Here is a 60948-nt window from a genome sequence, read left to right on the forward strand (position 1 = left end):
AAATGAGAGGACCCAGTTTGAGAGGCAGTGGAAGAAAGGGGAAGAGATCAGGGTCCCTGGAGTCAGATTCTGGGTGAACAAGATGCTCGGCCCCCTGCACAGTGTGGGACCCTGTCCACATCACCCTATTGTCTCAGGGCAAGCCAGCCACCCAGGAGGAGCACTTCCGGTGCTGGGGAATGCATCACCTTCCACCCAGCTCTGTTTTTTCTCTTGGGGAGGGAAATTCCTTGAAAATAGCACCAGTGAGGCTCCCTAACCCTGCTACCTGTGGTCTCTCTCTGTCCTTGAGAATACCTCTGCCCCCTACTTCAATCAAGGATTTGAAGACAACCCTCACACCCTGTCTTCTCTCCTCCAGTCTGGGTAGTCTCAGGTCTTACAAATCATTCCTGGGGCTCCCTGCTGTGTCCAGCCATCCCTGTCTTTCCAGATCCACTTAGGTTGTACCCCTGTGGGCCCCAGGCCCAACCTGCTCAACCCAGTTCCGCAGGAGCCTCTGTCTGAATGTCTGGCTCCCATGTCCAGGTGTGAACTTCCTAAACTCACCTTTGGGCCACAGCCTCAGCCCCAGCTCTATCTCCAGCTTATCTGCCAACTGCTCCTGAGGATAAACCGGTTCTTGTGAGCCAGAGAGCATCTCTTCTCACCCTAGGGCTTCCTCAGCTGTTCTTAGATGAACTTCTCAAGGAGGGTCAATGGTCACAGGGCACTCCTCCCTGAGATAGTGCTGACGCCTGTCACCCAAAGGGTGACAAGGACAGAAGAAGGATAGTCACAGCACCTGCCATAGTCCATTATGGGTCACAAAAACCAGAATAGTTATTTATAGCATTAACTGAAGGAAAAGGAAGTGGGGCAAATGAGAATTGAACTAAGCCCGGTAGAGGAGGGCCCTGCCTGTGATTACCGGGCAAGGGAAAGTTCTTGGAACACACGTGATAGATGGAGACTTCCTGCCTTTGAGACGAATTAGTCACTGATGGGGCCTGGCTGCTGGGGGTGTGATAGTCCCCCTACACCAGTCCGCAAAAGAGAGTCAGCAAGGGTCCCAAGAGTCTATGACTTTGAAGGGGGCTGTACGTACAAAGCTGGGGGGTCTCGGTGAAAGAGTGGTCATCTAATTTGCAGTCAAATGCTCTACCACTGAGCTATTCCCCCCCACGAGCCATCTAATTTGGAAAAATTGAGTTTTGTCCCGGCACCATCACAGGGGCCCAGGGCCCGGAGGGTAGGCAAAGAGCATGGATGGTCCTAGGTATGAATCGGGTTCTCTCTCAGCTCACGCATGCTGTGTGACCCTGGCAAGGGACTTCACTGCTCTGAACCTATATCACAGGGTTGGTGTGGAGAGTTGGGTAAACTGGGATGCAGATTACACACATAGTGGATGTTGTCCCTCTGGGGGAGGCTCAGCCCTGCTCCCCTTGTGGCTCGTCCAGAGCCGCAGGCCAGGGGAGAGGCCTCCTCCAAGGGCGAGACAAAATCAGGGAATGTCTTAAGTCTCTGAAACCCTTTGTCTCTCCCCGTGCTTCTGGACTCTTCCTCACCTTGCCCTGGGCAGGTGGCAGGTTGGCTTCGTGGGAGTGGAAAGGCCATAAATAGCCTGAATGGGGGCTGGGCGGGGGGATGGGGTAGGGCAGTCTGTTTTGTTGCACTGTAGCTTCCCACCAAGCCTGGCCCCAGGAGCCCTTTGACCTGGATCCATGCATAGCTCTCTGCCCACCCTGCAGAGGGCACTGGGGTCGGGGCAAAGTGGGGGGGGTCTGTGTCACACAGACCTCACTGGCTCTAGGAGAATCTCATTGGCATCGCCGCCCAGGCCAAGCTGCTGTACTCCCTGGAAACGTGGTCACCAGCTCTCAGACCTGGTCCCACACGCTCAGTTTCCAACCACTCAGCACCTTCTTCCTTTCACATCTTTGCCCAGGTTGTGTTGACTTCCTGAAACCATCTCCCTGAGACACCCTGCCTTCTTGTCCTGGCACACAGATCATCACACTTGAATAATCAACAGAAATATGGATTGAGCTTCTACTCTGAGCTGTTTGGGGTGGGGAGGTGGGAGGGTAGCAAGAGCCAGAGGCTCTGGGTAGATATATCCACACACTCCATCCTCCAGGTCTTGGTTCACTCTTGCCGCTGCTTGTGATCATACCTCTGTCACCTTGGGGCCAAATTAGACTCAACCTTCGAGACTTCACTGAGGTGTCACCTTTTCCAAGAGCCTTTGTTCAATACTCCTACTGTTTCCTTTCACCTGGAGTTGCCATACTGGTTTGGACCTCCCCAGGGCACTCCTGAAGCATGTTTGAATTCTGGCTGGCTTGTGTCTTGGGGCCTCGGTTACCCCAACTGTAAAATGGAATAGTAACACCTAACTCCTGGTGTGGTTGTACAGAGTAAATGAACTAGTAAACTAACAAGCTTGTACTGAATGCTGAGCAAATGTTAACTATTACCAGTGGCATTTTAATCTCTCTGCATCCTTAACACCGAGTCCAGGGCTGATGATATAATTAGTGTCAAATACTTGTTTGGTGGATGGATGGATGGATGGATGGATGAGAGATTAAACGTGTTTCCAAAATATGAAACAATCTTTGCCGGTGTTCCATGGGAGCTTGGGGTTGGGAGTGGGGGGCCAGGGAGAACCTACAAAAGTGAGCCTTTACTGTATCCCTATCATACATCAACACGTCAACAAGGAAGTGGCTGTTCCCAAATGAAGTCCTTGCAGAGGACTCCCCTGGCGTCCAGTGGTTAGGACTCCGCACTTCCAGTGCAGGGGGAGCAGGTTCAAGCCCTGGTCGCGGAACTAAGATCCCATGTGCTGCTCAGTGCAGCCGAAAGAATGATTGTCAGCGCATCACACAGCACACAGTGTATACGGGTTGGTCGGTTCCAGTGGCTCTGACACTTTCCTTGATACCTGGAAGGAGAAGGGCTTACTGCAGCCCTTCCTCAGTCCTAGACTGGAAACCCCCAGAGGGCAGGATGTCTCTGGAGGCTGGGCTGCCCAACCCAAGGCCCTGTATAAACTGCTCAGAGAACTCCTCTTTGGAGGAGTAAGAGAGAGGGGGACTGGGCTGGGGAGCGTGCTCTGGGACTTGCTCCGTGGATGCCGGCTGTGGGGCTTCCCAGGCACCCTTCCTTCTCCTGCTCCTTCCACATTCAGCCCTTAGTAGCCCACACACAGAAGGAATTAACTCTGGGCTCAACTTCTTGAAAGCAACTGAAGGCTTTATCCCCGGATCTTGCCCTCCTCCCTTTGTTTGCAAAGTCTTCCTGATCTTTACACTCCCTGCAGATCCTTCTTCCTGACTGTCACCTCCCGGACTCTAAAAACACTCTGATTGCCAGGGTGGGTCAATGGTTAACCCTCCAGCGGCTTTATATAAGCCTGCCTAGCCGCCTACCTGCTACACTGTCGGTCCTGCAGTTCCCTGGATCTGGAGGGTGACCCGGCAGCCCACGTGGATCCACACCATGGCCACCTGCTGGCAGGGCCTGTGGGCCTATCGCTTCTACCTGATTGTATTCTTCCTACCCATTTTCCTGCTGCCTCTGCCCATCCTCATCCCGACTAAGGTAAGGACGTGGGGTCCTGGGCACAGAGAAGCTCCAAGGGAGCAGGGGAGGGGCCGTGTGGCCCTGGGGTCGGGCATCCTTAGGACCAGCATCACCCATTCATCCCTCCTAGCCTGACAGCCTAGGCTGTCACCACCTGGTCCTCCTGAGGCCTGAGGAGTAAGAGGTCAATGGGGGGGCTTTTGTTCGGCACCCAGTAGTAGGAGCCCAATGTGAATTGCTTAGGTGCACTTGGTATCTACTCCCTTGGGAGGCAGGAAACCTAGCGCCGTAAAGGAGGTGCAGGTGGAAGCAGGTGAGTTGACTGGGAGGGTATGAGCTGGGCTAGCTGCTTGAGAGGGAAGGAAGGGGATTAGAAGGAAGCTGGCCTCAGACAGTTTGTGCATTTAAGAGTACAAACAGAAAGAGGAGGCGCTCACCTGTGATCCCAAGAGCTAAGTCTCCTGCGGAGGAGGGGTGGGAATTGAAGGAGGAGATCCTGCCAGTGGGCAATACAGATGCACACCTTGAATGGAGGAGCAAATGCCACTGCTTCCTGCCCACCCCCATGCAAGCAGCAGGAGTCATAACTTCGGCTCTCATTTACTGGAGGCCCCCACTGCACACCCTGTACCGTGTACCCAGGAACCCTCTCTCCCATCTTATGACGCAGGTCTGACTCCCATTTTACAGATGGGGAAAGTGAAGTTAAGTCACCCAAAATCCCAGGGCAGATCCTGTTTTCTGGAGGTCAGATAGTATACACTTTGGGGCTCCCCTTGTAAGTAAAAGAAGACAAGATCTTGAATCTAAAATTAACACGGGACTTTGGGAAGGGTAGGTCCAGGAGGCGGCCTTGAAGTCCAAGCTTCACAGGAAACCTCCCTCTGGCAAGTGGCATAGTTAGGCAGTGGCAGAGCTGGGGGTGCGGTCTGGCTACAAAGCCTGTGCTGCCTCCGGAAGGCTGAGACCTAATCCTGGCCCTGGCCTCACCCCACACCCGCCGCCCCACCCTCACTTGCTCATTGAGCCATTTGCTTCCTTTAGTCACAGACAGGGAAATCGAGGCAAGATTTTTGTTCGAGGTATCCCAGAAGGGTAAAGAACTAGGGAGGTAGTGGCACAGCTCCTGGTAGGTGGCAGGGCCTGGCTGACCTATGAGATGACCCTTATCCCAGGCCAAAGCCAGTGGCCTCTCTATGCTAGGGACCCATCAGATCAGTTTCCAGACAGGCTGAGCCAAGTGTGTTAATCCCGGAAGGAAGGACAGACAGGAACTGTGATGCCCATTTTACTCCCCAAGAAGGTACAGCCCAGAAAGATTTAGAAACTTGCCCTCGGTCACTCAGGAAAGCCTGAGTCAGGACGAGAAGCCAGGCCTCCTTGTGGGAGTGCGATGTGTCAGGAGCCCCTGTGTTCCCTGTGCTGTACCCCTCCCTGCCGCCTGCTTTCCACCTACAGATGTTGTCTCCCCTGTCCTGACTCAGATGAACTGTCCCAGGTTCCATCTGTGGAGACCAGCCCCTCCACTGGGGCCCTGGCTACCAGTCCCTCTCAAGGACTTTGCTCCTGTAATTATCCTCTCCTCTCCAGCATCATCAACTTTTCCCTCTTTGCCTCATCTCTCCCATCAGCATGCAAACAAGCTCTAATCCGTCTCACATGAAAAGACAAACAAACCCTCCGCCAGTCCCACAGTCCCTCCACAGATACCTGGTTTCTCTGCTCTCTCTCCCAAAAGAAGGCCTCAGAGACTGACTACACTACCCATCTCTCCTTAGACAGACAGATCCAGTCTCCAAGACTCTACCTACCGAGAGGGCTCTTGTCAAGTTCCCATCAGCGTCCGTGTCACCAAACCCCTGTTCCATGCTCACCTCCCTCACCCCCTCGGCAGCGCTCGTCACAGCTGGTCACCTCCTCTTTGCTATGCTGTCTTCTTTTGGCTTCTCCTGGTTTTCCTTTGACCATTTTTCCCGGCTACTTCTCCCTATCCTCGCCCGCAGGTGATCTGTTGTCTCCTGCCTTAAAAAGCATCTCTATGCTGATGATTCCCCAATCTGAAACCCTAGCTCTAATTTCCAAACTTGTATTATCCAACTAACACTGGACACCTCCCCCCTGAACATTTCCCTTTTTTTTTTTTTTTTTTTTTTTTTTTGCGGTACGCTGTTGTGGCCTCTCCCGTTGCGGAGCACAGGCTCCGGACGCGCAGGCTCAGTGGCCATGGCTCACAGGCCCAGCCGCTCCGCGGCATGTGGGATCCTCCCGGACCGGGGCACGAATCCGTGTCCCCTGCATCGGCAGGCAGACTCTCAACCACTGCGCCACCAGGGAAGCCCTGAACATTTCCTTTTATGCAGCATACACATTGGCATATCCAGATCACAACCCTGATTACTCATCTCAGCCGCCTCTCCCTGCGATCTTACTCCTCAAGATATGGCTCAACCGTCCACCTCAGAGCCATTCCTGACGCCTTTCTTTCCTTCACTTCCACAAGCACCAGCAGGTCCTGTTGACCAGTGTTTTCGCCAAAAATACACTGAATGGAATCGCTTTCCACTACCTCCACTCTGGTCCTGGCCGCCATCGTTTCTATCCCATCCCTACTCCTCCCCATACCATTCTCTTTTTTTTTAATTGAAGTAGAGTTGATTTACAATGTTGTGTTAATTTCTGCTGTATAACAAGGTGATTCAGTTGTACATATATGTACATTCTTTTTCATAATCTTTTCCATTATGGTTTATCACAGGATATTGAATATAGTTCCCTGTGCTCTACAGTAGGACCTTGTGGTTTATCCATTCTCTATATAATAGTTTGTATCTGCTAATCCCAAACTCCCAGCCCATCCCCCGCCCACCTCCACCTCCCCCTTGGCAACCACAAGTCTGTTCTCTACATCCCCAGACCATTCTTCACCCAAACTCCAGGATGATCTATTCCAAACATAAGATCACTACCCTGCTTAAAACCCCACGGAGGCTTCTTGTCAAACTTAAAATAAAATCCAAACCTCTCAGGGTAGCCACGAGTCGTTGGGGGCTCCTGCCCTATATCCTGCCTCTTATTTGCTCTTCTCCAGCCTTTCTCTTCCTCAAATTGCTCATCTTCCTGCCTGGAATGTTCTTCTCCCAGAGGCTTCCCTCTCACTTCTTACATGTCAGCTGAAATCCGCCTCCTCAGAAAAGGCTTCTCTGAGCAGCACCGGTCATTTTTATTACAAAAACCTGTTAATTAAAGGGCTTTCGCTATCTGAAATGATGTATCCCTTTTTTTTTTTTTTTTTTTTTTTTTTTTGCGGTAGGCGGGCCTCTCACTGCTGTGGCCTCTCCCGTTGCGGAGCACAGGCTCCGGACACGCAGGCTCAGCGGCCATGGCTCACGGGCCCAGCCGCTCTGCGGCATGTGGCATCTTCCCGGACCGGGGCATGAACCCACGTCCCCCGCATCGGCAGGCGGACTCTCAACCACTGCGCCACCAGGGAAGCCCTGTATCCCTTTATTTTCTATTTATTTTCTGACCCCCCCTACATTAGAATGTAGGCTCCGTGAAGGCAGGGACTTTGTCTTTTTCCATGCAGAACCCCCAGTACCTGGCACATAGTAGGTGTTCAACAAATACTTGTCAAATGAGTGAATGTGGGCAAAGAGGGCCCCGTCGTGAATTCCTGCTGAGTCCCTGCTCTCTGCAGTGGATCCTGAGCTTACCTCCATGACCCTGGGCCCTGAAGTGGAAAAGAGGAGGCCCAGACTAGGCTCAGGCCTGTGTCCTTATAATACTTGTTGACATTTCTTCGGTATTTTTGTGTGTGCTAGTCATTGTACCAAGCACTTCAAAACACTAACCCATTTATTTCTCGAAATAACCTCTGAGTTACTGTGAGGTTACTACTGTTGTCTCCATTTTACAGACATGTAAATTGAGGCCCAGAGTGATAAAGGAATTTGCCTCAAGTCCCAGCTAGAAAAAGGCAAAGTCTGAACTGGAATCTGGCCTTGGCTAAGGCTGTCTAAGGATGCAAGGTAGTCCCCTGTTGTGAGTCACCACTTGAGCCATCTACCGTCATGTCCATCCAGCCGTCAGCCAATCCTTCCACTGTCGCTCAGTCTGGGATGTCTGTCGAGCTCTTGCTCTGTGCTGGGGGTTACCAAAAAGGAATACAGATGTTCTGTCCTCAAGATGCTTTCAATCTAGAGGACCGCGTGTTCATGCCACACAGATTATAGCCAGAAGTCTGCAGGAGCTCAGAGGAAGGAGAAAATCCTTCCATCTGAGTTAAGGGAGAATCTGAGTTAGGTCTTGAAGGCTGAGCGAGATTTCAACAGTCAGAGGCATCCATAGAGGGCAGGCCAGGTGAAAGAAATGGCAGGAGCAAAGGCGTGGGGATTGGAAATAGCAAGGAGTGTTTGAGGAGTTAGCAACAGAATCCTAGAAATGCCCATCGCCCACTGCGGGGTCCCAGTGATTGGGAGCCAGTGAGGCCTGAGGTCTTCTCAGTGCTTCCCCAACCCCTGCAACCAGATACCCAAGAAGCACCATCGGTGTGCCAGAAACCTGACATCTATTCATTCACTCATCCGTTCATTCATTTATTAGGGAACAAGTGACAGGTACTGTTTAGGTGCAGGGGGTGGGAGGTAGGATTCAGGGGAACTTGCGATCCTGGGGGTGCAGGGGGTGTGGAGGGACACACAAAAAGCATACACTGTCCATGCAGTGAAAACCATACAGCAGGCTGTGACTATGGCCTGGGGAGGGACTGCTCTAGATGCAGTGATCAGGGACGGCCTCCTGGGGTGCTGATATTTCCCTAGGGCCTGACTGGCAAGGAAGAGCTAGCCAAGCACAGCTCTGGGCCAGGAGCCATCTAGGCAGAACACATAGTGCAAAACCCAAGGCCAGGGGTGAGCTTGGCAAGGTGGAGGGATAAATGAGGCCGGCACGGCATGTGGACCTGAGTGAGCAGAAGATGACTGAGGTTAAGTTTAGAGAGGTAGAGAGAGGCCAGCCAATGTCAGCCCTATAACGTCCGGGGAAGGAGTGAGGATTTTATGCTGAGGGTCACGAGGGATAAATACTTACTCAGAGGTCAAAGAGCTAGTAAGTTAGAGTCGAAAATGCAAATACCTCCCATGACCCAACAGAATCATCTGTGAAAACTATCTGCCCGTGGTATCATGTTTGCCAGAACAGAGCTTAGCTGAAATCCAGATTGTATTTACATTAAGAACAGAGGGCAGGATTTCTTACTCTGAATCCCTGCATGCCTAGGATATAAGAACAGTAGGTGTGTGCGTGCACACGCACTTTAAAATCTGTGTGACTAAAATACCCTTACTGCAAGCTATTCCTGAACCCCAAAGACAGACCAGGATTGTGGGCATGAAAACTGTGCAAGGAATTTGGACCTCGCTTCTGGGGCCTGCCTGGAAGGCCTCTATCTTCCCTGATAAACAATGCTTCCCTGAACCCTCTGCCCCTTGTCTGAATTCCGGGCCCCTGGAAAACACAACACAGAGTTTCGGGCATTGTGTAGATGCCTGACTTATTTCCATAGACTACTTCTTCTGTTCATGAGGGCCTTGGTGTTCCCACCAATGAAACAGGAAGGCGGGGTGTGTCTGGTCAACAGTCCCAGGGCAGTGAGGTATGGTCCTTAAGTGTGGCCACGATCAGCACTGGACTGCGTGAAGTCTGGTTTTCTGGCCTCTGAAGGTCCTGGGAGTAGGGGCCAGCCTCCAAAGCCAGGGAGATCCCTGGAGAAGAGAGAGAAGGTTCCCCAACTCGAACTTCACCCCCAGATGACCAAATCATGTCCACACTTCCAGCACCTGCTAGGTGAAGGTCAAGAATGGGAAAGCCAAGGAGACTCTTCAGCAGTACGGTTTCCTGAACGGAATCCAGCAGCAGGGCCCAGGGCAGTTGTAGGGCTCAGATGCACGGAGGAGTGCGGGAACGCTTCTCTCATCTTCAACTCCCGCCTGCCGGTTTGCTCTTTAGGGGACGCAGGCGGGCCTGGCCCTGGCCCTGGCCCTGGCCCTGGCCCAGGCCCAAACTGTGATGTCAGGACTCTCCCCCGCACTTTTATTTTCTCAGACACTCAGACCCATTGTTTTTCTCAGACACTCAGACCCATTGTTTTTCCCTTTGGCCTCTTAAAGCAGAAGATGATGCAACAAACGCATTCATGTTAAGGTGCGGAATTAAACAAAGATCACTCAAATGAGATGAGGCGAGGCTAGGAAGGGAATCAGCCTCCATCCTTGCTTTCGGCAGAGCCTCAAAGGCAGGGGGTGGGGACGCTTTAGAGTGGAAAGAGGGAAGCCTTCAGGTGTGCCCTGACTGGAGGTTGTTGGCAGGGGGAAGCTGGAGGGGGGCTAACTAGAAGTGGGGTATCCTCTCTGATTGTTAGGAGAGCACATTTGGTTTTCACTGATTAGTCCTGAGTTGGAAGTGGAGGTAGCGAGCAAGTGGGGATCGAAAATTAAGGAGGCTGGCGGTCATGGAGCAAATCCTGCCCATTTGGGGTCAGTTGCTATGCAGGTGGTAGTTTGGCTACAGGGCTGGTTACCGCAGAGATTGTAGGACATATATTTGCGTATGGACTGGCCATTGTCGCCTTTTATGTGTAGTCTCTCAAGGTATTCGGCATTTGCATGGGCCTATTATTCCTGGAATGAATATCACACACACACACACACACACACACACACACACACACACACACCCTACTCTGCACCTCCTTCCCCAAGTCCTGTCTCATGGCTCCTTTCCTTGGGGTCACTACGCACCTGAACACTCAGGAAAGGCACCTGGAGTTTTCCTCCTCCCACCCAACCCAGCAGCCATCACTCAAACCCTCTGTCTTCCATTTCCTAACATCTCTGGAGTCCGTCCTCTCTCTCCATCTCTACTGCCATGACTTCTCTGAGCCCCTGTCATCTCCCCACTGGACATCCCAGCAGGACCACCTGTCACCTCCCAGCTTCTGTGTCTGCCAATCCACCTGCCACAGTACCGCAGGTGTAAGCCCCCTATTTTCATCTTGAGGTGATTGATTTATTTAATTAGGTGATACATGCACATTACACAAAGTCCAACAGCACAAAAGGGTGAAACATTTCCTTCTGTGATGAATGTGGACAACAAACCACGATAGTAAAGAACGATATTTTTGACTTTGCCACCAGTAGGTATCAGAGATATTTTCAAATCGTATGAGAGCTGTTGCCAGTCCCTTGACATATTATGTTAACCATGACTTTGAAATTACAGTAGCCATTAGCCCGTGAAGAGCTTAGTAGTTAAGAGTCACATTATATCACTATCTTACCCATTTTTTCATATTTTAATAACTGTATTTTGATATAATTGGTGTCCCTTGTAATCCTGTGCATTTTATTCAATGCATTTTAAAACATTATTCTAAAAAGGAGTTGGAAGGCTTCATCAGGCTGCTAAGGGAATCCTGGTACCAGAAAAGGGTAAGAATCCCTGAATCAGAGATTTTCCTATGTGTGTACAAACACCTGTGGACACATTTTTAAAAAACACATATGGCGGCATCAGCGTAATCTTTTAATAGAAACACCAACCTGACAGTGTCACCCTCTCGGTTTACAATCCTTCAAGGGCCTCCTCCCGTTTTCACCTTTGTCTTCTAGATAAAGTCCTAGATTCCTCTCTTGGCAGTCAGGCGAGCATTACATCCCTTCCCCCACAAGAATGTATCTTGATCTTTTATGCCTCATTCCATTCCCTCTGTGCTTACTCCCTCATGCTAACACCTTTTGCCCACCCACAGAACTCCTATTCATCCCTCAGTACCCGCTCAGTGTGCCCTCTCTGGAAGCCTTCCTCAGTCCAGATGGAGGGAGGCTCAGAGAAGGGGCCCCATCTCTGGGACTCCATTCTCTGGTCTCTCCTTTGCAATGGTGCTGGCTGCCACCCAGGGCCTCGCCTCACTCCCCAGCAGCATCCCTACTTGCCAGGCACAGAGGGGCAGTGGGAGTAGCCCACCCCAGGGCTAACCTTCAATCACCAGGACGAATAAGATGTGACACCTTTGAGAGTGTGGGCATTTTTGCTGCTGCCCAATGGCCACAGGCTGCTCTGTGCCCGTAACGGGTAAAGGCCGTGATGCCCACAGGTCCCCACCCTGCCCACACCCAGTGTCCAGAGTCTACCCTGGATTCCCTGGCACTACCATCTTCATTTGTATGTCATGTATCCACCCTGGTTCCCCAGCTGCCCGGGAGCAGGTTTCTGTGCCAAGGCCAACCCAGCGATCTGCTCACTGCCATCTACACTCCTCTACAGCTTAGACATTCTCAGTCACACCCCTCGTCCTCCTAATAACCCAGCAAGGAGTGTGTTTCTCTTATTCCCATTTGTAGAAAAGGACCCTGCATAAAAGACAGTAATGTGTTAGAAATTAGTTAGAAATGCTCAATATTACTTATCAAAAAAAAAAAAAAAAAACCCAAGCTGAGAGAGGTTAAATACCTTGCCCAAGGATATGCGGCAATAAAGCTGGGCCTGGGCGCTCAGGTTTCCTGACCTCTGACCTTTGTTTCCTATCACAAAAGAAGCAAGTTGCCAGCCTTGGGGTTTGGAAGCCATCTGAGGCTTTATCTCTTCTCTTCACTGTTGGCTTTGCCAGGCAGCCCGCCATGACTACAGACCAGCCCACACAGGGCACTCAGACTCCCCGAAGGCCGGGGCCAGGTCTGATTCATGTCTGTACCCTAGTGTCTGACATTCATTCACTCATTTATCCAGTGTCAGCTCCGTAGAGGTGCCAGGCACCCTGCTAATGTGAGCAGAAACAGACCCAGACCCTGCTCCCTGGAGAGTAAGGTCTGGCAACAAAGGTTGAGATTCATCATGAGAAATTTGGGAAAGCAAATGTTTAACTACAGACCGTGATGAGTGCTATGCAGAAGAGGTACAGGGGCATAGGCTGTGAAAAATGGGGAATATACCCCTGAAACCCACGGAGGCTTCCCTGAAAAAGGAACATTTGAGTTAAGATCTCAAGAATGAGTAGACATCAGGTGAGCAAAGTGGGGAGGGAAGACAAGAGAGGAGATTAGGTACCAATGCCCTGTGGCTACAGGGAAGATGGAGCATTTGAGAAACTGGAAGAGGGCCACTGTGGCTGGACCAGAGAGAGCAAGGAGGAGAGGCACAGACCAGCCCCCAAATTTTCCTAAGAGCAGTGGGAAAGCCTGCAGGGATTTGAGCTGCTTTTAGGGGTGTGTGTGTGTGTGTGTGTGTGTGTGTTGGGGGACAGGGTGTGGATTAAACAGGTTTGTGCCTCAAGATCACTCTGGCTACAGCAAGAAGAAGAGGTTTCAGGGGCAAAAGAGGAAGCTAGGAGGTGAATAAGGAAGCTCTCGCAGAAATCTTGGTAACAGATGCAGGGGCTTGGACCAGGCTATTGGCCCAGAGCTGGAGAGAAGTAGAGGGGAGCATTGGAGGTGTTGAACCAGCAGGACTGGAGACCTGGAGCAGAGAGGTTATTTGTCCAGTGAAAGCCTGATGAGCCCTCAATAGCAGGGACAGCCTGGGGGGAGAGAGGAATGGGGATCTGACCACGGTAGTTTCCTGGCACAGCAGGGCCAGGGGCCCAAGCGGGAAGGAAGGATTTATAGACCCAGGCCAGCACCAGCAAAAGAGGGAGGGGCTAGAGACAGGGAGGTGAAAGAAAGTTGACCCCTGTCCTCCAGAGCCCAGGCTGAGAAAGGAGTACATTCTACAACCAAGGAGCAGCTGGGGAACAACTAGCCTGCTGGACCGCAGAAGGAGGACGTACTGACAGAGGTAGAAAGAAGAGCGTTAGCCACCAAGAGAAAATTCTTCCCTGCTGGTATCTGAGCTCCAGACAGGGTGTCTGCCTCAGACAGGGTGCAGGCTGTGCCCTCTGCCGATGGCATATGGAGTCGTGCAATGTAGCATGACTGGGGAGTAAGCCAGTTGGGGCCCATGCCATAGGCCACCAGCTGAGCTTGGCCAGCCCAAGATGCGTTGAGCTGGGCAACAAGGCAGAGAGTATAAGGCGGCCCTGGAGCCCAGGTCTGATTCCCGACTTCCCACTTCTAACACTGGGGATACAGATCGTGGAATCAGACACATTGCGGGGCCAAGGAGAAAGGATCCCCCAGGTTCTGTTCCCGTTTCTGAGCCATGAATGCCACTGGCTGTCTGGTGAAGACTGTGGGCCCTTCTCAGAATATTGCTTTGAAATGCACGAAATAAAATGTATAGGATGACAAAGGAAACCAACCATTTTGAAATAGAGTTATAAAACTGTGAAAAAATTAATTGCAATTCAGAAATACAGATGCTTCCTTATTAAAGCATTAAATAAGATCTAGTGTTGGTATAATAACTACCATAATTTCAAAAGAGTGATGGATGTAAACAATATTTTGAGATATATTTTGAGTTCATTGCAACCACTAATCTGTGCAGGTACCTAACAGCTGACAGCCACAATCAAGTATCTGTGACAAAATCGCCCACAGCAACGTTAACAGCTATGTGGTTTTGGGAGTTCCCTGGTGGTCCTGTGATTAGGACTCAGCGCGCTTTGTGGGCCCAGGCTCGATTCCTGCTCAGGGAACTAAGATCCCTCAAGCTGCACGGCGAGGCACCCCCCTACCCCGCCCACCCCCACAAAACAGCAGCTCTATCGTTTTGTTGCCTCTGTTCATAACCTTAGTTAGATGTTAGCTAAAAGATGAAATTGTTTTCCCATCCAACTTCATGAATCCTTGGCATTCCACGCCCCATTTAAGAGCCCCATGAACCAGGAAAAGCAGGTCAGCGAGTTACGGACCAACTAACTCTACAGTTGGACCGACTACCCAGGAGGGTGGGATGGGGACACGGGGCCAGAGCCACCAGGGCCAGAGTAAGCTTCTGAATGGAACTTTGAAAGTGGTTTTGGGTTTTGATCCAGAGACAGACGGACAGACACGGAGAGGGACACCAGGAAGTTGTGAAGGAGTAGAGGAGCCATAGATTCAACACACTGATGCTCACAGCTCTCTTTGGAGGGTGCAGATGGGGACCCAGAAGTGAAGGAACTTGCCCAGAGCCGGGCAACAGGAAGTGGCAGGCCCCAGCGAAGACAGTTCCATTTGGATCCAGAGCCCTAACTCACTCCCGTACACCCTGCTGGTCACAGCGCACCTGAGGCTGGGGGACACCCTCCAGTAGCAAGGGAGAAAGCTCAGGGGAGAAGCAAAAAGCTGGGGCTCAAGAACCAGATGGCCTGGATTCTTCACTGATTTGTGTGACTTTGAGACATTTACTTAATTTATTTGCACCTTTGTTTCTTCATCCGTGAAATGGGAACAATAGTCATTACCTCACAGAGCAACTAAATGTCATTAAAAACCACCTGAAGTGCATAGAGCACTATGCCTGGCATGGCGTAGTCCTTGACGATGCTTCTGCTGTCGTTATTAGCAGAGCTTTCTTCTTGAATCAGCAAAGGCATCCGGCCCAGCCCCCACCCCTTGTCCCTGGCCAGAGAATTCTGGGGGGTGAGGGCATGGGGGGAACACCAGGGTTCAGAGGGCTGGCTTGCCCTTAGCCCCACGGGAAGATGGGTAACAGGCTGTGCACACTGCAGGTGAGAAAATGGTTGAAAGAACAGCAGCTTCAGCAGAATCTACTGCCTGCTGGGGGAGGAGGAGGGGTGGGTCTCTGCTCAAGGATCAAGGTGGCCCCACCCTTTGTGCCAATGAGTTCATGTCCAGGGTGAGAAAGGTGGTGGAAGTTTCATGGAAAGAAAGTGAGCCTGGCATCAGACGGACTTGGCTGGGCAGGCTGGGTGCCACCCCACCCCCCAGGATGCCACTGATGTAGACTAGTCGGGGAGTGCTCTTAGAATTATGCAATCCTGCACACCTTGCCTGGGTTCCAACCTGGCTCTGCCACTCCCTAGTTCTGTGACCTTGAGCAAGCCGCATACCTTCTGGAGGTCATCTATAACATAAGACCACCGCACACACCCACGGCTGTAACTACAAACATGAAAACACCCAGCTCCTAAGAGTTCCTCAGTAAACAGCAGCTTCCTCTCCCCAAGACCTTCCTTCAAGCTTCAGGGTACTAAAGGCGTGAGGTATAAGGGGTGAGCCCAGCCTATACCAGGTGGAGAAAGCAAAAGGGGCAGGGCAGTTGAGACAGGTAAGAGAGGAGGAGTCCCCAGCCCATAGTCCCAGCAGGCAGCCTCTTCCTTTGGCAAACAAAGAGTGGGCAGGTGTCCCGAGGAGGGTTGGATGCCAGGCACCCCCTTCCCTGGAGGCTTCCTTCTGGCTAATGATTCCCCCGTCCTCCCTCCCCAGGCCTGCGGAGAGGCTCTGTCAAGGAGGGTGGGCCCCTGACACCTGGGGTTGTCTGACTTCATTCCTGCTCCAGGTCCCCTCCCAGGCCTGAGGTCAGGACTTTCTAGCTTTGGGAGTCTCATGAGGGAAAGGGGGGCCTCTGGTACCCCAAGACTCACAAGACCATGACTCAGGGTTTACTCCACAATTCCCCGCACAGGCGGGGATAGGGGAGTTATGTGAAAGAGTGGTCATACCAGGATTACTAGGAAGGAGACCCCACTATTCCTAAAACTTTTCAGTGGTTTATTCATTCAGAAAAGATTTGCTCTGAAGCCTCCTGGGTCCTGAGCTCCAAGGATCCTGATACAAAACTGACTCTGTCTTCATGGAACTCAGCTCCTAGCAGAAGGAACAAATACTACTTAAGTCGTCATACAAATAAATATACTCTTACAGGCTCTTGATGAAGCAGGGAAGGCCACGGTGCCAGGCAGGGATCCGCATTTCCCAGGCCCCAGTTTCATCTAGATGAGCCCCCGTCTCATGTAAGGATCCTCACCTGAGCCCCCTGCAGTCCCCAGGGGACTGGATTATAATGTCTAGGCTCCCCAAGGTTAAACACAAGGTGGTGAGTGTTTTGCTTTGTTTTCTATTTCTATTTTTAAATGGGACCTGGGACTCAGGAATCAAGGACTGTGAGTTTCACAGGCTCTCCCCACACTGTTACAAACGGCCTGTTTTCTCTGGGGACAGGAGGTGACATGACTCTGGGACACAGGCCTGCCCCCTCCAACAGCTTTGCCGTTCCCCTCCCGCCTGCAGGAAGCCTACTGTGCCTACACCATCATCCTCATGGCGTTCCTCTGGTGCACCGAGGCTCTGCCCCTGGCTATCACCGCCTTCCTCCCCACCGTCATGTTCCCCATGATGGGCATTATGGGTGCCTCTGTGGTAAGCCTCCCCACCCACAGGAGGACGTGCTCCCAGGGGTGGAGGGGGGTCTGCCCTAGGACGCTGATGACGGAGGAAGCCTCACCACAGACAGGGCACATGGAAGAGGGGGCCCTACCTCTGCTTGGCAGGTTGGGGAGCACTGAGGGAGGAGTCAACTAGAAGACAGGGGGAAGGCATTCTAGAAATGCCAGGTGCGTGGTTGGTGTCAAGAGTTAATTCAAAGTGGGAGCAACTAGACCTAGATGAGGGAAGGAAAAGGGGGCCTTGATAGCCAGCTAGAGAGTTTGTATCCTTCTAGTTCAGTGGCTCTGAAACTTGAGCAGATGCACCAGGATCACCTGCAGAACTATTTAAACACATTGCTGGCTCTACCCCAGAGTTTCTGACTCAGGAGATCTGGAGCAGGGTCTAAGCATTTCATTTCTAGCAAGTTCCAGGTTGTTGATGATGCTGGCCCAGGGACCACACTGAGAACTGCTGCGTTAGTTTCTAGAAAGAGCATTAAATGCTTTCTCTCTCAGTCAATGGCTTGTAACAGGAGTGGATTCAGGTTAGACGATGTCTCAGTCATTCCTGAGGGGAGAAGGAATGACTTTGGCAGGAAGACAGGAAACTGGTTAATATTCAATGGCAGATGATCCAAAGACCATTTCCATTTGGGTCCAAGAGCCCAGGGGACCAACCTCCGTGTGCGGGAATATCAGTGTCGGCACCCTGTACGCCCAGAGGCACGGGGGGAACGCTTCCTCCTTCTCAACTGTCCCCGCCTGCCAGGTCAGCACTGAGTACCTTAAGGACAGCAACATGCTATTCATCGGGGGGATGCTAGTGGCCCTGGCCGTGGAACACTGGAATCTGCACAAGCGCATCGCCCTCCGCGTGCTTCTCACCATTGGGGTGCGGCCCTCCCTGTGAGTTCCCACGGACCAAGTCTGGAGGACCTGGGGTGGCGGTGTGCCCTTGAAGGGATGCTGGAGCACCAGCGTGTGTGTCTGTCCGTCACTAGGCTGATCCTGGGTTTCATGGTGGTCACGGCCTTCCTGTCCATGTGGATCAGCAACACAGCCACCACTGCCATGATGGTGCCCATCGCCCGTGCCGTCCTGGATCAGCTTCACGGGACGCCCACGGGCACGGACGCTGAGGAGGGCAGGAACAACCCCGCCTTTGAGCTCCAGGAGCCGAGTCCCCAGAAGGAAGAGACCAAGCTTGACGAGAAAGGTGACGCCAGGCCCTGCCCCGAACCCTCAGTCCTTGAGGAGGGTCTGAGGCGATGCCCATGAGAGGAGTAGTCATCCTGGCACGTTTAGGGAGAGAAGAGGGAAGCAAGAAGTTCGGTGACCCACGTGTCCTTGGTTTGCCTGGGATTTTCCTGCTTTTGAAATGAAAAGTCCCACGGGCAGGGAATTCCCTCAGTCCTGGGCAAACCAAGGTGCTAGGTCACCCTGGCAAGCCGAGAGCGGAAGCCTGGGTGGGCTGTCACGGGTCCAGGCTCCACTCTTCCTGTGTGGTTTGGACAGTCTTCTTCCCTTCTCTGTGCCTCAGTTTCCCTCTCTCAGAAGAGGGGTTGGGCCAGGTGGTGTCTGGGGGGATCACTCTGGCCTGAGACTCCAGGGAGTGCTGGCCCTTGCAGACCTGGAAGCAGCCTCTGCCCTCCCCCCAGCCTGGGTCTAGGCTGCTCAGTGACAAGGTGCCCCAGAGACCCTGGAGCTCCCACCAGGCTCCCCAGAACTGGCCCTGCGCCCATCCCCAACCTGAGCTCTCCCTTGTTCCCAGACAACAAGCAGGATGGCCCTGCGCCCCCTGTTCCTTCGGAGTCCAGGGCACAGCGGAACGAGGAGCAGCTCCGCTTCACCCAGGGCATGAGCCTGTGTGTGTGCTACTCGGCCAGCATCGGGGGCATCGCCACCCTGACTGGCACCACAACAAACCTGGTACTGCAAGGCCAGGTCAACTCGTGAGTGACTGAGTGGGAGGGGGTCTGCATTCTGACTGGGGGGCAAGTGGAGCAGGCTGGTCGCCGGGCAACGTCACACAGCAGCCTGAATCCCTCTTCAGGATCTTTCCCCAAAATGGCAACGTGGTGAACTTCGCCTCCTGGTTTTTCTTTGCCTTCCCCACCATGGTCATCTTGCTGCTGCTTTCCTGGGTGTGGCTGCAGTTCCTCTTCTTAGGCTTCAAGTAAGTGGTGGAGTGGGTAAGAGCTGTCCAGGTGCCTGCCCTTACCCTCTAGGAGCTTCCAGTTGGGTACCCAGGTAGCCCTGTGGAAAAGGGCATAATCACCATCCCGGTGAGAAGGCCTCTCCCTCCTAAGGCCCTTCTGTGCACTTGCCCCACTCCCCATTTGAGGGAATTACTGTTTGGAGAGTATTAGCCCATCTATCAGATGAGCAAACTGAGGTTCAAGACATGGTACACAACTAGATGTGTCAGTGCTGGGATTGAAAACCAGATCTCCTGATGCCCAGGCCAGGTCCCATTCCATAACAATCCCCAATCCTTTGGCAGGTGCTTAAGAAGCACACGCTGTGAGCATCGTCAGTTACAAAAGTCCTTGTTGTGCTCCTACTGTGTGCCTGGCCCTCTGCCAGGCACTGAGAACGCTAGAAGCATTAGACAGTCCCTGTCCTTGGAGCTCACCATCTAATAGGTGATGATAAGGTAGGAGCAGTGACAGAGGAAAGCCCAGGTGCTGTGGGAGGACAGCCCAGGATAGTGAAGATTCTAGAAGTCCCCTGGCAGAGATGATGCCTGAACTGAATCTTGTAGAGTTAGAAGTCAGCCAGGTAGAGAACGAGGTAAAGTCATTCCAGCAGCAGGAAGAGCTTGTGTACAAAGGTACAGAGGCAAGAAAGAGCATGCTGGGTTTGGGGGAACTCTAGTTCTGTGTGACTGAAACACAAAGAGGAAAAAAGAGTATCAGCATATGAAGCTGGAGAAGTAGGCAGGGGAAGATTATGGGGAATCTCGTGTGCCACATAAAGAGTATGGACCTTCCTCTTGAGGCCAAGAGTAGTAAAGAGGTTCTATTCCTACTTCCAGCCCTTGATTACTAGTAGTCACTAGAGCTCTGAGTTGAAAATCATGTGAGACCTTGCTGGAGCTCAGCTGGAATCAAGTCTGGGATTGATTAGTGATGTCTGCTATAGTACAGGTTAAGAGTGGTGGTATGACTGTTATTATGGGTATAAGTTGTTATTTGTCCATCCTGCCCAGGCAGTGGGGAGCCATTGAGAGTTTTTAAGCATTGTTACTGTAAAATTGCTTGGGCAGGTGCAGGGAGGCTGGATTGAGGTTGGGGATGGTACAAAGCAAAGTGTTAGTCAAAGAGACCAGCACAGTGCTAAGCAACATCAAGGATTCAAAGATGTGTGAAGCATGGTTCCTTGAGGAACTCACAAGTCCAGCAGGGGAGTTGAGAGTTGCCCAAGTGAAAAGTCAAAGTGAGTTAAGCACATGGAAGTGGGCTGCAGACTTCTGTGCCTCAGAAGACAGTGTGGGTGGGGCCCAGGCTGGCAGAGGATGCCCAGAAGCAGTAAGAGAGGGAAGGGAGGATTTCCTGAAAGGCTATTGGAGGTGGGGAGAGATGAGTCAGGGCCAGAAGGAGGCCTGGGGTCTAGACTTCTAGGGCCTCCTAACTCTGGGCAAGGGAGGGCTCAGCACAAGAGAATTCCTGGAAGGACAGAGGGGTCAATGGGGCACATGGAGCAGGGACAAGCACAGGGAAACCCAATCTCCCATCCTCAGCCTCCCCTCTGCTAAATAAGAGCCATGACGCTCCAGAGTCTTCTGCTCTTCTTCCAGAACCTTGGGAACCTTTACAACTCATGGGAGTTCCCTGGCAGTCCAGTGGTTGGGACTCAGCACTTTCACTGCTGTGGCCCTTGGTTCACTCCCTGGCCTGGGAACTAAGATCCCGCAAGCCGCGTGGCACCGGCCAAAACAACAACAACAACAAAACCACAGGCACTCACAGCCCCTTGCTCCCCTGCCTGGTGTGGTGCCCTTACAAGCTGTCCCCACCCCTACCTGCAGCTTCCGGAAGAACTGTGGCTTGGGGGACCAGATGAGGAAACAAGAGCGAGCAGCCTTCGAAGTCATCCGGAGAGAGCACAAGCGGCTGGGCCCCATGACCTTTGCAGAAAAGGCTGTCACCATCCTCTTTGTCTTATTGGTGGTGCTCTGGTTCACTCGGGAGCCAGGCTTTTTCACCGGCTGGGGTAACCTGGCTTTTTCCGATGAGAATGGGAATAGGTGAGCACTGCGGGGAGGAGAAATACTTCCAAGAGGAGGGAAGGAAGCAGGGCCCCCAACGCAGAACAGGAAGTAACGCTGGGTTGAGGTGGGGGGAACTTGCCAGGAGGGGTTGGCACATCTGTGGGAGGGGCTCCTCTCCAGCCCCCCTCCATCCTGTGACCCTGAGCAGCCCTAAGCCGCTAAGCCTGCCCTCCCTGCCCCGCCCGCAGCATGCCATCTGATGGGACAGTAGCCATCTTAATCGGTGTAATTTTGTTCATCGTGCCCTCCAAGATCCCAGGGCTGACTCAGGAACCAGGTAAGCACCTGGTCTGGGGCAGAGAAGGGCCTCTGGGCAGACCCCACCTTCTGGCATGTGACGTCCCTTCGACCGCACTCGGCAGGAGTAGACCAAGCCCGGAGAAGCTGGGGTGATTTGCCAAGGGCGCAGGGACTCAGGGACAAAGTCGTGATGTTGCAGAACTGAGGGTCCCTCTCTTCCATGCATTAAGCTCTGATAGGGACCCACCCGTACAGAGGGGGGAAGGGAAGGGGAGGAAAGCCTGTTGGCTCTTGGTGACCCATCCTCTTCTGCTTGGGGAGTAGGAAAACCAGAGAAGCTGAAGGCCCCTCCTGCCCTCCTCAACTGGAAAATAGTTAAAGAGAAGATGCCTTGGAATATCGTGCTCCTTCTGGGCGGTGGCTTTGCCCTGGCCAAGGGCAGTGAGGTGACAGACCCCACTCCCTCCCCAACCCACTTGAGGGAGACCCTGTGACAGGGACAGAGGGGCCCTGCTTCTCTCCCACACAGGGGAGCCCTGACCCCCCACTTAGGATCCCCCTGGTGGGCAGAGCCTTTGCAGCAGCTGGAGAAACAGGTTAGAGCCCTAAGAGAGGGGGAGGAAACACAAGCCATAGGGACCTCTCCCTAGTGGGGGCTTCTCTGGTGAGCAGGGACTGTACTCTGGCGATCACCCAGTCCATCCCCTCACCGCCTGCCAGACAGAGAATGCCAAAGCTTTAGCACCAGGGAGTAGTTGGCTGGCATTGGGTTGACACAGTTTGCTGGCTGAGGCCACCAGGGGGCACCATGATCATACCCAGCCAGGCTCTGGGGACCGGGTCGTCATTCCCCATAGCCTCCATCCCAGACAGAAATCCCTGAACCTGCACCCCCAGGCCTCGGTGTTCTGGCTAAGCTCATTCACTGCACGGACAGGAGCTATCCTGGGTCAGGGATTGGTTAGTTCCTCCAACAAGCGCTCACTGACTGTGCCAAGCGCTGTGCTGGGTGCTAAGCGGGCAACATCATATATAATAAAGTCCCAGCTCCCTGGGGCTCACAGTCTGGCATTATAGGTGTGGGCAAGGCAAGACCTTGGAGCTCTTCTGACCCTGTGAACTGTCCGCGTCCCCCTGTTGGCCTCTTCCCAGCCTCTACCAGGGTCCTTCCCCCTCTCCCTCCTTGCTGGGAGCAAGGTCGCCCCCTGTCCCAACCTGCTAGGCTGGAGGGGGCAGGCAGAGGGCTAAGGTTGGCCAGGAACCTCCTGAAGAGAGGTCAGGAGAGCAGGAGTAAATGGGGTCAAAGGTCTTTACTCTCCCCAAGCCCCAGGTTTCCCAAGAAAGCCCCTTCGCTTCCCATCTGACCCTTCTGCCCACACCCAACTGTCCTTCAAGAGCAGTAGAGGGGGCCCCCAGGTTTCAGCTGGGTCTCATCTTCCCTCCCAAGCTGCCCTTTTCTCTGAAGATTCTAGAGAGGTGCAGGCAAGAGCAGGACCCTCCCAGAGCCTCAGCAGGGGACCCTGGGGCCCCAGGCAGCCCAGCCTCCCACACATCACCCTCCTCTGCCTACAGGAATCGGGCCTGTCGAAGTGGCTGGGGGACAAGCTGACCCCGCTGGAGAGTGTGCCGCCTCCCGCCATTGCCTTAATCCTCTGCCTCCTGATCGCCACCTTCACTGAGTGCACCAGCAACGTGGCCACCACCACAATCTTCCTGCCCATCTTGGCTTCCATGGTGAGCTGGCCCTGCAGACACACCTCCTCCAGGCAGCCCTTCTGCCCACACTGCCTGCAGAAGTGCGGGGCCCTGCCTGAAGGTCAGAATGACCTGTCTGCACCTCCTCTCATTTCTGGGAAAAGACCCCTGAGGTTCCACCCTTCCCCAGGCTCTTCAGTAACTTTGGGCCCCAAGGCCCTCTGCCCCCTGACTCACTCCATCCCTGATGATATCACCCCTGGAGTATCCTGATGGGGATCACTGGCGGCCTCGCCCACCTCCCTGGGCCAGCTCCTGTTCTTGTCATTCCTGAGGTGACGGCATGAAATTGCTCCCCGGAGCGTCCCCAGCCCCTTCTCCAGGCGCGTTCCCACAGCCTTTGATGATGACACCCACAAGACCCGTTGAGATCCGTTTTATGGGTCCCTCCCCTTCCCACGCCCCACAGGGCAGGGCTGCACACTTATCCCCTCCAGAGAGGTCAAGGGGCCCTTTCCAGGCCACCAGGTACCTTCTGGCAGAAGTGGTGGGTTCATGGCCAGAGTGTATATTGGGGTGGGGATGGGGGTTGTCCCTCAGAGAGGAGAGCAGGAGAATGGGGACCACGCCTTCCCCTCTGGGACGGAGACTGCGATCAGCTCTGCCCCACTGTCTCCCCCTCCAGTCTCAGGCCATCTGCATCCACCCTCTCTACGTCATGCTCCCCTGCACGCTTTCCAGCTCCCTGGCCTTCATGTTGCCTGTGGCCACCCCACCCAACGCCATCGCCTTCTCATTCGGAGGCCTCAAAGTGACAGACATGGTGAGTGGCAGGGGTCTCCAACGCCTCAGCACTCCCTGCTCTGTCTTTCCATCTTGGTGGACCACAAAGTAGCTTAAAGCCGCTGAGATTCTCAGAGTTTAGAGTGGACCCTGTTGGGGTGGGTGGCAGCGGGGGAGGCTGGAACGTGATCCCCAGTTGGAGTATCTTCAGGCCCTGCCAGCCCTAGGCCACTGAGAGGGAGAGGAGGGGTGAGGAACTTAGGGAAGGCACCAAGATGCCAGGCACCTGGACCCAGGGATATGGACTCAGAGAGAATGACTCAGGGCTCTGGAAGCGCCCCTTTCCCCTGTGAGCACTGGGATTAAAGCCGGTGGTAGGGGCATCACCTACTGCTGCAGGTTAGACCCAAGGGAGGACTTCCCAGGGAGAGGTTTGCTAGTGAGGGAGCTCCTGAGCACCTATGAACACCTAAGGGATGGGTACTGGCCCAGCTCAACACCCACTCATTCAGACTGGCTCTCCTCACCCCAGGCCCGCGCAGGATTCATGCTCAACATCATCGGGGTCCTGGTCATCACGCTGGCCATCAACACCTGGAGCATCCCCATGTTTGACCTGCACAGATTCCCCTCCTGGGCCCAGTCCAACACCACAGGCTTCTGTGGGGTCAGCCAGGCAAACGTCACAACACCCAGCCCCTAGAGCACGGTATAATCTGGCCCAAGCCAGGAAGACCCGCCTCGTTCCTATTCCTCTGAGCTGGGAGGGGAAACCCAGGCCCCAAGGCAAACATTGAGGGAAAGGCACATGTATACCTAACCTCATGTGTGTCTTCGAGGGAGATGTATGTGAGCTCAGTCCTACGTGTCTGAGGAAAGTGTGTGTATGTGTATGTACGTGTGTGTGTGTGTGTGTGTGTGTGTGTGTGTGTAAAGATGGTGTGTCATGTGAGGATGTTCTGCAAGGGGGCTTTGCGTGTGTGATGATCCTAGGTGGTGTGTGCTTGACAACGTACACTTGCGAGGTCACAGACACGACAGCGTGCTCTGTCTGGCACTCCAGGTCTTTGTCTCCCCAGCTTGGTGGTGACCAGACCCTTTTGTCCTCTATTTATTGAAACTCAGGGTTGGAGCTGCCTGGGCAGCAAAGCCTACCAGCAGTTGCCATGGCTACAGTCTCTGGGACTGGCCCAACATACTGAGTTCCCCCCAGCCTCTCAGGTCTGGGGGGAGGTTCAAATATCAGCCCCATTAAAGTCTTTCAGTAGAATCTGTGGTGGTTTTTCGCGGCACTTTCCAGGGCTTCTCCCCAACGTGGTTCAGACCCCAGGTTGGGAAATACGCTGGGAGGGGACCTGGCATCTGTCCTGTATGGCGGCCCCCTTGGCACCCCTCCCACCCAAGGGAGAAGGTAATGGCCAGGGAGCTCTGCCAAGGCCTGTCGGAGTGGACGCAGCCACCCAGGAAAGCAGCCCTGACACCACCCGGCCCGGCTAATTGGGAGCTTCCACTCCCTGCATGTCTTTGAGAAAACCAGCCTCCCCATTCCCAGAGCCCTCCCTGGGCATTTACGTAAAACCCTCTGCCCCTGCCAACTCCTCACAGACCCCTCCACAGCTGGAAAAACCAGTCCCACCAGACCAGGGGAGGCAGGCTGACCCACGCTAGATGTCCAGAAAGAGGGACCCTCACCCCAAATGGCAACCTGCGGCAAGAAGGATACAGGGGAGACTCACAGGAACAGGTTCAAAACTATGGCCTTCAGAGTCCAGGACCAGACTGCACTCTGGATCATTCTGCCTCCCAACCTCCCCTCCCCCTCTCCTCTGCCTCTCCTCCTTCATGAATTCCAGAGTTTTCATTTATCTGGCAAGGCAGGGTGGGGGTGGGGAAGGATGTCACCACATCCACCATCCATCCTGGGAGCTCAACGTCCCTTCCTGGCTGGAAGTTCATCTAGATGGAGGTTTCCAGGAGGTCCCTTCTGCTGCAGTGGGAGAATAAAAAGAGATCTTTACCATCACTCTCATGCCCCGTAAAACAGGGAAATGAGTTGTGAAGAAAGAAAACCAGAAAGGATTTAATTCTGGATTTCCCCTCTGGGCTGGGCCTGTACCCAGTGCTCCCAGAGCTGGGGGTTTGAGGTTTGGGGGAGGGGGCTGCTGCATGGGGGAGAACATGGCTGTCCCCAGGGCACAGGAGATCCTGACAGGACATGCCAGACATCCAGCAGAATGAGAAGTGTCAGGAGCGGGGCCCTGCCCCCATCCCAGACCCCCAGGCTGGCATTCTTCACTCATGAAGCACAGTCATAAATCACGGCTCCCACCCAGACCCACACTCGGACCCTCCCAAGGCCCCAGGCGACAGCCCCCTCCACTGGGAGTGGGCCAGGCCCAGAGTGGTGGGACTCCACCGTGGCTTACCCGCAGTGGGTTCCTAAGGAGTAGTCCCAGCCCCATCTGCAAGGAGGACCCTCTGCTGCTACTTTCTTCGGGACCCTGGTTTGGTACCCACAGTCCAGCCTTGGCTGGGGAAGAGATAGGTGTGCTTCCTAGGGGACACATGGGCCTCCACTGTTCTCAGCTCCCCTTTGGACCTCTCCACTTCCCCGTCAGTCTGGCTCAGAGAGGGCCAGATGTGGACTGAGACCACACAGCAGCCCCAGGGGATGACTGGGCTGGCCCTGCCTTCCTTCTCAGGCGAGGAGGTGGATGAAAACTGGCCTAAGGGCGGAGGGGTCTGCTATGGTGGGTGCCCTGGCAGGGCTCAGGACAGGCTTCCCCCAGGTGCTTAGAATCCATCCTCCTCAGCAGGCGGGAGGGCATACGGGAGGCTGGCGGCCCCTGTTGTCCTAATCACTGTCATTAGCTGGGCAATAAAGAAGCATGGACTGGGCCTTTGAAGAAAGGGCCGTCAACCCAGGTCAGGTGTGTGCAGGCGGCCTAGCAGCTCAGCCCCTCCTGGACACACACACTCTGGGCTGCAGGTGGATGGGGCTCTGCGGGGATGGGGGTCTATGCCCTCCCTGCCTGGCCACTCACACCCCTTCCCGCCATGGCTTCCAGGAAGGTAGCAAGGGGTTTTGAGTGTCTCCTACGAGCTGAACCTGCACAGTGCTGGGACTCAAAAACTTCTATGGTAGTGAGCTCCCCATTGCTAGAGCAGATCAATGAGGCTGGAACAATTTGAGGACAGTCTGCCTGATGCAGCTGTGTCCCTAGTTCCTAGCACAGGGCCTGGTACGGTGACTGTTGTATGAATGAATGAATATATCAGAAGGATGGGGGGCTTCTTGCTCCTGGAGGGAAGTCTGCCCTCAAAGCCCTTTTCCAGACTGTTGTGTGTGAAGTGCTATGTGACCTTGAGCCAATGTCACCTTTTAGGCTCATCAGATAGGCCCAGTTTTCCCCTGCCCCTGTCCCCTAGGGCCCTGGGAATGTCCGTTTCCCTCCCCCCTCTTCCTGCTGGCCAGCCCCAGCCCCAGCCCCAGAGAACCGTAGCAGCCAGAAGGCCCAGCAAAGAGCTATCAAGACAAGTTTTTAAGGAGAAACCTGGCATGTGTGCTTGTTAGGGGGATGCAGAAGGTGGGAGTAGGGTTATTGATCCCCCTCTCTGGGTTAACCTTGACTTGGGCTTTAGGTCAAGGGAAGCTCTGTGGGTTAGGATCCTCAACCCCAGAGTAGGCCCCTTGGGGGCTCAGGCCACGACTCCCCTGTCTCCCCAAAGTCTCAGAGGGGAGGCTGCTTCATGAAATGGGAGGGGTGAGCTGTGCAGGCGGGTGGGCAGTGCAGCCAGGGGTGCAGGGTGAGGGATGGGGTAGGACTGGGATGGGTGAGGTTTTGGTGGGTGCCAGCCTGGAGAGGGTGCCCCCTGCAGCCTCCACCCAGTCTGGGCCCCATTAGTCACGATTAGCAGAGCCAAGAGGTTTTTCTAGGGGGCTTAAAAGGCTGAGCCTCAACCTCAGGGAAAGGAAGGGGAGAGGAGGGGATGCAGTCGGGGGCAGATGGAGCAGCCTGATCGGGAAGATCGCGACAGAGATTCAGAAGAGCTGCTCTTAAAGGTGGGGAGACCCACAGACACCTATACAGAGAACCACTGATTCCTGGGTCACACAGAGGGCAACACATAGACATGCACAGACACCTGCGTACATAGTTACACACTCACAGGTACTCATAGCCCTCAGACACCCAGAGTCATTCGTGGACACACACACACATACACAGTCACAGACATTTGTACAAACACTCACTCAGACACTCACATAAACACGGATGCCCATGCACACAGTGTCAGACCTGAGTGTTCCCAGAAGTACAGAGAAGCTCACACACACTGAGACACAGATTCTGTCACAGACACGCCCAGCATCACATTATAGCTCCACCGACTTAATGCACACCCATGGAGGCACATGTGAGCATGGTAACAGAAATGTAAATACTTGCACACTCACAGTCACACACACACACACACACACACACACACACACACACACACACACCGGCATTGCTCCTCCCCATCTCCACAACCATGCCTCCTGCAGCAGGAGGGATTAAGGTGAGACAGGAGAAGCCTGCCCTCCCCACCCAGCAGGACTCTAGCTGCAACCCTCACCACTGGTCCCCCCACCAAGCTCTCGGCTTGGAAACTCCCTGGATTTCCCAGAGGGTCAGCCACCCAGAACCGGCTCAGACCTCCCAACCCAGTGCCCTTGTCACACACCTTCCACGGCCCTGGCCAGTGCTCCTCTGATCATCTACAGCCAAGGAGCTGCCTGCTCTCCCCCAGGAAGCCCATCCTGACTAACTCCAGACCTCTCCAGCCCTTCCTTGACCTGGGGTCCTCGGGCCTCAGGGCCTCCTGACAGCCATGCTTGGGCCCTGTCCCTCTGCAGATGTTCTTAGGGTCTTCCACGCCAATGGAGTGAGACTTGGAAGGCCTGGGAAGTGGCAGGCTCAGTCTTGGGAACTCACTTTTGGAAGACAAGCTCAGCTCACATGAACATAAGTAGACAGGGAATTTCCTGGCTGTCCAGTGGTTAGGATTCTGCGCTTCCACTGCCATGAGCCCGGGTTTGATCCCTGATCAGGGAACTAAGATCTCACATGCCAAAAATAAATAATGGCCAAAATAAATAATGGCCAAAAATAAATAATGAATATTTTTTTAATTAAAAAAAAGCTCACATTCTCTTAAAACATACACACACAAGTAGACAGAAGATAGCCAGTCCTGACATGGGGTGCTAGGAGGGAGCCCCCCCTTCCAGCATCCTGGGACTCCCAAGAGTGGAAACATACTCTTCCTTCTCCCTGGGGACACCAGACTGCCTCATGGCAGACAGTGGCCAGAGAGATTTCCCTCCGTAGTCAGGGCTGCTACTGGCTCAGAGCATCCCAGCCCTAGGCAGAGCTCAGCAACAGACAGTGAACCGGTTCTGACCACCAGTCTCCAGAGAGACAAATCTTCCCCTGGTTCCAGTCTGTTTAAACACCGAGCTACAGCCCGTCCAGGCCAGAGCCCAGCTCAGCTACATCGGCAGGTCCTGAAATTAGGGTGCTGGAGTGTGTGGGACCAAACCTCCAGATGGAAGCAGCTTCCAAGGGGAGCAGAGCCGACCTTGCAATAGCTAGAATTGAGGGTAGACACCAGGACAGACTTCCTGGGTCTAGGAGAGAACTCTGAGGGGCTGGAGAGGATGAGAAAAGGAGAGGATGGTCCTATCTGGAGGCCGAGAATGAGAAGAATGACCTCACAAATCCTTTCAGTTTCAATTCCCAAGGCTCCTGCTTCTACTCCCAAACTGCATGCAATAAGGAAGTAGTACTTCCCAAAGGAAAGAGGGAGTCAGAGCCCGCACCCATTCCTGGGGCAGAGGTGGGATCCTGTCTCAGGAGGGAAAGAAGTTCATCTCAGCCATCAGTCTCACTGTAGGAAGGTGAAAACCAGTCTCTCCTGCCAAACCATCAGAGTCTCCCTGGGACCCTTGGCCCCTAAATTCATTTGCCTTTCCTTGATTTTTAATGAAGTTGAAAACTTTTCATTTGTTTATTGGCCATTTGCATTTTATCTGTGAATTGCTTATTCATGTACTTTGTCCATTTTTCTGTGAGACTGTCTTTCTTCTTATTTACTTAGAGGAGCTCTTTATATATTATGAATATTAACCCTTTGTCTTTACATATGTTACAAAACTTTCTTCCAAGCTGTTTTTTGTCTTTCAACTTCGTTTATGGTACATTTTGCCCTAATGAAATATTTAGTTATTTACGTAATCAACAAACATTTCTTTATGTTTTCTGCACTTGAGGTCATGCTTTAAAAATGAATTCTCCATTCCATAATTATAAAAATGTCTCCTATATTTTTCTATTTATTTGTATGGTTTTCCTTTTACATTAGATCTTTAATCCATCTGGATTTTTTTAAAATTTATTTTTAACATCTTTATTGGAGTATAATTGCTTTACAATGGTGTGTTAGCGTCTGCTTTGGATTTTTTAATGTATAACATGAAGTAAGATTTAACTTTATTTCTTTCAGATGGAAAACTCACTATCCCAAGTTCACTTATTGAATTTTTATACTTTACTACCGCTTTAAAATATGTTATTATCATATACCAAATTCTGACAAATACCTAAGTTTATTCTGGACTCTATTTTCTTCCATTAATTTATTTGTTAATTTGCACCAAGATCACACTGTTCTAATTGCAGAAGCATTATTGAACATTTTGAAATCTAGCAAGGCAAGTTCCCTCTATATTAGTCTTCTTTTTCAAAAACTTCTAAGCTATTATCATGTATTTACTCTCCCCTAAACTATATATATATATATATATATATATATATATATATATATACTCTTTTTTTTTTTTTTTTTTTACTTTTTGGCCACACCACACCACATGTGGTATCTTAGTTCCCCAACCAGGGATCCAACCCACGTCCCCTGCAGGGGAAGCGCAGAGTCTTAACCACTGGACTGCCAGGGAAGTCCCATTCTTCCCTAAACTTTAAAAAGTAATTCCCTGGGCTTTGCATCTGGCGACGCTCGCAGCGCACTGCGCTTGGCCCAGCTTCTTTCAAAATGTCTACCGTTCATGAAATTCTCTGCAAGCTCAGCTTGGAGGGCGATCACTCCACACCTCCAAGTGCGTACGGGTCAGTCAAAGCGTACACCAACTTTGATGCTGAGCGGGATGCTCTGAACATTGAGACAGCCATCAAGACTAAAGGTGTGGATGAGGTCACCATCGTCAACATCTTGACCAACCGCAGCAATGCACAGAGACAGGATATTGCTTTCGCCTACCAGAGAAGGACCAAAAAGGAACTTGCATCAGCACTGAAGTCAGCCTTGTTCGGCCACCTGGAGACAGTGATTTGGGGCCTATTGAAAACACCTGCTCAGTATGACGCTTCCGAGCTGAAAGCCTCCATGAAGGGGCTGGGGACCGATGAGGACTCCCTCATTGAGATCATCTGCTCGAGGACCAACCAGGAGCTGCAGGAAATCAACAGAGTCTACAAGGAAATGTACAAGACCAATCTGGAGAAGGATATCGTTTCTGACACGTCTGGTGACTTCCGCAAGCTGATGGTCGCCCTCTCGAAGGGTCGAAGAGCAGAGGATGGCTCCGTCATTGATTATGAACCGATTGACCAAGATGCCCGGGAACTCTACGACGCTGGCGTGAAGAGGAAAGGAACTGATGTTCCCAAGTGGATCAGCATCATGACCGAGCGGAGCGTGTGCCACCTCCAGAAAGTATTTGAAAGGTACAAGAGCTACAGCCCTTATGACATGCTGGAGAGCATCAAGATGGAGGTTAAAGGAGACCTGGAAAACGCTTTCCTGAACCTGGTGCAGTGCATTCAGAACAAGCCCCTGTATTTTGCTGACAGACTGTACGACTCCACGAAGGGCAAGGGCACTCGCGATAAGGTCCTGATTAGAATCATGATCTCCCGCAGTGAAGTGGACATGTTGAAAATCAGATGTGAATTCAAGAAAAAGTACGGCAAGTCCCTGTACTATTACATTCAGCAAGACACCAAGGGTGACTACCAGAAAGCGCTGCTGTACCTGTGCGGTGGGGATGACTGAAGCCCTCAATGGCCCGAGGGTCCAGGACGGCTGCTCTGCGCTCCCAGCTAACAGTTCTACACAATCAGCTTGTGGCTAACAACCCCCTTGTGCCCATCCCTGGGAGGATGACGTTAGTGCTGCCCACCTCACCTGCTCCATCCTTAGTTTAGTTGCCTAAGCATTGCCTGCTTTTCCGGTCTAGTCTCTCTTTACAGTAAAAGAAATGAACATTCCGAGGAATTGGAAGTGAAATCTATGATGTGAAACACTTTGCCTTTTGAGTACTGTGTCGTAAACAGATGAATAAACTGAATTTTTACTTTAGGAACAAAAAAAAAAAAAAAAAAAAAGTAATTCCCTGGCAGTCCAGTGGTTAGGACTCAGTGCTCTCACTGCCCTGGCCCAGGTTTGATCCCTGGTCAGGGAACTAAGATCTCACAAGCCACACAGCATTGCCCAAAAAAAAAAAAAAAAAAAAAAAAAAAACGACTTGTCAAGTTCAGGGAGTGGGGAATTAGACTTTTGATTTAAATTACATTTAGCTTAGGGGCTTCCCTGGTGGCGCAGTGGTTAAGAATCCGCCCTGTCAATGCAGGGAACATGGGTTCGATCCCTGGTCTGGGAAGAACCCACGTGCCGCAGAGCACCTAAGCCCATGCACCACAACTACTGAGCCTGAGCTCTACAGCCCACGTGCCACAACTACTGAAGCCCGCATGCCTAGAGCCTGTGCTCTGCAACAACAGAAGCCACTGCAATGAGAAGCCCACGCACCACAACGAGTAGCCCCTGCTCAATATTATATTGAGCTTTCCAATTCAGGAACGTGATACGCCTTTATATTTATTCAGTTTATTATGTGTCTGTCAGTAAAGTTCTATTGTTTTCTTCATGTAGATTTTATGTACTTTTTATTAAGTTTAGTCCTGGGTATTTTGTAATGTTGTTGCTATTGTGACTTGGATCTTTTGTCTCCTTATACTTTCTTTTTTTAAAAATTAATTTGTGTATTTTTGGCTGCATTGGGTCTTCATTGCTGCACGCGGGCTTTCTGTAGTTGCTGCGAGCAGGGGCTACTCGTAGCTACTGGGCTTGATACATAGAACGGGGGCACACGTCTGTTGAACATCTACTACATACCAGGAATAGTGTTGAGAACTTTAAACGTAATCTTATTTAATCCACAACAATTCTGTGGGTGACTAATATCGTTCCTATTTAACAGATGAGAAAACTGAGGCACAGAGTGGTAAGTATGGAAGATGACACAGCTAACCTCACTCACAGATGAGTTCATTGTTACCTGCCTCAGCACGCTCTTTTTGAAATGGATATCCCCTGCCTAGACCAAGAAGTTTCCAAATGTTTTAGTCTACTCTACACTGGTGCCAGATGGCCACCAGGACCCCCCTGCCAAGGGTGACATTACTTCCCTCCTTGGAATGAGACAGAATAAATAGAGTGGAGCTGACCTATCCACACTCTCCGACCAGAAGACAAATCCCAGGCTTTGCTGGGCACTCTACCACTACATACCTGGAGCCTTTCGTTCTAGGAAGAGATATACGTGGGCTTAGAGGCCAGAACAAGGTGGGAGGGAGAGGAGGGAAAGAATGGCCGGGGATTGGAGACGGGTGGGGCAAAGAAGATGAAAAGGGAACAGTGAGTAGGAGGTGGGGACAAGGTCTGGGCCGGGAGCCTGAGTCCTGGTGGGAGCAGTGGGGACCAGTTTCCAGGGCTCTCCAGGCACTCCACATCCAGTGTGGACTCTGAGCCACAGGGTCCACTCTGAGGGGGCCAGGACCGGGGCCACAACCACATAAATTTCTGTTTCCATCCTCCAGACCATAAAGAGTGGCCGTGGGATCACGACACAGAACAGGGGCCCCCATCTCCACCTGCTCAGACACACAGATACACACACAGGGCAGGATTCCTGACCCAGACCAGAGACCTGTGTACAGACACAAGGGTGTACACACGCAGATGACACACGAGAGGGCACAGACACAGGCCTGGATAAAGGGACACAGATCCACACACAGACATGGGGAAAGACATAGATGCAGACGCACAGCAGCCCAGGAGACAAATGTGCGAACACATGGAGACACTCACGAACCCACAGACACGCAGAGGGAGTCACGGACACATGTACATGTGGTGCACACACCCACACACCCAGGGAGACACTCTGAAGGTGTCAGAGGGACTGTAGAGAGACAGGCAGATGGCTGGACCTCGTGGACAGACAGTCCCCAGCAAACCTATGCTTGTGCCTGGCCCTCAAGGGGTCACAACTATTGCCTGTCCATGGCAGGCCTGAGAACCCCAGGCTGCCACCCAAACTGCTCCCCAGAATCCCCTCACCAGCTCCTTGAACGCACATGCGGTGGCCCAGCTCTCCTGACACACGTGTGCGTGTCCCAACAGGCCTGTGCCCCACCCATGGGGGCTGACATCCCTGTTCTGCAGTGCAGGGAGGGGCCAAAGGACAGCCCCCTCCGCCACAGGCCACAGGCTGTGCCCAAAGGGCCCAGCCTGGTCCAGGAGGAGGGAGGCGCTGGGGGGACCAGGGCGTGCCCAGGGCGGGCACAGGAGCCGGTACCTGTCAAACAAGAGCCAAGGAACAAACTAGGTTCTTAGTCACCTTGCTCTTCTCCCCGTTTTGGCATCAGCCCCTCGGGGCAAGGGGAAGCTGATATCATAATTATTGGCTCGCCCAGCAGCTGCCTCCCCTCACCTGATGTCAGCACAGACCCAGGACAGCCGAGCTGACGGACTGATAGAGAGACGGAGCTCCTGGCCCCCCAGACCCCGGCCCCCACGCCGACCTGCTTCACTGAGCGGTAAGAAGAGACCCGGCCTAAGTCAGCCGTGGAGGCCAGCAGGGCTGGGCCAGGGAATGGGGAGGGGGGGTTGCCTTTTTAATGGGTCCTGGGAGTGACTGGGAGCACCTGGGAGTGACTGGGAGCACCTGGGTGCTCCCTTTCTTCTCGCTGCAGCTCAAGGGAGAATCAGGAAGTGGGGTGAGTGCCTGGAGGGCAAGGAGGACCCCCTCCTCCTTATTCCTCCCTCTTCTTCCTGTTCCAGGTTGTCTAACTTCAATCCTTCTTGCTGTAGTGTGGTTTTCCGTTCTGGTGTTTCGTGGATTTTCTCTGTGTGTGTCTGTGTGTTGGAGAGGGTGTGCTTAGCCACCCTGTGCTGGAAAAAAGTCAGGACACAGAGGGGCTAAAATTGGAAAACTAGAGCTGAAAGACAGGGAGGCAGATTCCCAATTTAGTGGCTTTTCCAAGTGGAGAGGGAGAGCCCGGCTCTGGGGGCTAGTTGGTGCTAAGGGTATCTGTTGATCAAGGAATCATTCACTGCCCCTAAGCAGCCTCAGCTGGGGTCTAGATGCCCAGGCCTGCACAGAGGACTGGGCTGCAGGAAGGAGAGGGTGCAGCTGGTGGAGAAGCAGACAGGTGGCGAACAGGTGCTACGGCCACAACCTGATGCTGCACCCAAGGCAGAATCCCCCGGAGGTCTGGACCCCAGAAACCAAGAGGCCTGGTGAGCAAACCTGGGATACGCAGGGAGCTCTCAGACCCTGGACGCCTGGAATTGGGGGTCTGGGGAGCAAAGGCCCTTAGGGAACTGGCCGGAGCAGCAGGAAGACTCCTCTGGCTCCCATGGCTTTTCCCCACCCCCTATCTGATCAGGTAAGGTTCTGGCATTCCCCGTGGAGTCCCCAGGCCCTCCCCAAATGTCCAAAGAAGCAAGTTAGTTAAGAATAGACTCGAATGAGTGGGCGTGTTTGCCTCTTGTCTCTGCGCAAGGTGTGGGGAAGATATGTTTGCGTGTGCATTGTGGCCCGTCACGGCTGGTCAGCAGGAAAGGACCTGGGTGGAGAGGGCGCATCCTCTCGAGAAATCATCTCATCCATTCCACCTGCCTCTAGGCTGGTCGTTTCCCGAGCCAGGCAGGTCTGCCCCCTCCTCGCTTTCCTAATCCTGAGGGAGGAAACTCGGGCATTCACTCACAGTCCTGAAGTCAGTCCTTCCTGGAGTCTGAAGTCCCTGCTGCCGCAGGATCCAGCTCTGCCCGCCCCCATAGGGTTCTCTTTTCCCTGCTGATAAAACCCAGCTCCTCTGGGCTGATGGGAGGGTGAGAAGGGTTGGGTGGCATTGCACTCCAGTCCTGTCCCCGTCAGGCCCAGCTCAGGCCCTTTTACCACCCTGGGCATTCCCTGACCCCCAGGATGCAGGCAGTAGAAGGGCATCCCCAACTGATTGGGGCAGCACCTCTGTTCCGGGACCCCACTCTCGTGGTGGGCCAGGTAGGGCCAGAGTGGGGCTGGGTCCTGGGGAGGCTCTGGTCCTCAGGAGCGAAGGTGCTGTGAGGAGAGGCACATGTCCTCTCAGCTCCCTGCCCGGCCCCGCCCATGCCGCCTCTGCGGAGCTCAGCTCTGGGCTCCAGGGCCTGCCGAGGCACGCTGCCCCCCCAGGCCCGGCGCCTCACTCACCTCCCAGGGCCAGGAACCTGTTCTCCCGGGAATGCCGGGGAGTTCTCAAAGGACTTTATTTCAGTAAAGGATTTTATTTCTTGATTCTGCTCCTGGGAAGGCAAGAGAAAGATTAGAGAGTTGGGGCACCCTCCCTGCTCCCCATATCTGTCTCATCCACACACTAACCCCATAGGACCCCAACCAACAGCTGTGCCTTCATTCATTGTGAGACGGGAGAAGGCCTGGGACAGTTGAAGACAAAGGGGGAGGCCCACTGGTGACACTTGCCTTCTGGGAAGATGTCTTATGTCCCCACTTTGGTCTCAGGGAATGTCTTCCTTTAGCCCCCATGGAGAGTTCCATCTGCCCTCTAAGAAAGTACCGCTTCCCATGGGCTCTCCATCCTTTTCTGCCAGGAAGTCCTTCCTGCTGTCTAACCTCCCTCCTTCCAGCTTGAGTCTTCATGGACCAGCAGAGCCCCCACTGCCTACACAGGGCTCAAGCACCTAGCTAGAGACTGTTACTAAGTCACACTGAAATTTCTGAAGACCTTGTGTACAGGAAGAGACAGAAATAAGGCCCCATGCCCGCTGCCCCTCTATTAGTCTCTCTGGCTCCATACTCTGATGAGAAGGGGGCTGTTGGGAGACATTTCTGCCTGCCTCCCCTTATTCCCCTATAACAGAGGGATGCCAGGGACAGAGGTCCCGGAGATATGGCCTCCCCTCTTTCTTTCCCAGTCACAGCCCACCGTCCCTGCTGAGGCCTGCAGGAGGGAGTTTTTAGCAAGCTGAGATTGGCTTCTGCAGCAGGAGAGATTGACATTAGACTTCAGAGAGACGTTTCAGCATTTTAAATTAAGTTTACCTGGACTATGTGACCACAGGAGGTGGTTTCCTGAGTGGAGAGACAACCATTGATCTGTGATGGGTGTGGCTGGGCTGGCGACATGCCCGGGAGCAGGGGAATGACAAGATGACCTCTGGGAGAGTGGGTCTCAGAAGCATCAATCAAAGGTCCCTGAGTGATTTTGTTCTTTCTCATTTATTCCTTTCCATCCTTTGCCCCTTCCTCCATCTCTGTGCCCATCTCCAACCTCCACCCCTCTGCATGCATAACCTCTCTACTCCACCTGTCTTTCCTTTCACAACCCAACTCTACCCCCATTCTCATCTCTAACCCCAATCCAGCCCTCTTCCTATCCAACCCACATCCCCAACCCCAGTTTCAAGTCCACCTCCACCACCTTATTTCTCTCTTTGCTTTCTCCCTCACCTCCTCAGCCCCAACTTCATCGTCATCCCTAACTCCATCTTCCCATCCCACAGCATTTCCACCTCCCCAGGATGGATCTCTCCATACACCAGAGATCCCCTTTGGAGGTCAGCGCCCCTCATCGGTGCCCCCGCCAGGTCCTGATACGTCCTCCACATTCTTCCAGTGTTCAGGACAAAATGGATTGGGTAGGATCATCCCTGGAGAAGCCCTCAGCTTCCTGATCTTATCTGAACTTTAAAGGCTGGTTGCTGGCCAAATAGTAAAAATGAGTTCAGGTGCCACAAGACAAGTCTGATGTCCAGATGGACCTCTCAACACTGCAGGTGTGTGGCAGGTCAAGTGGGGAGATGAAGAGACGTCCTTAGAGGGCCCCAAAGGGAGGCAGTGGCAATGTTTTTGGGGGGTGCTGGGAGCATAACCGATCCTATTAAGCATGGCCAGGCCCAAGGCAAGGAGATGGACAGAAGCTGAAGCAAGGAAGCCTGCTGGGTTGTTTAGGAATGACTGCAGTCTTGGGCATCCCCAGTCTCTACCCCACCTGTGGCTCTTGCTTAGTCAGCTCAGATTAATGGAGCCGGGGAGAGAATTAGCTGAATCGTGATCTCTCAGGGAACTTGACTCAAGAGCCAGCTGTGAGTCACAGAGAAAAGGAAACCCATGCTCTCATGGCTACCCTGGAAGGTGCAGAGGGTAGGTACCACTCAAGACCCCCCAGGATGCAACAGAGAGTTTCCCAGAAGTCTGACCCTAACCCTCCACCCCGTGCTCATGGGAGGACACATGATCAGTCTACTTCAAGCCCTGCTCCCCCAGCCTGAAACTACTGCTTCTGATAAACTACAGACAACCTGGGCAGGCACCAACACAGACACACAGACACACAGACACACACACACACACACACACACACACACATACACACACAGAATAGGGCATGTCCCTGGAACCGGATCACCCGGAGACAGTTGGAGATCTTACATACACTTGTAAATTCCACAGCCATGTCCCAGACTACACCAGCCCATCATTCTTGGAAGGCATAGGATGTGCATGAGGACACACACACACACACACACACACACACACACACACACACACACACATCGCTGTGATCAGAAAACCCAATTTTCAGACTGTCCACTTAGCAGAGGCAGAGTGACTGCAGCAGTATTCACCATCAGAGGTGTCCCCAGCTCCCTCTGAGAGGAGTTCCTGGAGCCCACATTGGGCCCCACGGAGCACGTGGCTTTGGAGAAGAGGCTCAGCCTCTGGGACCTTCTCATGATCATGTCCGATCTGCCCAAGGTGGGAAAGGTTTTGGAGAGAAAGTTCTTTGGGATGACAATGCCAAGCCCAGGAGGATCTGTGTGTGTGTGTGTGTGTGTGTACGTGTGCTCTGGGTGGCTTTGGAGGAGAGGTGCACCAGTAGGTATTTGTCTGGTACTAGATCTGCATCATTAGTAGTGGTGGTAGGATTAATATCCCTAATAGTAGATTGGTAATAATGAGAGTCCTTATGATAATAATATGTACAGAGCATGAGAGGCCCCTGGCTCAAGGGATGGTAGGTCCCTGAACCATCTCAAGCCCCCAGTAAGGTGAGCAGGCAGAAAGGGGTCTGGACCCATCCTATGTAGAGCGCCCAGGGAGGGGCAAACGGTTGAAGGGGCAAAGATCTCAGCCCGCATCCCTCTCCTGAAATCCAATGGGCCTGGGACCCCAGGGGAGGAGGCAGGGGCGCCAGGCAAGACGGTGTCAGTTTATCTTCCTCAGAGGATTTTGACACCCTGCTTCTCACTCAGTCCCCAGGACAGCCAGGTGAGGTATGTAAGGCAAAGAAGAGGATCCCATTTTATAAAGGAGGCAATGAGGTTAATTTCTGTGACTAGCCCACGCTGATGGCAGAGCTGGGAGAGGAGATTCTAGGGTCCTTGGTCAGAAGGACTCCCTGTGCGGGAACAGGCGGGCTTTGTAAGGCAGCTGGGGGTTTCTGAGATAATAAATGCCAATCTAGGGGATGAGGTGAAACAAGGCCCCAGTCATCGCTGTGGGTCTCACCTCTCATATCCTCAGCCACCAATCACCAGCACAGCCAGTTAACTCCACAGCCAGTTATCAGAGCAGCCCACAGGAGGCCGGAGGGGGGACCAGGCTCAGCCCTGAGCGACTTTGTTATGGGGGAAGGACTTCTGGGACACTGGATCACAGAGATAATGGGTGCTCAGAGGAGACCAACTTCATCCCACCCCCCCGCCCATTCCCCTACCCTCTTTAGCCAGAGTGGCTGGAAGAGGCGTGTTGTAAGGAAGGAGGAAGGCCATATGTTACCATCTATGAAAAATCCTCCTGTTCCTTCAGTCACTGCCCACCTCACCATCCACTCTTGGATCCCTTTCACAGCTAGGCAGACGGAGGACTAGAAGGAACTTTCTTTGGAAATCAGACCACTGCTTTCTGAACATTGCCCCCTAGGAGGACTAAACAAGAAGGAATCCCCACCCTTCAGGAGCCCAGCTCTGAAGTCGGGCCCCAGGGCCTCCAGGTCACCTGGCTCACATACGAGTCCCTTGCCAGACCTATTCTCACCATCAGACCCAGTCATGCCTTTAAAAATTCCTGGGGCAGATGCGGGGTGGAAGTCACCTTCTCCCTAAATCTCACATGTAAGGGTCTCATGATCTTGGAAGGGAGAATTTTGCCTCCCCCTCCCCCTGCTAAACTTGGAGGGCAAGATGACCTTGCTTCTGGGCACAAGATCTGGAGATGGGCTCACAGCCTCAGAGCCTGAACTCCAGAGGAGGCAGGAGGGAGGAAAAGACAGACCATGAATGACACCAAAGACCAAAAGATTCCTTGGGGGTTGGGGGTGTTTAGGTGGGAAGTGTCTTGGAAACAGTCACCTAAGGAGTAGGGAGAACCCAGCAGAGCCAGTCTCTCAGACCAGGTGTCCATAGCAGAGGAGAAAAGGGGGCCTGGTGGGTGTGTCTCAGAAAGAGATGGATGGGAGCTTTGAAGGATAGCATTTCTTATTTCCTTGAAACCAGCACCTCTTTCTCCCCATCTACCAAATGAGCAACTATAGGCAGTTCAAGGACACCCATTAATCTGTCCCACTGTCCATTCATTCATCTGTCTGTCCATCTGTCCAGCTTTCCATCCAGTCATTTGTCCACCCATCAATCTGTCCATTTCACCCACTCACCTATCCTTCCATTCATCCACCTATCCCTCCCTCCATCCATCCATCATCCTTCCATCCAAGGAGGTCAGGTCCCACTCGGTCTCCCCAGGGCTGCTGGGAAGGGCCTGTGGTCCAGTGGCATTTATGGGGCATGTGACCTGCCTGCCTGGCCTGCGGAGGCAGCCCCGCCCCGGCCCTCAGGCAGGGGGCTGGTCCAGGCATGTGGGAGTATTTATACCTCAGTGGAAGCTCCTGGGGAGTTCCTGGGCTGAATGACTCCCCGAAGAAGCCGTGATGGTGGCCATGGCCCAGAGCCTACTGTGAGTGCTTGGATTCAGCTCCTCTGGGGCCAAGGCTGGGTGGCAGGGGCTGGGAACGGGCTGGAGAGATGGGAAGCTGCCCACGATGGTCAGGGACGGTAGAAAGGAAGGGGTTCTGGGCAAAGGAGAATGGGGGAACCGGAAGCTGTTGGAGTTCGACATCCACAGCCAGGCTGGGACCCACCCTGCAGGAGGGATGAGTCCATTGCCATTTACTAGCCCTCGGTGAACGGCAGGAAGGATACGGCAAGAAGACTAACATTACAAGAGAGATTACATTACGGGTTAGACATCGGGAAGAACTTCAAGGTCGGCCCCAGGCATGCGAGGTGGTTCGAGCGCTTTTTCGGGATGGGCATACCGAGTTCTGCTCTAAGACAAGCCTACTTCCAGAGGCAGAGGGATGACTGAAGTGGCTTCAGGAGAGCCCTGGTTTGGGGAATGGGAACGACTCAGCTGCAGGTGTCCGTGGCTCAGATTTGAGGAAAGCATCACATGGGGGACATGATCACTCTTCATCCTTTGTTCTTATTCCCCACTCCACCCCCTGCCCTTTTCATCTGTAGTTGCTTCTCAGAGCGCTTTAATCAGATCTCAAGGCAGGGGCAGCTGACCCACTTCCTGATACCGAGTCAGGGTCAAGAGCCAGAGGGGACAGGATTTTGGCCTCAGAACCCCCAACCTTGATGGGAGCAGAGGAGCTAGAAACCCCAGACTCCCAGTATCCAGGGTGTCCAGCCTCAGGAGTGGCCCCTACCAAACTGCTCCAGGGGACCCCTCCCAGCAGCCGGGAGGGTGGAGCCTGGGTGGGGCCACAGGCGGCACTGGGCACAGTCCCCACCCCTTGTAAAACATGCTGCCACAGCCAGTAACAGAAACCATTAAGGTGGAACTCTACCATCTCCACCTCTGTAAAGGGCAGGTAGGAGCAGCCTGCATGGGAGGGAGTGTGTAGAGCCCAGTGAGGGCCCTTAGTGTCCTCTGTGACTCAGCCGCCCACGTAGGGTACAGGGACAGACCGTCCCAAGGAAACCTCCAACCTTGCCCCTCACCTGCCAATCTGGCTTCCAGGTGTGAGCAAGGAAGTTGAGGTGTTCCCGAGGTGGGGCTGTGTAGCATAGTGGTTAGGCACTCTAGCTTTGAAGCCTGTGTCTGAATCCTGGGGAGCATCATTCACTAGCTGAGTGAACTTGGGCAAGTCAGGTTAACCTCTCTGAGCCTCAGTTTCCTCGTCTATAAAATGGGGGTGATAATACAGCACCTCCTTTCTGGGGTATAATAACTCACCCAGTTGTTCCTGGTCCCCTTGAGGATTTCCTCAGAGAGGTCCCTCCTGAAGAAAAAGCAGAGATGAGGGCCTAACTGACAGCTCTGTGGACCACATACACATCCACAGGACCAGCTTCAACATCTTTAGATGCAAATGGTCCCAGCGCATCATTTTACTTATAACGAAACTGAGTACAGAAAAGGGGAAGTGACTTGTCCAAGGTCACACAACCAGCCAACAGGGTGTCCCCCCGCTCCTACCCCACAAATGCCCCCTCTGCCTTAATCCTGGGGTACTGGGAAAAGAGTCTCTGAGGGGTGGGGAGATATGCTGGGTGGAAGGAACAAAAGACCTGGCTGTTTGTGAGAAGGACACAGAGCAAAGATTTGATAACACTGGTTGTTGATCCTGTGTTCATTCTTTCTGAGGAATTTCTTCCTCGTCATGCTTCCTACTCAGGTTAGCATTTCTTTCTTCCCTCCGACTCCAGGAAAGATCAAGTCTACTTCTTCTATCCCTACCCCTGCCCTCCCACTCCTCAAGGATCATGGAAGAAGGAAAAGTTCTGAGAGTAGGGGGTAGACAGAATACCTGGATACTAAAGTGGTCTTCTGCTAAAGTTTTGCCAGCGTTGCACCCCTGGAGTGGTTTGGGGGCGTAACTGGGGCTCTGAGGCCTGAGACGCAGGAGATGTGGTTTTCAGTTTTAACTGTGTGGCCCTGGGCATGTCATTTCTCTCTGGACCTTAATCTTCTCCCCTGAAAAATGGGATTAATGACATTTCTCCCCTACCAGTGGTGTATGATAAATGCTCACCCACCAGCTCTCCAAAAAAAAGGACTAATTTGTAGCATTTGCAAATTTCCTTGGGTAAATATTCCCACCAAGGCCAATTTGGGCCAATTTCACCAAAAATGGATTTGGAAAGAGATGGGTACAGTTGGCCCTAACAAGTCCATCGCAGCTGACTCCAGCACACCACTGCCTGCTACCCTCTGGGGCAAAGGGAGGATGAAATGAGATGATAGATATGAAGGTGCTTTGTAAACTGCAGAGTGCTTTATAGATGTGCAGTTGTGATTAGGGAAGTCCTTACAGTCCAAGGGACCCCAGGGCACTGTCCACCATCGAGAGCCCTGGCCCAGCTCTAGCCCAAAAAGAGAGCAGGTTGTGGGTTGTGGAAGCCCACACTGAGTGGCAGGGTCATGAGTGCCATCAGGGGTAGCTCCTGGGATCCAAGGAAGGAGGAGAGCTGACTGGACCTCCTGCACTGGTTTGCTGACGAGATTTGCAGGCACACATCCTATTGTGCCCCCTGAAACTGCAGCAGGTAGCGTAAAGATTAGTCATCAATGAAAGATTCCTCGTGAATGCAGATGCCAGAGCCCGGACACTGCAACCGTCAGAGAGGCCTCTTGAGGGATCCAAAGCAAAAGTCACCTCCCCTTCCTTCCTACTCGAATCCCTGGGAGTTTCTGCAGCCATTCTCCCTCAAGGGAAAGGCTAAAATGATCTCTGAGGCCAGAGGGTCAAGAGGAGAGAAGTGTAGCCTCTGCCAATGGGGGAGGATGATGTCAGGGAGACGGAGGTGGGAGGCGGGAAAGAGGAGTTCCCTCCGCTCTCCTGGTCCTCACCCCCAGAGCTCATCATTTAGGATAACTCTGTCCCACTGCTAATATTAATAATAGCTATCATTTACTGAGCACATCCTATGCATTAAGTTATTTGCAAGCAATATATCACTTAACCCTCCAGAGAGGTACGTACTATTAGCCCTATTTTATAGATGAGGAAACTGAGGTCCGAGGAAGGACGCTGAGCGAGTTGCCCAACCGAAGTCCCACTGTTAAATGGGATTCAAACCCAATCCTGACTCTAGAGCTTCTGAACTAGATAATGCAACTTTAAGAGCTCCACCAGCTACTCGAGAAAGGGGTCAGGGACTAAGGCAGCCTCATCCCTCTCTCCACAAGGGGGGAGGTGGGTCCACAAGCCCTGTTACCAGAGGAGCAAAAGGAGATACAGAGAACTGCACCGTTTTTTCAAAGTCACACAGCCAGGAAGTGACACAGCTGGGACTCAAACTTGGGTCAGCCCAAATCCCAAACCTTTGCTCTTAACCATATGTTCTTCTGCCTCTGGAGAGGAGAGTGACCACCGCCCCACGTGTTACAAAGCCCAAGACCTGGGGGAGGAAGGGGCCCAGGCTTGCCTCTGGTAGGCCTGGAGAAGGCCTTGGGAAAGCACCTCTGGACCAGGGCCAGGAGTGGCAGGCGGGCCCGAGATGTCCAGGGGCCGTCCAGGGAGCAGGGGCCGGGCCGTGCAATCATGCGGAGCCAGAGATGGGCTGCCCTGCACCTCGGGCCCCAGGCCTACTCCACCGTGGTGTCCAGTTACGGCCAGCTCGGCGCTTCCCTGGTCACGCCACATTTAGCATTGCCGAGTGAGCGGCACCGGGACATGGAGAAGGGGCGGTGGAGACTCTTGAAGGGGCGGGAGAGCCTCCCCCAGGCCCCCACCTGGACCCCAGCTCCTAGCCCCCTCTGCCACTGATCCTCTGAGGGACTTTGGGCAATTGCCCTCCCTTCTTTGTCCCCACTACCCCCTTGTCAAATGAAGGAGAGAGCTTATTTAACAAAGATGTACCAACCCCAGGCTGGGCACATGGGGCCACCATAGCCATCCCTCCCCACCAGAGCTCCTGGGAGAGCAGGGCTGGGGAAATGCAGTTCTCCTGCTCTGCCGGAGGGGGTCTTATGTGTGTGTAAACCTCGTGCTTTTCTTGTTGTTTGGCGCCTAGCCCATGCACCCCCCACTCTGACCCCCAACAAATGAAGAAACTGAGAGGAGTGTAGCCTTCAGAGTCAGACAGATCTGGGTTCAAAACTTGACTCTATCAAGGATTAGCTATGTGACTTGGGCAAGTCACTTAACCCCTCTGAGCCTCAGTTTCTTCATCTGGAAAGTGAGGTTAATAATGTCCCTCACTCACAGGATTATTCTGACAAACCAATGAGAAAATTCTCCTAATCATTTACACAGTGGCCAGCCCAGAGCAGGCTCTCAGCAAAGGGTGGCCTTTCTCAGAAACCACTTGGGCAAAGAGGAATAAATTCAGGAGAAACTGCCCTTTGCAGATGGTGGAGAAGGAAGGCAGAGAAGTGAGGGTAGTAGTAGTAAGAACCATACTAATGTTATAAAGCAGAGACTAACACACCATTGTAAAGCAATTGTACTCCAATAAAGATGTTAAAAAAAAAAAAAAGAACCATACTAATAATGATGTTAATAACGAGGGCTGGCATTTACTGAGCACTTACTACATGCTAGGCACTGTGCTAAATTCTTCATGTGCATGATTTCATTTAATCCGGCATCCCCACGAGGGCGGCCCTCTCTCTCTCCCTGTTTTTGCAGATGATTGATGTGGAAGCTCAGAAAGCTTCACTAACACAGCTAGCAAGGAAAGGCAAAGGCTGGCTTTGAGCTGAGTCCTCTTAACCACTCAACTGTGCTGGGTACAGAGTTCTCCTATAATTCTAGAAGGTCTGAACAGCAAGAGCCCTCCATGTCACCTAGTATAGGCCCTGAGTTTTTCGAAAGGTGAGTGCAAAGCTCAGAAAGGGCACTGGCCTGCTCAAAGTCCCAGGTGCTTTGGAGTGTGGAGGACATAGGAGAAAACCAAATATGCCACACGTTCCACAGTGGGCCGGTGGTGGCATCCCCAGTGCCGTGGGGGATGCCGGCCAGGCTCACGGGGCCACGAGGCATCCAAGTCCCCTCGAGTCCACCTGCCTCTCTCCCTCCGCGTCCTTCATACTCTGTCTCTCCCATTGTTTATCTGCTTCCTTCTGTTTCCGATGTTCCTCTCAGTTTGTCTGTTTATCTGTCCCTGTCTGTCTGTTTCCCCCTCTCATCAGACATCTGGCTGGAGTCAGGGTCCCAGCCCGGGGATGGGGTGGGAATGGAGGTGGTGGACTTGGGCTTGGTCAGCCCTGGACGGTGGTCCTTACACTCATCACAGCTGGCTTTCTTCGAGGCCAGGACTGGGTGATGGTGTCGCTACTCCTGCAGCAGTCTGACGTCACGCTGCCGGGCCCCACCAGACTGGAGGGCGAGCCCCAAGGGGACCACATGCAGGCACCGGGCCTCCCAGGCTCCCCTGCCCCACAAAACGTAAGTACCAGGCACTTAGGTCCAGGCTGAGGCCAAGACCTGAGAGGTGCACGAGCCGCAGGTGGGCCATCACCCCCACCCCCCAGGGACCTGCCTGCATCTGTCTTGTCCCTTCCACCAGCAAATAAGTACCCAGTGACTCCCAGATCCAGAAGTGTCAGACCTGGGCCCCCGCTTGTCCCTTCAGTCTGGGGCTTTCCCAGGGCAGGGCTGTGCACCCATCCTGCTGGGGGCGACCCAGGTTTGGAAGCAGTGTGCTCTCGTCCGATTGGGGTTTCCCAGGGCAGGCTATGTCTCGCCAGAGCTCAGCCACAGACCATTTACCTTCGCACAGAGTAGGGTCCCGGTGCAGCCTCCGCTCACAGGCTCTCTACCCTCTGTCCACCCCAGAAGCATGCCGGCTTCAGCTGCTCATCATTTGTGCCCGATGGCCCTCCAGAGAGGGCACCCTCACTGCCTCCACACAGCCCCTGCGCCGCGTCACCGGGTCCCGAGCAGGTCCACTGCCCAGCTGGCCCTGGCCTGGGCCCCTTCCGGCTCTCACCCTCAGACAAGTACCCGGGCTTCGGCTTTGAGGAGGGCCCGGCAAGCAGCCCCGGGCGCTTCCTCAAGGGCAGCCACGTGCCCTTCCATCCATACAAGCGGCATTTCCATGACGACGTCTTCCCTGAGGCCCAGACCGCCTTGGCCCTCGCTGGACACTCCTTTAAGACCCCAGGGGCGCTGGAGGCCTTTGAGGAGATCCCCACAGATGTGGGGGAGCGTGAGGCCTTCCTGCCCGGCTTCCCAGCAGAGGCCTGGTGCAACGGGCTCCCCTACCCCAGCCGGGAGCACAGCCCCCAAGTCCTGGTGAGTACCAGTGGCCGGCAGCCATCCCACCTACCCCCATCCCAATTCCTGGCAGCCCAGAACAAACCCCCCGCCATCCCTTTCCAGACCTTTCCACTCAGGGTCAGTGTGCACCAGGAAAGCAGCGAGCTCAGAGAGCTGGGGACCCTAGGCTTCATTCTGGGCCTCCAGGTCAGCTGAGCAAGGGTCGCTGCCCTGGCCTGGTGTGGAGGGGACGAGGCTGGGGAGGCCAGTCAGACCGAGGAAGCTGGAAGCTTCCCAGAGGCTCCTGAGTCAGGATTCCAGTGTGCAGCTTCTCTCTGTGTGTCAAGAATCTCCAGCCAGACCTACAGGCTCATATGCAAATGTGAGAAGGAAAACGCATTCCAGAGGCCAAGAGAAAGGGTTTAGGGAGGAGCCACAGGGCACAATGTTCTCTCCAGCATCAGCCTACAGAGTTGAGAGAGGACTTAAGTCTTCTCAAAGGACACTCTGGTCCCATCCTTTACCCGGAGTGAAGCCTGGGTATATTCATAGAAATACCTTGAAAGCACCTTGAAAGCTCATTTCCTTTCATAGCCGTACCCACAAGCTGTGTGACCTTGGGCAAGTCACTTAAGCTCTCTGAGCCTCATCAGAAAAGTATCGTTAATAGTACCTCATAGGCTTGTTGCCTTGGGAAGAGGAAGACTAAAGGGAACTTTGCTCCCCACTCCCCAGCCTGGGCTGTGCCTACTCCAGATGCCCACCAGCTCTCCTTACCTCTTGCTTTCAAACAGGCTCCCATTCAATCCACAAGCCACCCCCAACAAAAGCCTGTTTCCCAGGAGTGGAAGATAGAGAAGGCGCTGGGCCCCTACCAATTGCGGCCAAGACGGAGTCTGCTTCTGGTTCTGGGGCCCTTTGACGGCATCTTCCTCAGGCCCATTGGACGTGGCAGCAGCCCCCAGGAAAGGGACCATCATACCAGTTACTTCCCCCTAAATGTCCACTCAGTGCCAGCCCGTGGTCACTGTGCCAGATGCTTTCTTTCAAGTGCCCTGTTCAATCCTCATGACAACCCTCTAAAGAGTTCCCACTAACCCCATTTCGCAGATGAGGAGACTGAGGCTCCGTCGAGACCAAGTGACTTGCCCAAGGTGTCTCTCAGCCTATAAGAAGTGAGGCTGAGGTTTGAGCCCACTTTCTTACACACACACACACACACACACACAATGGAGAGAAGAGTTTGGGCCCAGAGACCCACAGCAAGCTGGCTGACTCTGAGTGATCTTGGGCACATCACTTCCCTTCTATGGGCTCAGCCCCACCATCTGCCAAATGATAGGGCTGGACATAGTGTTTGTGGCCCTTCTAGATCTGAGATTCTATGATTAGGGTTATCTCTGCATCAGCAATCCCGGGCAACCCAGAAAGAGCTCACAGCTAATTTGACCCTCTGGGCCCAGATGCTGGTTCCCAAGGCCCCTGGTAATCCCAGGAAGAATGGTCCACCTGCTCTTGGCCTTGTTGACCTTCCTGTACCTAGCTGCATACTCTGTCTGGCCCTACTCTGGGTAGAACTCTATGCTGGCCCCTGGGGGCTCCATGTGGGGCTCACAACCCTTGGGAGGCCAGGATCTGGCCTCCACCGCCAGCAGCAGCTGCAGGCTCCCTCCGCCAGAGTGAGAAAGGCCACGGGGCTCCAGCAGACCAGCAACAGTGTACACTCCCCAGAGCAGAGAGCAGAGGCTCTGAGTTGGGGATGGCCAGAGCAGAGGGGACTCGCTAGCCCCCTCCAGAGAGCCTGCCAGAGTTCCCTTGGGCTTTGCAGAAGAGGAAGGGTCAGGACCTTGGGGGCCCCAGCTGGACCAACCTCTCTGGCCACTTCCTGTGCTCCCCTCACCATGGCTCTGCAATGGGAATTCTAGAGCAGTGGTCCTTTGCACACCTGCTCTGAGGGGCTGGTGGCTCTGAACCAACAAGCAAGTCCTGAGCCGGGCTTGGTGAGTGGGGTCAGGCAGTGCACCCTTGTGCCATTCCAGGGAGACCTCTGGTCCTACCCCAGCTTCAGTGTGACCAATGACAAGTCTCCCCCATGTCCCCAGACAGCCCAGCCTCAGTCTCTCACCTGCAGGGAGGTGGGGGGATGGGGAGCCCTGTCAGTTCCAGCCTCAGCTCCACCACTAACTTGCTGAGTTCCCTCAGGAAAATCCCTGCCCTTCTCTGTTCTCTATTTGTTCTCCAGGAATAAGCTCTGGGGGAGGCAAAGTAGGGGTTGCTTTTGTGTAAGGTTCGAGACACAGAAGAGAAAAAGGAAGAAAAATATGGTCCAGCTCGGTCATCTGTTATTTTTTCCTTCCAGCAGGAGTCAGAAGTTGAGGTCAAGCCCCCACCTCTGGAGAGCGGTCCAGGCATGTACTGTTACCAGCCCCCCTTGCAGCATATGTACTGTCCTTCCCAGCCCCCCTTCCACCAGGTAGGTCTGGGGCAGGTGGGCAATTTTCCCCAGGGTCTCAGGATATTACATGTGTGGGTGTGTGTGTGAGTGTGTGTGTGCACACCTGGATGGGCAGGTAGGGAGAGCCGGGCCCTGAATCTCAGGCTGGGCCACCTGGGGTGGGGAACAGGGGTTCACGGGGAGGGAAGCAATTGCCCTTCTCTTGGGGTGGGGTTTGTCTGAGACACTGCCTGAGAGGTCTCAGGAAAGAGAGTGGGACTGAGACTGGGGCAGGGCCGGATGGGAACCAAAAAGGGAGAGAAGAGGAGAGCTAGAAAAGGACTGAGCAAAGAGAAAAGGAGTAAATGGGGTGACACACAAGGCTGAGCAGACCAGGGAACAGCGGGCTTTCGTCTGGGTCAGCCACCATCTTATGTGGCCTTGGCCTCAAACTTCCCTTTAGCCTAGACAGGGTGGAACCAGGAGTGAAGTTAGGGGACCTTCCCAGTTGGAGGTTACAGGTCCCCATCATCTCTGGCCCTATCCCCCTTCCCACCCCACTGCCCAGCCTCAGCTCCTCCCAGACGTACAGGAAGCCAAGTAATTGACCCATACTGGCATGGGATGGAGGTTTTTAAAAAGAGAAAGAAAAGAGTCCTAGAATAGCCAAGCAGCTCCCAGGAGTCGCTGGGCAAGACAGAGCAAGTGACTGCCCAGCACCCCGCTTCATCCACCTGCAGCCTGGCACTGAGACAGGCCCTGCCTGTGGAGCAGGTTCTGCTCCCAGCTCTTTGGCATTGGCCTTGATCTTGGCGAAGCCAGGGAGGCAGGCAGGTGGGCGGGGGATGGGGGTGTGTTGGTCAGACTGCCTGCTTAGTGCGGAGAAAGAAGGAGAAGGAGGGAAGCAGAGGAAACACAAGAGGGATCATCCTCACTCCATGACGAGCCTGGCTGGAATAGCCGAGCGCTCCTGAGGCTCGCGGTCTGACCCAGGGTAGGAATGTCCCTGAGGCGGCCTGGCCCGACAGGGACTGAGCCACAGCAGGGCGAAGGGACTACCAGACCCTAGGCGGCCTCGTCATGCCCAGCCCTGTCTCGATGCCCTCTATTTTCTGCACCCCCTCCTCGAACAAGATAGCCACACCCAGGGCTTTATGGAACCTGCAGAGAGGTGACTCAGTCACTAAGTGTCTCTCGGGTGACCTGGAAAGATCACTTCGGCCTGGAGCAGATGGGGGAGTCAGAGTTTCCTACCCACCCTCACCCCCATAAAACACCATCCCTGGCACCGCAGCCACTCCCTTTGCCATAAAAACCACCTCCTACCCTCACCTGCCCACCATCGTGACCAGCCCTTTCAAGGAGCCACTGAAACTCATAAAAGGTGGCAGTGCCCAGCAAATGCCCAGGCTGGACACCCCACTTCCAGCCCAACCACTCCAGGAGATACCAGAGAGGTCTGGAGCACCTGCCCAGAAGGGTACAAGGGCCTGGGCTACCCCTCACACTCTCTAGCCCAACTCCTGTCCTATCACCATGGCAACCAGAGTACCTAGAGACCTGAGAGAAAGATGCTGGAGGAAGGGAGCTCTGAGGCCTCTGAGATCCTGAATTCTGGAATGTGGATCTCCTCACAGGCCCCCGGATAGCCGCATCCTTGGCCAGCATCCTCAGATAGCTCTTTGGGGCCCATGACCATTGTGGTGGAGCACAGGAGAGAAGAATCTAGCCTCAGTTCCTTCTCTGGATGTATGTGAATGGGGGCAGGGAGCCCCCTTCCTTGGGAAGACTGGTTACCATGGCAACCACTCTGCCCCTTTGACCTCTACAGTACTCACCAGGTGGCAGCAGCTACCCTGTACCTTACCTGGGCTCCTCACACTATCCATACCAGCGGATTGCACCCCAGGCCAGCACCGATGGGCACCAGCCTCTCTTCCCAAAACCCATTTACTCCTACAGGTACGTTTCTCAGCACTCCTGAGGTAGAAGGAAGAGGGCTGAGAGGACCCTGGGGAAACTGAGACATGGAATCCCTTGAGGTATAAGGGTAATGGCAGGGAGTGGAAGTCATAGCTAGTGGACTTCCAAAGGATGCTATAGAGAAGATTCCAGCATGGGGCAGGGGGATTGACTAGTTCACCTCTGACCTCTCATCTCACCCTGGGGAGCCATGTCTGTGGCTCAGCTCAGCAGGTGCTGGTGCCCTGGATGAGCCCGCTAAGTTCTAGCTTCCTGGGGCCCAGGGCCTGAAACTGAGAGTTTAGGGGGGATGATTCCCCCCTTCTCCCTCCCTCCCCAGATATAGAGAGAAGCTTCACCCCAAAGCTCTGCTGGAAGTAAGTGAGGGATGAGGTCTGCAGATGCGGCTCAGTTATCCAGCACCTGCCAGATCTGGTGCAACTTCTCTGGCGCTGGGGTTATAAGTACCAGGCCAGCAGCACCCAGCCCATCTGGGAGACCTTCCATCTGAACTTTCATTCATCTAACCAGCATCGATACTCGACCTCCTGTGTGCCAGGCCCCTCATGGGGTCAGGTCATCAGCCAGTATGAGCTCAGGAGAAGGAAAAGGAACTTAAACATGATCCAGGAGCACAGAGAAGGGGTTTGTGGAAGGCCGGATGATGAGCAGAAAGGGGCACATGCAATCTTTGGAGTCCAGTAGAACTGGGTTCTACTCCAGGCTCTGAATTTATTAGCTGTGAAACCTCAGGCAAGTTACTTAATCTTTCTGAGCCTCTGTTTATTCATCTGTTAAAAAAAAAAAAAAAAAAGAGAGAACTGCAGTGTTCAGGCCTTTGGATGGATTAAGTGAGAGAATGTGCTTGGCACTTTTTAGGGACTCAAAAAACCTTAATCCCCTCTCTTACTATCCAACATTCATGCAATCGGCTGAAGGCTGACTGGTAATGACAGCTTCCATTTAATGAGTGCCTTCTATGTGCTAGGCAGCATGCTTAATCCTCACGACTCTGAGACAGCTATTACTCTCTTCACTTCAATGCTGAGGAAACTGAGGCTCAGAGAGGTTAAGGCACTCACCCAAGGTCACACAGCTAGTGAGTGGCCAAAGCCAGAATTGTAACCCAGCTCTCTCAGATGCCACGAGACCCTTGTATATCAGTATTTCCTGACTTCAGTGGACACTTTCTCATTCCTTCTCCTCTGGACCTCATAGGGCCTCTCACGCATGAATTCTACAGCAGACTATTCTTCCTTGACTATTCCAGCCAGGCCGGGGGTGGGGGTGGGGAGACTCCAGGCCAGGTCAGAGGTTCAAACTCTCAGAACTTTCTCTGCCTTCAGCATCCTCATCTTCATGGCCCTGAAGAACAGTAAAACTGGGAGCCTTCCCGTCAGCGAGATCTACAATTTTATGACGGAGCACTTTCCTTACTTCAAGGTGAGCCCCAAATCCACCGCACCCCACCAGCCCCAGGCAAGCCAGGCCTCTCTGGAACCAGAGGATTCCGTTGGGAGGTGGGAGATGAGTTTGAGTGAAAGCCAGGAGAGGGTGTGTCCCCCACATGCTCCCCCTTGTCTCCACTTCAGAAGGACAGTTCTGTGTGAGGAAGAGAGAGCTCAAGCCATTCACCAAAGGTCACACAGCAGGCTGGAGTCAGACCTCATGCTGGTGGAAGGTGGACATGGCAATTCTGATAGGCTTCAAGGAGCGTCCACCTACCCCAAATGGGGAGAGAGAGCTTGGGAAGAAATGCGAGGCTGTTCCCGCCGCTGCCCCCAGGATGCTGTAGGACTGGAGGAATTGGGGTAGGAGCTGGCCAGCCAAGGTGACACAGGATGCTGGGACTGCAGAACTCATTACCTTCCCGGGAGAGATTAGGATCTGCCTCTGTGGGCGGCAGTCTCAGCTGCTGTTCTGCCAGAAAGCAGAGTGTGGGCTTCATGGTCTTAGAGTGTCCTAGGGAACTGGCTGGTTCACCCGACCTTCCCATGGACGGGATCTATCAATAATTTCTATCATCCACAGAAGGGGCTTCTGGGGCTCTAGCAAACTCCCTCCCTAGAGGCAGGACAGATGCCCTTCTCTCCATTTACTCAAGGCCAAACATCAAGTGGGATCACTTGCCGGCTCAAGCTCTCTGGCTTCCCACACCACCCACTTCCCTTGTCTGATGCTCCCCAGGCCCTCCAACAAAAACCCCTTCTTCTGGGGTGGGTGCAGGGGAGGTCAGAGCTTGCGTGTGAGGGGTACCTTCTCCAAGGCCTGCACCCTAGTGGATACAGTCTCACCTTCTACCCAGGCAGAGGGTGGGAGCTGCGGCCCAGGTAAGCCAGAACCCAGTTCCACCTGCCAGTGATTTCTGGCCCCACCATCTTCCCAACTGTGCTGCCTGGGGGTAATTTGAGGCTGATATTCAAACAAGCTTGTACTTGCCGAGCTGCCATCAGATGAGGAGTGGGCAAGATGGTCAGAGTTCTGGCCAAGAATGAAAAAGTATTGTCATCCATCAAAGGTCCTGGAAGGGAGAGGAGGAAGGAGAGTTGTCACTGGGATTCAAGAAGCATCAAAGTCAGTATCCAGAGCTGCCCCTCTACCCCAGCAAGTCAGGGGACCAGAGCCTCCCTGGCCTATAACGCTTTTAGAGGGTCCCCTAGGGCTTCAAGGAGCCAGGCCAGAGAGAGGGAAGTGAGGGCCCTGCCCCATTCCTCTCAGCCTGTCCTCCCTGCCAACTCCCAGCCCTTCCCTACGTCTCATCTTCCTGGCTTAATTATTTTTCCTGGGAGCTGTGTAATCCCTGTTTTGTAGGGCTGAGTAGTGAAGAGGTCTAACTGCTTTTTTTTTTTTCGGTTCCAGTTGTTGTTCTTAGCCAGTTGCATCACTCCCTCACTCCCAAGTTTACATTTGACTTCAGAGAGAAAGCATCTGTGAGGATGGGTCAGGCCCCAGATGGTGAAAGCAGTCCTATGGGGTGAGCTGGGCAGGGCCCTTAGTTAGGGAACAGAATTGGAGTCTGGGCTCTGTCACCACCTCCTTGTGTGATCTAGGGCTAGACCCTTTCTTCTCTGGACCTCAGTTTCCCAGTCTGTAAAATGGTCAGGTTGAACCCGTCGGCGCGTAAGTTACTTCCAACTCTCACCGTTCCCCTCTGACCCACCTAAGAAATTAGTTCAAAGATCCTCTGCCCCCTCTATCACTCACTCCCCAGTTGAAGGTCATTTTTCTGGGCAAGGACAGAGTGGACCCTAGGGTGGGCAGCACTCACGCCCAAGGCAGCTGAGATGGGCGTCCTGAAGCCCTGTGAGTCAGAGATGTGGGATTGGGGAAGGTCCAGCCACTGGACATAATTGCTAGCGCTGACCACCCCTCTTCCAAACAGGAAGTGGCTGGGGTGGGGGCTGCCCTGGCACCCCCAAATCACAGATTTATGGGGCCATAAAAGGGCCCAGTCCCCATTAACTCTGCCCACAGCCTTGACTCCTAGTAGGGACTGTCGTGGGAGTTGAAGCTGAATTCCCCAGCTGGCTGGTCTGGTGGCTCAAGAATTCTCTGTCATGACACTGGGAGCCTTGAGGGTCATCTCAACCAGGCCCCTGACCCAGGCCAGCGGCCCCTGAGAAAGGCTCCAGCAGCTCCTGCGAGCAACTTGCAGTGACGCTGGCATCAGGGCCCAGTTCTGCTGGACATGATTCAGCCTGACTACTCCCTGGGGCAAGTGAGCTGGGGAGGAGGGAGTGGCTGCCCCTCATTAAGCAGAAACTGTGAGCTGGAAGGGAGAGGGGCCGAGGGGCGAGGGTAGAGGGACCTCACCAGCCAGAGCAGGCACTCTGCCCACAGTCACCCCTGCTGGGCCCAGGACTGTCACAGAGCCTGGGACAGAGCTGGAGGTGGGGGAAAGGGGGTGCCCCCTGGCAACCCCGCCACTGCCTCTCACCCAACTGAGTCAGCCTAATAGTTTTTACAACCCTCCCTGGGCGCAATTACTGCCCTGGTGGCATGACCAGGCCTCCTAATGGGTGTTTATTCTGTTGGCATGAGCACCGCCCGCCTGAGGGCTGGCCTCCTCATCAGGCCACGCCCCCAGGCACACACATATGAACACTCACAACCACACACACAGACAACCATGGATACCCACACACACACCCAGAGAGACTTTCTCACACACACTCATTTCTCAGGGACACACATGCCCTCCCACTCAGAGGACTCCACAGACCTACACCCCAGAGACAAACTCACAGCAGGGAGAGCTCAGCGTAGTGAGTCCCTCTCCACAGACGGGTCCAAGCACAGGCCTGAGGACCCAGTGGGGAGTGGCCCAACCGCAGGCTGGGGAGGGGCGGGGCCGTCCGTAGGGCCCACCAGCCCTTCCTTTATGAACCACCTACAGCCCTCTCTGAAGGGCATGGAGTAGGACGAAGGCAGATTTTAGGTGCTACTAACTGTGAGCGAGGTTCTTGCCCACCCCTGCCCCACTGCTGAAGGGTACCGAGCGTGGGCTGGGTGCTGATGAGGATGACAAGCCCCAGGGTGGGTGGCAGTTCTGTGCCCAGATAGCAAAGGAGTTTTCTGGCTTCGTGACCCCAGCCTGAATTCTTTGTCTTGCTCTGCTCCGGCAGACGGCGCCTGATGGCTGGAAGAATTCTGTCCGCCACAACCTGTCTCTTAACAAGTGCTTCGAGAAGGTAGAGAACAAATCAGGCAGTTCCTCTCGCAAGGGCTGCCTGTGGGCCCTCAATCCAGCCAAGATCGACAAGATGCAGGAGGAACTGCAGAAGTGGAAGAGGAAAGACCCCATTGCCGTGCGCAAAAGCATGGCCAAGCCAGGTGAGGCTAACGGCCATGCAGGGAGGGCCCAGGGTGCCCATGAGGCAAAAAAAATAAGAGTGGAGGAGGCAAGAAAAGCTGAGCAAGGAGAACTGATAAGTGAGGAAAGCGCCTGAGTGCGGTTCTAAGGCTGGGAGCGTTCGTGGGGAAAGGGAGGCCTCATGGTGTCTCTCTCTCTCTTGGGCCTTTTCAGAAGAGCTGGACAGCCTCATTGGAGACAAGAGGGAGAAGCTGGGTTCCCCACTGCTCGGCTGCCCACCCCCTGGGCTGGCAGGCTCAGGCTCCATCCGGCCCCTGCCACCTCCAGCCGGGTTCTCCCAGCCGCTGCAGTCAATCCACCCAGCTCCGGGCCCCATTCGTGGCAAGAATCCCCTGCAGGACCTACTTGGGGGGCACGCACCCTCCTTTTATGGGCAGACATATTCGCACCTCTCACCGGGCCTGGCCCCTCCTGGACCTCTGCAGCCGTTGTTCCCACAGCCAGATGGTCACCTTGAGCTGCGGGCCCAGCCGGGCACCCCCCAGGACTCGCCTCTGCCTGCCCACACCCCACCCAGCCACAGTGCCAAGCTGCTGGCTGAACCTTCCCCAGCCAGGACCATACATGAAACCCTGCTGCCAGATGGAGACCTTGGCACTGACCTGGATGCCATCAATCCCTCTCTCACTGACTTCGACTTTCAGGGTGAGCTGGGGATGGGAAGGGAGAAGTGGGACAGTACTGGAGAGGGACATCTGGCAGTGTGGCCCGTCCCGTCTAAGTCTCCAGGCTGCGGCCTGCTAACTAACTGCTGGGTTTCAGGTCAACTGGAGCAGAGAAGGCCCAAGCTGGGTAGGGGGTAGTGGTGGTTAAGGGTCGAAGAGGAATGTCCTTGCCCCCATCTCCCTCCTCCTGGTGCCCTTGAACAGGTTCCAACTGACCTATCATCAAACCGCTCTCAGCTCTGGGTGGGCTGGAAAAGGCCCAATGTTCCATTCCATATTTGGTTGTGAGTGACCGATGGTCTGAACATTCCCAGAAGCGATTGCATTTTCTGAGTTCATCTTCTAATGCAGAGGAAGGAGACAGATCTTCCCCCTGGAAGAACGGAAGGCCTCAGAGCTAGGCAGGTCCCGGGGGGAGAGGTTCTATCTCTTCCGTTCCATCTTGCCTGCTCCATCTCTGCACGTGGCCAACCCCACCCATTCCCATCTAATCTCCAGTGCACCCCCAGGTCCTGGTACTGGCCACAGGGGGTTTGAAGGAGGGTGCTGACCCAGGCCTCAGACCTTCTGTGTGCACTGGGGTAGGAGACATCCACAAGCAGGTGGGGGCAGCCGACCCCCAGAGATCTCCCAGGCTGATGGGGAGGGAGCCCAGGTCTTGGGAAGCTATTGTTAGAAACGAGCAGCTACAGCCTACCTCCAGAGGTAGGGAACAGGGCTCAACAGCCTCAGAAGAAGCTATAGACATGTGAGCTACCATAAGCATTTACCTGAGCCCTACTAACTGTCAGGCATCTTGTGAGGCGCTTTGCATGTGCTCTCTCATGTGTGCCTATAGGATAGGAGGGATTATTCAACCCATTTCACAGACGTATACCAAGGTTAAGTAACTTATTCAAGGTCACTTAGCTAGAAAGAAGGAAAGTTAAGGGAATTCTGTGGAGGTCCAGTGGTTAGGACTCCGCGGTTTCACTGCTGAGGGCACAGATTCAATCCTTGGTTGGGGAACTAAGATCCCGCAAGACACGCAGGGCAGCCAAAAAAAAAAAAAGAGAGAGAGAAAGAAGGAGAGTTAGGATTGGAACCCAGGCAGCCAAGTGCAGTCGAGGGTTTAGTTCAGCTCTCTTCCTCCAGACCCTGCAGCCCTGATACCCAGGGAAGGAGCTCCAGGCCCTGGCCTGCCACAATGCAGGTCACACAACACATAGAGGAGGAGCTGGTGGCAGCACTGTTTGCTCCCAGAGTCAGTGCTTCCTGGCTTTGCTCCCGTCCCTTGGGCCCTGCGGTGGAGGATGCCCAGGGAGCTGAGCCCAACCAGCTCACTGGACGCAGCAGTGCATTGTTGGAAGATCCTTGGTCTGGGCTGCAGATCCACCTTCCTTGGGAGCCTGGGCAAGAGCCAGGGTGAAGAGTTCCTGGGGCTCCCTCCCCAGGGTAACCCCAGAATGTACAGCATCTGCATCAACCCTTCCAATAGGCAGCTCTCAAATCCTTGATCATCTCCCCCACCCACAAGAAAAAGAGCCACACAGATCATCTGAGCTATGGCTTTCAAACTGTCCTACATGGGAGGAGGAATCAGAGAGGTTCTGCAACTGCCTGGGGTCACAGAGCTAGTGCCAAGGGTCTGTTCTCCATTCAGTGTTACCCCAATCCTGGTCTCTTTAGCATGTGAGAGCATGGGGTGGGAGGCAGACAGGGCTCCTTAGTGCCTCCCAGTGACGCCTGTTCTCTCCCCCAAATAGGAAACCTGTGGGAACAGCTGAAGGATGACAGCTTGGCCCTTGACCCCTTGGTACTGGTGACCTCACCCCTGACATCATCTTCAATGCTGCCGCCCCAACCCCCATCCCCATCCCACTGCTTCCCCCCTGGGCCCTGTCTGGCAGAGACAGGCAGTGGGGCAGGCGACTTGACACCACCAGGCAATGGAGCCTCCGGGGCAGTGGGGGACCTGCATCTCACCACCCTCTACTCAGCCTTCATGGAGCTGGAACCCATGGCCCCTGCTGGCCCCTCTGTGTACCTCAGCCCCAGCTCCAAGCCCATGGCCCTAGCATGAGCTATGCTCAGCAGCTGCTCCAGCCTTTGCCTGGACTGGAAGTCCCAGCTGGCCACCCATGTCGGGCTCACCTTAAAGGTCAAGGAAGGAACACACTCCCTGTCCCCTGTGCCACTAAGCCAACTTGTTTGTTAGCCGGCAGCTGGGGGTGTAGAAGTCACCACCCAGGATTCTGCCCCTCACACATTTCTGCCGCCTGGTACACGAGCTCCTCGCTCAGGGCCCCTGAAGAGCAAGTGTCTGGGCAAGAAGAAAATACATTCTCCCTAGCTCATACTCATCCACACTTAAGCCCTCATGCACGTATGCATGGGCGCACATGCACAGACACACACACATACAGTTATGCAGACATACACACACACACACATACCTTATATCCAGAGGAATCAGAACTACATCAGAGCCTGACTTCATTTTGGGGGCAGCTGAGGGCTTTGGTTACCAAAACTCAGGGCCCCCATGCCAGGTCCAAGACCACCATGGAACCCTATTCTGACGTCCACGTTCTCTGCAGGCCCGTTCCCCTCCAGGCATGATCTTTCCCAGAAGCCCCCTGTATTTATTCTCCCATCTTCATCCCAGCGGCCCATCAAGAAGGAGGAGATATGGATTTTCTCCCCAGGTTGTCTGTGGACCCACTCCCACGGGCTGCTATTCATCAGCACCTGCCCTGCCAGGCTCTACCTGTCCTCAACTTAAGCTCTCTCTGGCCTTTCCCAGGATGACACACAGGAGGGGCAGTGTCCACCCCAGGACCAAACTGAGCCCAATTCTGACACAAAGTGTTTGGAAAAGCCCTTGCCCTCAGAAACTTGAAAGTGTCCTTTTCTCCCAGCCCTGGGTGCAGGAAGGGCCCCTCCAGGTCACTACAGTCTCACTCCTGAGAAGTTCATGTAGTTTAGGCCCCAGCTTGTGAATTACTTCCAGCTGTCTCAGGCAGCCTGGGCATTCAGGGAAGGGAAGTCTGCTAGAGGCTGGTGGGGCAGCACCCATGCCCCCTTTCTTTGACTGCTTGGCAGGCCCGGGATGCCCCTGGAATGAGGGGCTGTGACCCAGTTGCCCTCCATGCCCTACCTGAGAGCCCAACCCCTACCAAGTGGGAGCCTCAGCCTATCCAGGGTCTGAGGGTGACAAGAACCCCCGGAGGTTGGCCACAGGTTCAGATGAGACACAAGCAGAACTCTTGAAGACCTGCCATTGTCCCCTGTCCTGGAACGATAAAGCAAGTGCCCTGTGGTCTCGGCTACCAAGCTTTCTTTTCCGGACCTCCCCACCTGGGGCAGAAATGTTAGGACACACGGACTGTAGATTCCCTGGTCCTGTGATCTTACCCCGACCCTCACCTAGGACTGTGAAGTTTCAATCCAAAGAGTGAGGTATCTCGGATTACTTCCTAACAAGCATGGGGAGGATGGGGCTGGCGGGGAGAACTTCCTCCAGGAGAACTTCCAA

The 60948-nt window shown here is 53.8% G+C and overlaps 2 protein-coding genes and 1 pseudogene across 10 annotated transcripts; all 3 read left to right on the forward strand.

Moving 5' to 3' along the window:
• Window positions 1-3489: 3489 nt before the first annotated feature.
• On the forward strand, window positions 3490-25021 carry SLC13A2 (solute carrier family 13 member 2). Its single transcript, XM_027130402.1, is given in 13 exon segments — window positions 3490-3591; window positions 16746-16874; window positions 17512-17626; window positions 17629-17788; window positions 17884-18098; window positions 18654-18834; window positions 18936-19058; window positions 20913-21131; window positions 21344-21432; window positions 21720-21841; window positions 22968-23129; window positions 23776-23913; window positions 24406-25021. Coding segments are annotated over 13 exon segments (1926 nt in total). The 3' UTR covers window positions 24577-25021.
• A 5900-nt stretch (window positions 25022-30921) lies between these two features.
• Window positions 30922-32297, forward strand: LOC113632811 (annexin A2 pseudogene; annotated as a pseudogene). Its single transcript, XR_003437963.1, has one exon. The product of XR_003437963.1 is annotated as an annexin A2 pseudogene (transcript).
• Window positions 32298-34709: 2412 nt separating this feature from the next.
• Window positions 34710-60732, forward strand: FOXN1 (forkhead box N1). Of its 8 annotated transcripts, none has more exons than XM_027130411.1 (9): window positions 34710-34822; window positions 46553-46684; window positions 47075-47533; window positions 49857-49970; window positions 51763-51893; window positions 53240-53336; window positions 56519-56726; window positions 56920-57411; window positions 59177-60732. In XM_027130411.1, exons 2-9 carry the CDS (start codon window positions 46562-46564, stop codon window positions 59491-59493), a joined length of 1941 nt encoding a protein of 646 aa, XP_026986212.1. In that variant the 5' UTR covers window positions 34710-34822; window positions 46553-46561; the 3' UTR covers window positions 59494-60732. The 8 variants fall into 8 exon arrangements, with proteins under 8 accessions (XP_026986212.1, XP_026986205.1, XP_026986210.1 ...); XM_027130404.1 differs by having other exon boundaries at window positions 34727-34822; window positions 45926-46684; XM_027130409.1 differs by lacking the exon at window positions 34710-34822 and adding an exon at window positions 34829-46111 and having other exon boundaries at window positions 46533-46684.
• The last annotated feature ends 216 nt before the right edge of the window (window positions 60733-60948 follow it).

Source organism: Aethalodelphis obliquidens, unplaced genomic scaffold (assembly GCF_003676395.1).
Source record: "Aethalodelphis obliquidens isolate GAN/ISIS:26980383/991018 unplaced genomic scaffold, ASM367639v1 scaffold38, whole genome shotgun sequence".
In the NCBI taxonomy this organism is placed as follows: domain Eukaryota; kingdom Metazoa; phylum Chordata; class Mammalia; order Artiodactyla; family Delphinidae; genus Aethalodelphis; species Aethalodelphis obliquidens.

Coding starts and splice junctions, on each gene's coding strand:
- FOXN1 (XM_027130404.1), top strand. CDS start 46,196: ATGCCACACGTTCCACAGTGGGCCGGTGGTGGCATCCCCAGTGCCGTG. Junction 53,337..56,518: donor AGCACTTTCCTTACTTCAAG/GTGAGCCCCAAA, acceptor CTGCTCCGGCAG/ACGGCGCCTGATGGCTGGAA. Junction 57,412..59,176: donor CACTGACTTCGACTTTCAGG/GTGAGCTGGGGA, acceptor TCCCCCAAATAG/GAAACCTGTGGGAACAGCTG.